General features: G+C 41.3%; 1 long non-coding RNA gene across 1 annotated transcript; it reads right to left on the bottom strand.

Annotated features, from left to right (window-relative positions):
- Positions 1-13,691: 13,691 nt before the first annotated feature.
- Positions 13,692-62,793, bottom strand: LOC135232249 (uncharacterized). Its single transcript, XR_010322723.1, has 3 exons — positions 62,276-62,793; positions 48,898-48,975; positions 13,692-13,990 (listed from the first exon to the last, which is right to left on the bottom strand). It is a non-coding gene; the product is annotated as an uncharacterized LOC135232249 (long non-coding RNA).
- Positions 62,794-72,089: the final 9,296 nt, after the last annotated feature.

Below are 72,089 nucleotides of genomic sequence, written 5' to 3'. Positions count from 1 at the left end.
CCTTTTCATTAGTTTTTATAGTAGTGGTCTCATACAATATTTGTTCTTTTGTGACTGACTTATTTCATTCACCATAATGCCCTCCAGATTCATCCACGTTGTGAGATGCTTCACAGATTCATCATTGTGCAGATTCATTTTTGTTCTTTATCATTGGGTAATACTCCATTGTGTGTGTGTGTACCATAGTTTGTTTATCCATTCATCTGTTGATGGGCATCTATGTTGTTTCCATCTTTTTGTTATTGTGAATGATGCTGCAAAGAACATGAGTGTGCATATGTCTATTGGTGTGATGGCTCTTATTTCTCTAGGATATATTCCTAGGAATGGGATTGCTGGATCACATAGTATTTCTATTTCTAGCTTTCTAAGGAAGTGCCATATTGTTTTCCAAAATGGTAGTACCATTTTGCATTCCCGCCAGCAATGCGTAAGAGTTCCAATCTCCCTGCAGGCTCTTCAACATTCATTATTTTCTGGGTTTTTTTTTTTTTTTTTGTTCCAGTAATGGACTGCAATGGGTTTTTTAAATTTTGTCTTAGCTATTTTTAGTTGGGTATCTGACACCCACAAAAAAAGTTCTGTTTTTATTTTCTAGCCATCTCATTGGTAAAAGTGTCTGTCTTCAAATGTCAAGTTGTATATAAACTCTATATTTTCGTAGAAAATTGGAAAAGATACCTTTCAATGTCTTTTTAGAAAAAAAAATATATAATTCTGTCCAGAACTTTATGAATTTATATGCACACACTCATGGGACACATACACAATCACACCTACCCTCCTTTCTTAGTTTGCAGGAATGATTGCTATTTTGAGACAGCCATCTTTCACCTAATCTTCAAAAAAGAACAGATAATAAAATTTACACGGAAGGCTAAGCCACTTTAGAGGAATCTGGCAATTGTTTTAAGTGTATTTCCATTGCCCTAAGGGAGTTGCTTGAGTTTTGGATTCATAAAAGTGTATGCCTGGTCATAAAGTGAAACAGAAGCTATGACAGTCTTCACAACAGAAAGTTAAGTGGAGAACTGAAAGTGAATATTGTCAGTTTTACAGAAAAGCTATATAGTTCAAGAAAAAACATTCCTTTTGATATATTAATTTTCATATGTGATGGTCCACATCAGTCTTGATAAAGAGCATCAACTACTTTGAAGTGTAATGTGGACCAAGCTAAAAATGAGGCAAATTTGTGAACAAAGAGTTCAATCATTTTGGTTCTTAATATTCGAGATCTTCTCTGATTTTTTAAAACTCATATACAGTAAAGTTCACAAATCTTAAGTGTACAGCTCATTCAATGAACCTTGATATTCGTAGACACCAATGGAATCACACTCTAATCAAGATTTGGAATACTTTTCACGCTCTAGAAAGTTGTGCCCTTGAGTCCCTCCTAAGTCAGTACTCCCACCAAAGGTAACCGCTATTTTGAACTGTACCACCATTGATTGGTTTTGCCTGTTCTTAAGCTTTATATAAATGACACTGTAGACTCACTATGTACTCTTTTAGGTTTGGCTTCTGTCATTCGATATTATGTCTGTGAGATATCATCCATGTTGCTGAGTGCAACGAAAACTTTATTTTTTTTTATCTCTGTGTAATATTCCATTGTGTGAATATACCACAAATAAAATGAACTATTTTATTGCTGATAGTAATTTGAATTGTTTCTACTTTGGGACTATTACAAATTAACGTGCTAAGAATATTATTGTATATATCCTAGTGTAGAAACAAGCATACTTTTCTCTTTGTTAATATAACCAGGAGTAGAATTGCTGGATCATAGAGTAGGCATATGTTTAGCTTTAGCAGATACTGCTAAATAGTTTTCCAAAGTGATTATACTAATTGACAATGTCATCAGAAATGCATGAGAATTTCAGTTGCTCCATATCCTCATCAACACCTGATACTGTCAGTCCCTTTAATTTTAGCTTGGCTTGTGGACTTGTAAAGACAACTCCCTGTGGTTTTAATTTGCCTTTCTCTGATGACTAACGATGTTAAGAAACTTTTGATATGCTTATCAGCCATTTGGATACCCTTTTGTAAAATGACTATTCAAGTATTTTGCCCATTTATTAAAACATTGGGTTGTCATTCTTCTCTTTGATTTGTAGGAGTTCTTTATATATTTTGGATACTAATCTTCTGTCAGATATATGAAGATATGAATATCTTTTCCTAGTCTATGGTCTGCTTGTTCCCTCTCTTAAGGACTTTTTCTCTGGTATTCATAGTTTGTCAAGAGCATTTTTAAAATTATTATTATCATGAACACTTGTTGAATTTTATTTTTTCTCCCTTTTTATTCTGTTATACTTCAGTTTATTTTAGGATATTAAGTTAACTTTGTATTCCTGGAATAAATCCTTCTTGGTCATGATATATTATCTTTTTTGTTATATGCCTTATAATCATGATATTAGGTATGATTAGCTATAAAATGTTAGGTATATTATAGGTACTCTGGATGGTATGACACAACAAAAAGATACTCTGATAGATGAAAGGTAGAACATTTCCTTACTTATAGCTCCAAATGAGAGAAGGCTACCATTCAGGGTCACACAGGGGGTTGTGCCCAGGGACAGACAGGGTAACAGCAAGCTGGAGCCATAGGATACCTCTAAGTATGGCATGCAAGATGTTAGCTTGGTTCAGTGGGCTCCTTGTGGCTGGCCTGACTTGAATAATTTTGCAGGCCCCAGCCACCAGAGTTGTTCCTAGTTGTTTGGTATCTAGCCCGGGGTGATTAGAGCAGGTATACAGTGGTCTCAGAGTGTGAAAGCTCAACGAGATAGTGGTTGGAGTGTGGATTTAATTAGCCACTCAAGAAGGGGGCCTGATAGTCCTCTAGCCAGGGCTTCAAAACTGAGTCAAGAAAGCATGAAAAAACAAAAAACCTATGTTATACTATATTATTGGATTTGATTCATTAATCTTGCTTAGTATTTTTGTATCTGAGATTTTCCTTTCTTGTATCAGGCTCTGATATCAATGTTATGCTCTCATAAAAAAAGGTGGGAAGTATATTCTTGTTTTTCTATTCTCTGGAAGGGTCTGTGTAAGAATTCACAAATGAACCCATTTGATTATGTGGTTTTCCTTGTGGGAATTTCTAAATTATGAATTCATTTTCTTTAATAGATATAAGAGTATTCAGGTTTTTTATTCGTTTGTCAGTTTTGGTAAGTAGTGTTATTCATTTCACCTAAAATTTCAAATTTATTATCATAAAGCTTTTCATAATATTCTTTTATTATTATTATTTTTTAATGTCTCTAAGATTTGTAGTGATTTTTTTTTTTTTTATTCCTTGGATATGATTACTTCTCTTTACTCTTGATCAGTTTTGGTAGGGGCTTATGAATCTTATTAATCTTTTCAAACTAACTTCTTTTGGGTCTGTATATTTTTTTCCATTGCATGGTTATTTTATATTTCATTGATTTCTGCTCTAACTTTCATTACAGCTATTCCGCAGTTTTCCCTGGGTTTAGTTTGATGCTTTTTTCCTAAATTCTTGAAATGGATTTCATATGCAGTGCTACTATGGTCAGAGAAGATACCCTGATCTCAATCTTTTGAAATTTGTTTAGTTTTGATTTATGGTTTATTTTGACAACTGTTCCATGTGCAATTGGAAAAAATGTGTCTTCTCAAGATACTGGGTGGGGTATTTTAAATATATCAGTTAGATCAAGTTGGTTAATCAGTCGTTCTAATTATGTATATTTTTACTTATCTTTTATCTGCTTGTTCTATCAGTTACTAAGACAGGCGTGTCAAAGCTGATGCTGATCTGGCTCTGAAGAATGTGGGCAGGGCTGTCCTATGCAGCTGCAGAGCAGGGTCTGCCATTATTGAATATGTGAATGGCACTTTCTACAGCTGTGGTTGGAATTCATATTGAGAATTAATAGCAGCCCTAGGGCTTGAGCCTCAATGGACTGGGCAACCTCAAGATGAGCCAAGGACCTGTGCTGAAAATTTAGTGCCACATTGGATGACAAATTACATAATTTGCTTCCAGTTGGATTTCTGTATTTCTTCAGTATGCTATTTCTTCTTCTTTTAAGCAGTTCACAAAAATGTTCACCTTTCCTGGGCTATTGAGCACCTAAAGTTGTGGCCACGGTGTATCTGAAGACAGTGAGGAATGGAAATGTGAATAGGTATGCTGGGAAGTACATGGTTAGTTTTTACCTTTTATCTGTGAAGATTTGCTTCCTCAGAAAATTATGATACTGCCTGAAGTATGGGTTCAAACATAGTCAAAATCATTTTTTTTCTACATGATGAACATTTTCTAGATGGGCATATATATATTGGCTCCAAAATGTCTGTGGCTGTGGGCTTGGTATTGGTGAGGTATTAATGAATGAACATAGACTTAATATGTTGGGAAAGAACCAGAATTTTGTATTTAGAAAGGCCTAGAATTGAATTCTGTTCTGGCACTTTTTAGCTACATGTGTTATGGGTTAAGCTGTATCTCTCAAACTGATATGCTCGAGTCCTAACCCCTCATTTCTGTGAATGTGATCTTATTTGGAAATAGCATCTGTAATTAGTTAATAAGCAACTTGAGGTCATTCTGGAGTAGGGTGGATCCTAATCTGACATGAATCGTGTCCTTGTAAGAAAGCAAAATGGTTAGAGGGCCACAAAGACAGAAACAGAGGGAAGACAGCCATGTGAAGACAGAGACAGATATCGGAGTTATCCTGCCCCAAGCCAAGGAACGTCTGGGGCAACCAGAAGCTGGAAGAGACAGGAAAAGAGCCCTTGCTAGAGACTTCTGAGGAAGCGGGACTATGCCAACACTTTGATTTTGGACATGCAGTCTCCAGAATTGTGAGAGAGTCAATTTCTTTTCTTTTAAGCTGCCCAGGTTGGAACTTCGTTATGGCAGCCCTGGGGGAAATAATACAATGACCACAGGCAAAATCACAACCTCTCTGAGCCTCATCTGTAAAATGTGATTGATAGGATTTATGGTTAGCATGAAATAAGTAAAAAGCTTCTAGCACTGTGCCTGACCATAAAGACAATGAACAAATTCTAGTTTTTCCCTGTTTCTCAGTTTCTCAAGTGAAAGAATTAAAGAATGCCCCTATTTTTGAGTTGAATCTTAGGGACTGAGTATACAACTGGCCGAAGATCCTAACACTAGCTGGGTTAGTTGAGGGTTGGGGTAAGGCTGGGAATAAATAGTGGGGGTTGGGGTTCACTGGTCCAAGGCCTTCTCACAAAAGGAACATAGACAGTTCACAACTACATTAGACCCTGCCCATTGCCCTCAGTTTATGTTGATCCAGTTAAACAGTCCAGAGAATCATACCAAAAAACCAAATCCTTTGCCCTCAAGTCGATTCTGACTCATAGTGACACTATAGGACAGAGTAGAAATGCCCCTTAGGGCTTCCAAGGAGCTACTGGTGGATTCCAAGTGCCAGCCTTTTGGTTAGTAGCCAAGCTCTTAACTACTGTGCCACCAGTGCATTACAAGCCAGTCAGAAAAGACATGACTGGAGCTTCAACTTCTGTCCAAATGTGGAAAAGCTCCTCGCACATCAGAAGTTGACCCAAATATAATTCTAAAGTTTTCCTTTTGCACAGGACCAGGGTCTGTTAGCACTTACCACTTTCTGGGATTTGTGGTAAAGCACGTCATAGGAAAATGTTATTGCCAGCGACTGAACGAGGACTGGTGGTGTAGGCTCACCAAGAATTCCAACAGAAATGGAGGCCTTCGCTCTGGCTGGTGGAGGGCAGGACAGGAGCACTGGCCTCACTCCAAGGGCCCGTGCAGAGGCTCCAGAATGCTAGCACCTTAGGTGGAATATTCAGCTTGGCCCCAAGTGATGGTGGATGCATATTGTGGGCAGGTATGAGCCTGTTTGAGCTGTGAGAACAAGTGACAGGCAAAGCGTGAGACAGGCATAGGCTACATAAGGTCTCATGATCCCGGGGGTGTTTCACCTCTGGCAGGAGGTTCCTCCAGGCTCAGGTGAAGTCAGGCTGAGACTGAGTAGTGGGGTCTGCCTCAGAGGAGGGAGGGCTAGGTGGCCCATGTGATCTTTTCTTATTTCTTTTAGAATTTAATTCTAATTTTTCTCGGAGGAATATATTTGCATAACGGGAAAAATCAAAAGATACTACAAGGCTTATAATGAACACAGCAGTTCCTTGTCTCACCTCTCCCCATCGTGCAACCATTACCACTATCCTTTTCCAAATTATCCCACCACCACTAACAGAAACTCAGTGCCCCCTACGCAATGACCGCCCCCTCCTCCCCATCTCTGATAACCACTAATAAAAAAAGCTATCGGAATCAACTCCCTGGCAAGAGGTTTGGTTTGGTTATTTATTCTTACATTTGTATTTATTTATTTTTCTTTTATGGACAACTTCAAGCATATAGAAAAATTGAGCAAATAGTATGAGGAGCCCTATGTCCCATCACTCACTTTAAACAACTCAGAGCACACTTGCCTATCTTGATTTGTTTATTTCCTTCCATTCCTGGATTATTTTGAAGCAAATCCAAGTGACTGTATCATTTCGTCTGTCAAGAATTCAGTATAAATCTCTAAAACCTCAAGACTCTTAGCAGAACCACATAGCATTGTCTTTCCTAAAAACAAATTGAAATGTCTTTAGTATCATCAAATTTCCCTGAGTGTCTTACATTTTTTTTACATTTCTAAATAATATGCTTATATTTGAATCATTTGAATCCAATATCACAATTGCTGTATTCCAGGGATCCCCACATATTTTACAGTAAGTCTGCAAATCATGGAGGGGCAGAAAGGTGCCTATGGGAAGACAAGGTGAAACCACAGCTGGGCTCTGTCCCCCTTACCCTCCCTCTGTAGACACCGGCATTCTAAGCATCTGTGTCCCATGACTAGCTAACATGGGGCTTTGTGTTTTCACTCTGTGAATATGAGCAGAGTGTTGGGAGTGCTGGCTCCATACAAGGATGTGTGACAAGGACTTAGGTAATAACACTCTAATTCACTCCTGACCCTCAGAAAGCATGGGTAACAATGCCAGTTGTTTCTGAGGTAGCCGGTGTGGCATAATGGGATGAATGATCATCGGAACTGCACAGCTAAAGTTTAAATCCAGGTTCTGTCACCTAGCAGCTATGCAACCTTGGACAAATTACATAATCTTTTTGCGTCTCTATTGCTGCCTGTGTAATGCAAGGATAAGAATTCTTATCTCAAAGGGTAGTTGTAAGTACTAATTGAGACAACACACATAAAGCACTGGAATAATACCTGGCACATAGTTGTTGTTAGCTGTCATTGAGTTGCCACTGACACATGGCAATTCCATCCCATGCATAAAGGAATGATGGGTTAGGAATAGGACCTTTGTGATCCATAAGGTTTTCATTGGCTGGTTTTCAGAAGTAGATCACCAGGCTTTTCTTCCTAGCCCATCTTATCCTGGAAGTTTCACCAAAACCTGTTCAACATTATGGCGACATGCAAGCCTCCACTGACAGATAGGTGCTGGTTGTACATGAGGTGTACTGGCCAGGAATGGAACTTGTGTCTCCTGCACAGAAGGCGAGAATTCTACCACTAAATCACCAATGGAAACCCTGGTGGAGTAGCGGTTAAGAGCTACGGCTGCTAACCAAAAAGTTGGCAGTTAGAATCCACCAGGCACTCCTTGGAAACCCTATGTGGCAGTTCTACTCTGTCCTATAGGGTCGCTATGAATCGGAATCTACTCGATGGCAATGGGTTTTGGTGGGGTTAAACGATCCGTACTCCCCTGGCACATAGCAGGGACTCAATTGTGTATTTTCCTTCTCAGTATATATTATGTTGCCATAATATATATATAACCAAAAAAACCAAACCCGTTGTTGTTGAGTCAGTTCCAACTTGTAGTGACCCTATAGGTCAGAGTAGAGCTGCCCCATAGAGTTTCCAAGGAGCGCCTGGTAGATTCGACCTGCCGACTTTTTGGTTAGTAACCGTAGCAATGGACTCAAGCATACCAAGGATCATGAAGATGGCACAGGACTGGGCAACATTTTGTTCTCTTGTACATGGGGTTGCCATGAATTGAAGCTGACTTGACAGCAACTAACAAGAACAACAACATGCCCTTGGGTATATGCCATTTAAAAAATGTTAAACTATATCATGTATCAAGTACATGTATCAAATACAGGTTAGTGCTGATAAAGCACTTATTGGATTCTAGGTGTGGGAAGATCCCCTTGGGTGTTCTGGTGTGAGAGTGCATGTGTGTTGGGTTCCACTACCTTCACTCACATGGAAGAACAAGTGACCTGGCGAGGAGCATGCACAGACATGAGCAGCTCAGTGGAAACCACGCCAGGAAATGTCCTGGCTCCGTTGCTGCCATTTCTATGTGGCGTCTTCCCTGGGGCCATACATTATCAAAGCGTTTCTGGGAAAGTGAAAGTTGGACTATTAAGTAGCATCTAACCTTAAACCAGAGCAACAGCAAGGCAAAATTATTCACTGAGTTTGCTCACATCAGCATAATCTGAGTGAACCATCCCCAACGACAAGCCAAAATGAGCAGAAAAGACATGCAGATGAAATATAATCATTAGAGGCAGAGAAATGACACAAGACACTGATGAAGCTGGCTGAATGACATTTTCTGGCTAACTTCCCATTATCCTTTTGGCTATAGTGTCCACAGGCACATCTGAAGTCCCTGAGCACTTGAAGCTGACAAGGAAGGAACAAGATGGGTGTGTGTTTATTTTGTGTGCATGCATGAATATGGTGTGTGTGTGTGTTGAAATTCATCACTAGCTACTCTGCTGTACGCGTTAAATGGCTAAAAAATTAGGACAGTGCCAGGCTCTGCTTTAATTGGATTTTCTAGAGCATAAATAAAAGGTAGGGAAGAGAGATGCATCTTTTGATCTACGTCTTCCCTCAGAGCGTGCACAGCTGGTCTGGAGTCTCTCTCACATAATTAAGGGGTTTTATTCTCCTCACACTCTTGGGCTGCTGCCTTCGTGGCCAGACATGACTCTAGAGGTGGAGCCGGCACAAAGGACTAGATCCCCAAAGCGTTATGGGATGTACATGATAAAAATGATGACACATCATGGACAGCAGAGAAGCATGAAGTCCAGCTCTAGTCTAGATGGAAAGTCCCAAGAAGAATGACTTCAACTGAGACTTAGAAATGTACCCAAAGGGTTAATCTTTAAGAGGTTTAATGAAGGTAACCTCCCATAGCTTTTGAAGGCCAGCCTTTGTTGTGGTGCGAGGTGGGGTTGGGATGGGCTTGCTCAGGCCAGGAGAAAAGAGAATCCGTCCTGTAGTCTTGCCCTCTGTTATCCATGATGCTCCTCACAAGGGCCAGGACTAGGGTGAGGCAAGCTCGGCATCTTAGGGCACAAAATTTAAGGAGGTGCTCACTCATTCTCAGGTTCTTAGAGTACTACAGCCAGAGAGATCTTTTGAACATGCAAATATGGGTGCCCCAAAGAGAGTCCAAACTCCTTAACAAGGCTTACAGCAGTGCTCCTCCCGCGGTAATGAGCATTAGAACCAGTTGAGCTGTTGTTAAAATGCAGATGCTGAGTCAGTAGGGCTGGGGAGGCAGCTGAGACTCTGCATTGCTAACAAGCTCCCGGAGCCCTGGTGGCGCAGTGGTTAAGAGCTACAGCGAGTTATGGCTGCTAATCAAAAGGTCAGCCTTCCGAGTCCACCAGCTCCTCCTTGGAAATCCTACAGGCAGTTCTACTCTGTCCTGTATGGTTGCTGCGAGTCAGAATCCACTTGACAACAACGGGTTTGTTTTCTTTTGAACAAGCTCCCGGGGGATCCTGATGCTGCTGGTCTGGGGATCGCTCTTAATATAAGGGTTCAGGAATTGGCAAGCTAAGGCCATGAGCCAAATCTGGCCTGCTGCCTGTTATTATAAATGAAGTTTTATTGGAACACAGGCTTGGCAATTAATTTACGTATCATCTATGGGTGGTTTCTTGTTACAGTGGGAGAGCTGAATAGTTGCAACAAAGACCTTATGGCCCCCAGCCTAAAATGTCTACTATCTGCCCTTTACAGAAAAGTTTGTTGATCCCTGGTTTATAGAATCTGGGTTTTTAAAAAATTTCTTAGCAGTCACATTTCAACCAATGCCAGGGTTTTGGTTGGGCTGGGGCTTTGCAAATGTTGCTACTTCTACCTTGGCCATCTATCCCTTCTCTTTGTTACTCTTGCTTTGTTCTTCTGATCTCAGCTTTGATGTTTCTATGTCATTTCTTCCATGATGCTTTGCTTAACTAAGACTCCCAAGACTGAGCTAAGTGACTCTCATATATGATTTTATAGAGTCTTGAACTTCCGTTATGAAACTAATTGCCCTGTACTCTAATTTCCTCTCCAGGATCTCTCATTAAACTGTAGGCTTTTTGAGGGCAGGGACTATATCTGTTAACTATTGAATTCATGGCTACCTAGACATCTTTCTTATTTTTAAGCACCCTGGGTGATAGGGTTCTTGACATTCCAGAGACACTTAACCCATCTGCTACCCAGTACTGGTTTCCTTGAAGAGGATGAAACATTCAGTGGTTACCAGTGCTGGGTGGTGAAAATGGTTTGTGTTGTCTATTAACTTAGAGGTTGGCAATTCAAAACCACCCAGTGATGCTGCAGAAGAGATGCCTGGCAATCTGCTTCTGTAAAGATTACAGGCAAGAAAACCCTATGGAGAAGTTCTACTCTGTAACACATGGTGTCACTATGAGTCAGAATTGACTAGATGACAAGAAGTTTACTTTTTGTTTTTTTTTAATCCACCCTAGAGAGAATAACGTCCCCTATCCCCACACCCACACTCACCCAACACCGCGTGTGGTTGCTCTTATTCCTGGGTTAGGCAGAGGACCTATTACCTTCTCAAACCAAAAAAACCAAACCCAGTGCCGTTGAGTCAAATCCAACTCATAGAGATTGTTAAAATTCTTAAGAACTTAAGGATGGATCCAGGTTTTCTGGAATCTTCTTCTAGTTAGGGCTCCTACCTCTGGGAGGCTTAATAGCTGTGGTAGAAGTTTTAGCAGAGGCAAGAGTGAAACTCTTCTGTGTAATGATTCTTAGATTGTATTTACCCCTGTTCTCCTTTAACAGAATGAGTGGAAATCCAGTTCAATGGGCCATTTCAGGAAACTAATCAGCCATTAAGTCAATTGCCTCTGTCAAGAGACCAGGCAGTGGTTTACAAGCTCATTTTCCAATCAGCAGGGCCAGTGGAATTTTGGATAAAGAGCCAGGGTCCACACAATGATTCACTGTGGGCCAGCCTGGGGTCTGGCTACTACAGACAGGCCCCTTCAGTTCCCTTGGATTCTTTCTTAAACGGCGCAGTATGAGCTTCCAAGGCAATCCCCTGCAGTACTGAAGAAGGCTTCCAATGGTAACATGTAAAGACTTTAAGCCAACAATGACTGAAGGTTGGTAAAATTATCTGGGTGAGATGTTTTGAGCTAACCAGGTGCACCTCAAACCACTGATTCTTTAACTCTTCTCTGAGCTGTGGAAATCATCACCACAATGTTGGCAAATCACGAAGCATTTAACTCTTTTCCTCACACTTTCTATTTCCTCTGGCTTATGGTCGGCTGCACCAGACCCCATTTCTCTCAAGTTCCTATGTAACTATCAGAACCTATGTGTGTCCAGGGCCACTGATTTTTAGTTCTCACGGATGAGTGCTCATGACTTTTTAATATCATAGGCATTTCCTTCGAAATCTCCCTCACTGTCTTTTTGAAGTGAGAAAAAAGCTCCATAGGAGAAGTTATGTAACTCTAGAAACAACAGCCAGCACTTGAGACATCCTGTGACAGTGAAAAGCCAAATTCCAGATGTTGAGTTTTGATTCTCCACAGAAATGTGTGCGAGGATGGAAGGGATTGGAGTCGGATCAGGAACTCATTAGAGATTAGCTGATTTCCCTCCCCACACAGGGAAGAGTTCAAGGCAGGCAGCTGAGAAAGGCTTCAGGGACAGGCTGAGGCCGGCAGCAGCTCTAGCCCTATGCACTTCTCCAAGTTTTGATGCCTGGCCTAGTTTCCTTCCTGATGCTCTCAATAAATGTTTACCACAGAACCTCTGAGACAGGACAAACAGGATGGGGTTCTTGGAGGACATTATTATTATTTTTCTCCTTTGTGTCAATCTGAACATGTTGAATGAGCTACTCCTGGATTTCTTGAAGTTTAACCTTTTTAAAAATTAAAAAAAAAAAATTTTTTTTTTAAATGTGAGGTAGCTACCCATTTCTCTGTTTTGGTCCAGTCATGTTGGGATTTTTTGGGCCACCCACAAACGTACTTTATAGTTTCGGCAAAAAGTAAATAGCCCAAACTCATAAATATTTAGTGTACTTAGATGTGTGAGGATTTTTAAAGGAAAGAAAGAAAACCAGGCTGGGTAAAAGCAAGCTTTATTCAGGGGAAAATAAAGTTCATTATTTTATTGTTCAAAGCTTTGAAAACAGTCCTCAAGCAATAAAAGTAAACTTTTGAAGTTTTCAAAGGAATCATACACTAATCCTCATGTAACATCTCTTGATTTCAGTACAATTCTGGATTAAGTGTCCCACAACGACAGGGTGAAGACAGAGTTGCATTTAAGAGTCGATGAATCATGGAGAAAAGGAAACTGTGATCTTGGAACCAATCAATGATCTAATCTGGAGCTGCTTCAGGGTCAGATAGTGGGCAAGAGTCAGGGACTTTGGCTTCCATTCCTGGGGGGAAGCCTTGCATTGCCCTCCTGTGGCTGGAAAAGAAAAGCAGGTGTACCCCATTTTAAGAGACTCTCAAGGACATCATCTAAAGAATGATGCTTGTATTGGGAAAGGGTTCTTCACTGTATAATAAATATTCACCCTGGGATTTGTCTAAGCATCTGCTCTAGTACATTTAAAATAGGATTTAATTTCTAAAACATTCATTGCCACAAAGCTCTTTGTAGGAGAGGTGTTGCATAAAGTGAGATACTCTTGCGCTAGTTAACTTCCTCTCAGGTCGATGAGGGTTATCAGCACCAACAGTATTTTGTCAGTTCCCTGCTCAGAAACTTCCAGTGGCTCCCAAGAGTTTATTGCAAGTGTCTCAACCTCAGCACTATTGACACTGTGGGTCCAATAATCCTTTGTTAAGGAGCCCTAGTGGCACAATGGTTAAGTGCTCAGATGCTAACTGAAAGGTCAGTGGTTCAAACCTACCAGCTGCTTTGTGAGAAGAAAGACCTGGCAATCTGCTCCCGTAAAGATTACAGCCTAGGAAACCCTATGGGATAGTTCTACTCTGTCCTACAGGGTCACTATGAGTTGGAATCAGCTCGACAGCACACAACAACAACTACATGACAGGCCTTTGTTGTGTCCGGCACAGTGTAGAATGTTTAGTGGCACCCCTGGCCTCTACCATTACATGCCAGCAGCATCTCCTCACCCTCAGTTGTGACAACCAAAAACGTCTCTGTTGTTGTTGTTGTTGTTAGGTGCTATCGAGTCAGTTCTGACTCATAGTGACCCTACATGTAACAGAACAAAATATTGCCTGGTCCTGCACCATTCTCACAACTGTTGCTATGCTTGAGCCCATTGTTGCAGCCACTGTGTCAATCCACCTTGCTGAGGGTCTTCCTCTTTTTCGATGATCCTCTACCAAGCATGATATCCTTTCCAGGAACTGATCCCTCCTGATAACATGTCCCAAATATGTGAGATGAAGTCTCCCTATCCTCGCTTCTAAGGAGCGTTCTGGTTGTACTTCTTCAAGACAGATATGTTTGTTCTTTTGCAGTCCATGGTATATTCAATATTCTTTGCCAACGCCACAATTTAAAGGCATCAAGTCTTCTTTGGTCTTCCTTATTTCTTGTCCATAGATGAGTTCATTTCCCCAAGCCCTGACCTTTTTCATCTGTAAAATGAGGACAAAATTACCCAGGAGTTATGTTAGTATCAAATGAGATGACAGTATGTTGAGAAGTGTGAAAAACTAAAACAAACCTGTTGCTATTGAGTTGATTCTGACTCATAGTGACCCTACAGGGCAGAGTAGAACTGCCCCACAGGGTTTCCAAGAATTGGCTGGTGGATTCGAACAGCCAACATGTTGGTTAGCAGCTGAGCTCTTAACCACTATGCCACCAGGGCTCCTAGAAGTATGAAGTGTTATGTAAATGGAAGTCTTTGTACTGAAAGTGCTCTCTTTTGGTCACCTTTTAAAAAAAGTATTATGTTAACCTTTTCCTGGGTTTGTGCTCAGAATCTTACGATGCACCTATATTTAATTTCACACGCCCGGGGGTTCTGTATAGTGTAACTATTATTTTTGGCTAATGTCATCATTCCATTCACTGGGCTGTCCTGAAGTTTGAATCTTGATACAACACACGTGGAATGGAGACAATGGAATCCTCTATTTGCAAACCCCATTAAATGCCATGGATTTTGCACAACAGTCCCCTGATGGTAACTCTGAGCCACAGTACTCGAAAGTATAAACTGCTGTGACAGATGGACAGAGGTATTTTCAACCAAACCAATCTCAAAATTCCAACTCAGAAGAAAAGCAGCCAACTCTATGATTCCTATATGATGTCTTCACCTAGGCCACTAGGGCTAGGTATCAACTAGGACGTAGGACCTAGTTTACATTTCCATGGTGTTATGGTGGTGAGCATATCATGGAGGTTGTTATGGTATGTGTATGTGTATGTGGGGTAAACAGAAGAAGAGTATACCAGACTTTGAGTCAGATTGACCCAGGTTTAGAGAGCTCTACTCTTTATCTGTTACTTTGAATTAATAAATATTGAATAAATAATTGTTGTTCGGTGCCATTGAGTCACTTCCGACTCATAGCAATCTTATATACAACAGAACAAAACACTGCCTGGTCCTGCACCATCCTCATAATTGTCGCTATGCTTGAGGCCACTGTTGCAACCACTGTGTCAATTCCTTTTTTTCGATGACCCTCTACCAAGCATGATGGCCTTCTTCAGGGACTGATCTCTCCTGATAACATATCCAAAGTATGTGAGATGTAGTCTCGCCATCCTTGCTTCTAAGGAACATTCTGGTTTTAGTTCTTCCAAGACAGATTTGTTCTTTCTTTTGGCAGTCCATAGTATAGTCAATATTCTTCGCCAACACCAAAATTCACAAGATTCAATTCTTCTTCTATTGTCCTTATTTGTTATCTAGCTTTCACATGCATATGAGGCAATTGAAAATACCATGGCTTGGGTCAGGTGCACCTTAGTCCTTGTCTTGGTCATCTACTGCGGCTATAACAGAAATACCACAAGTGGAAGCCTTTAACAAAGAGAAGTTTATTTTCTTACCAGCCAGTAGGCTAGAAGTCTGAATTCAGGGCACCAGCTCCAGGGGAAGGCTTTCTCTCTCTGTTGGTTCTGGAGGAAGATCCTTGCCATCAGTCTTCCCTTGGTCTGGGAGCATCTTAGCACAGGAGCCTCAGGTCCAAAGGACACACTACGTTCCCAGCACTGCTTTCTTGGTGGTATGAGGTCCCCATGTCTCTCTGCTCACTTGTCTCATTTATATTTCAAAAGAGGTTGGTTTAGAGACTATGTAATCTTGTAGACCTCATCATTATAACTGCTGCTAATCCATCTTATTAACATCATAGTGATAGGACTCATAAAACACAGGAAAATCTCATCGAATTACAGAACAGTGGACAATCACACAACACTGGGAACCATGGCCCAACCAAGCTGACACACATCTTTGTGGGACACAGCCTAATCCATGACAGTCCTCAAGGTGACATCTTTGCTTTTCAACACTTTAAAGAAGTCTTTTTCAGCAGATTTGCCCAATGAAATTCATCTTTTGATTTCTTGATTGCTGCTTACATGGGCCTTGATTGTGGATTCAAGTAAAATGAAATCCTTGACAACTTCAGTCTTTTCTCCATTTATCATGATGTTGCTTATTGGCCCAGTTGTGAGGGTTTTTGTTTTCTTTACGTTGAGGTGTAACCCATACTGAAGACTGTGGTCTTTGATCTTCATCAGTAAGTACTTCAAGGCCTTTTCACTTTCAGCAAGCAAGGTCGTGTCATCTGTATAACGCAGGTTGTTAATGAGTCTTCCTCCAGTTCTGATGCCCTGTTCTTCTTCGTATAGTCCAGCTTCTCGGATTATTTGCTCAGCATACAGATTGAATAGGTATGGTGAAAGGATCCAACCCTGCCGCACACCTTTAAACCCTTGCTGTAAGCCACTGAGATTTGCACATCATTTGTTACTGCGGCATAATGTAGCTTAAGCTGACTGATACACCAGACTTCAACATGTAAATATGAGTAAATGCCAAATAAAAGGGCATATTCCTAGCTTTACCAGTCTAGTAGCTTTTTACTGGCATCTACAGAATTATCTAAGAAGTCAGATAGAGAAAATTTTACCTCCTCTTTCCTCCATTCTCTCTAAGCTCTGCTGTACATTTTCAAGCTAAATAATTACTGCTACATTGAAGAGTATCATTTATTATTGCTTCTTTTCTTCCCTCCCTTGTGCTTTCCCATAATCTTCCCATGAACTTGAGACCCTTCAAGTCTGGAAAAGTATAGCTTTAGTAGAGAATAAGAAAGCTAGTGAAGAAAACAAAAGACTTCATTGGTCCACAGTTAGAACCCTTACCTAAGCTAATAAGAACAATCTTGTTGTTGTTATTCATTGCCATCAAGTCAATTCTGATTCATGGGGCTTTCATTAATTGAGCACCTACTATGCTCTCAGTGCTGATGTGGTTGCATAATCCTCCCAATAACCGTGTGAAGCAGCACCACTATTACCTGCATTTCACAGAGTAGGAAAATAAAAGTTCAGAGCTGGTTTAAATTTTGACAAGGACTCTCTTTCTTTAGAAGAAAGACTGTAATAAACAGCAACCCAGGCATTTTCTTGAGAACAGTCTATCTTCAAATTGCTTCAAACAGAAGGGGTAGGAAAATTTTCATTTTGCAGTTAATTAAGTTAGTGCCTCTCTTGCAAACATAATGCAATTCAAAGCCATTTTATTAGTCCTCTTGGGACTCTTAAAAATTCTTCCCCTACTGTATTAGATTAGTTCTACCAGGATGACCCTGTATAAAACAAGGTCAAGCACTTTCGGGGTATTTCTTTGTTGCTCCTACCTACACTAGGGCACATGAAGATCATTCTGTTCAATCTTTAAGTTTTCCTTCCAAATAACCCTTCTAAACTTCAGAATCACGCTAAGCCTCCATTCGCCCTATGTTCTCAGTGGCCAGTACCATGTGTTTCTGGACACAGCATTGAAACCATTATTTAATACACTTCTGGGTGACAGAGGTGGCCTGTTTTGAAAGGAATTCCCTGTGTCCATGATGAGTGTCACCCCACACTGACACACAGCCTTCTGAAAATAGCCTGTGTCCCAAAAACCATTTGAGAACAGCACCACCAGTAACCAGTTACTGTCGGGTTGATTCTGACTCACGGTGACTCCATGTGTGCCAGAGGAGAGCTGTGCTCCATGGAGTTTTCAGTGACTGATTTTTTGGAAGTAGATTGTCAGGGCTTTCTTCTGAGGTACCGCTGGGTGGACTTGAACCTGCAACCTTTCCATTAGCATCCAAACGTGTTAACCGCTTGTACCATCCAGGCACTCCAAGCACTGTTTGCACCTTCCTTAAGTGTTCCTCCCCTCTTTTTGCTTGATTTATGTTCATGTCTTAAACTTTCCACTTGGCTTGAAGCTCCTAGAGGGCAAAGTCCATGTCAACACAGCTTTATGGCTCTGTGTCTTGCACAAGAAGGCACAAGAGAAATACACATTGAATTGGTTGTCCTCAACTCACTCTTTGTCTCATTTAGAAATAATAAGGGTGAGAATGCTGCAACATTTAGTGGCAAGTTTTGTTCAAGTTTCACCCTATATGGCTCTGCTCTAGGTGTGTGCTATGTACTGGCACCCATTGCTGTGCCTTAGAAAGGTCTCTATTGGACAGGCAAGAGGATGGAAGCATGTTGGGTGGGATCACCTTAAAAATAGAAGACTGGAGGAACCCCAAGACTATGGCCCCTGGGTGTTCTGCTAACCCAGTACTGAAACCATTCCCAAAGCCCACTTTTCAGGCAGAGATTAGACAAGCTTATAAAACAAAAAATAATACACATGAAGAAGCTCAATCAAATATATGAGACCAAATGGGCAGGTCCTGTCCAAAGCAGGACAGACGGCAGGAAGGGACAGGAACTGGACGAATGGACACAGGGAACCCAGGGTAGAAAGGGGGAGTGTGCTGTCACAGCGTCGAGATTGCAACCAATGTCACAAAACCATATGTCTATAAATTTTTGAATGAGAAATTAACTTGAGCTGTATACTTTCACCTAAAGCACCAGAAAGAAAGAAAGAAATAGAACATTGGCACTGCCGTTGATGCAGGGACCAGGCCAGAAAAATCTGGCCCCTCTGAATTTTCAGATCTGATCTAATCCACATCCTTCAAGCCAAACTCTCGTCGTGTTGGACTATGGCCTGAATCTGAGTTCATCTTAAGTCACAGGACTAATGGCTTTGTCAATATTTTATGTGTTCCCTGGTAACTCATGAAGCACTGCTGTGTTCAAGAAGCAAACATCTCTGACTGAGGTGTGTGCCACTGACAAACCTTCAGTGGCTTCCTCGCCCACCACATTTGGTGCGAACTTTTGGATGCACTCAAGGTGCTCCACAATGCTATTGTTGTTGTTCGCTACTATCAAGCTAGCCCCCAACTCACAGTGACCCCATGCACAACAGAACAAAACACCTCCCGATCCTGCGCCATCCCCTGATCGGCTGTGAATTGGAGCGTTGTGATCCCTGGGGTTCATTGACTGATTTTTGACATAGATCATCAGGCCTTCTTTCCTAGTCTGTCTTAGTCTGGAACCTCTGCTGAAACCCGTTCAGCATTATAGCAACATGCAAGCCTCCATGGACAGATGGGTGGTAGCTGCACATGAGGTGAATTGCCTGGGAATTGAATGAGGGTCTTCCTCATGGCAAGCAAAAATTCTACCACTGAACCACCATGGCCCCCCCCCACGCCCCATTTTCAATCTTCACTCGTATGCTTCCTCCTCCCTTGACCCAAGTGGACTAGTCACATTTGTCCTAAACATGCCCCACACTGTCCTGCGTTCATACTGGTGCCTCTTCTTACATGTCTTTGTGGCCATGCCACCTGTTATGACCATGTCCTTTCGGGAAGGCCCAGCTCCAAGACCACTTCTCTCATGAATGCTTTGTTCTCTCCCCACTCTGAACCTTTGCTGCATTTTGTTTATACCTCTACTACAGAAGCATTATAATTATTTAGGGACTGGCTCCTGTCAACCTATTAAAATTTAATATTTATTATTATTGCTGGTGATACTTCCTGGGGCCTCCTCATCAGTCATTGTGCTAAGTACTTCATATACATTAACTAATTTATTCCTCACTATATTCTATGTGGACTCCCTGGGTGGTACAAATGGTTAACACACTTGGCTGCTAACCCAAAGGTTGGCAGTTCGAGTCCACCCAGAGGCACTTTGGGAGAAAGGACTGGAAATCTACCTCTGAAAAATCAGCCATTGAAAACTCAGTGGGGCACAGTTCTACACTGACACACATTGGTTTGCCATGAGTCGAAATCGATTCCATGGCAACTGGTTACTGGTTAAAAGTACCTTATAAATGAGCTCAGCATAAAGATTATAGTAAGATATCTGGCCAACAAACACATGAAGAGATGTTTGGCATCAAATTAGAGAGATGCAAATCAAAACTACAATGAGATACCATCTCACTCCTGCTAAAATGGCACTGATCAAAAAACAGAAAACAATAAATGCTGGTGAGGATGTGGGGAGATTAGAACCCTTATTCACTGCTGGTAGGAATGTAAAATAGTACAACCACTATGAAAAATAGTGTGGTGCTTCCTCAAAAAACTAGAGATAGAATTACCTTATGATCCAACAATCTCACTTCTAGGTATATACCCTAGAGACCTAATAGAAGTGACACGAACAGACATATGCATACCTATGTTCATTGCAGCACTATTCACAATAATACAAAGATGAAAACAACCTAAGTGCCCATCAACAAATGAATAGATAAACAAAATGTGGCACGTTCAAACAATGAAATACTGTGCTGCCATACAGAATAATGATGAATTCTCGAAACATATTACAACATGGATAAATCTGGAAGACATTAAGCTGAGTAAAATAAGTCAATTACAAAAGGACAAATTTGTGATGATCTCACTTTTATAAAAAGACAAGAATAGGTATACATACAGATACTTTCTTTGCTGGTTACCAGGGATGGGAGGCACAAGGAGGGAGAATCACTGTCTAGATAGTAGACACTTATTACTTTTGGCGATAGGAGAGGTAACACTGAATGTGGGTGGAGTGTGTACAACTTGACCAAGGTAAATGTACAAGAATAAGGGACATTTTTGGTAAATGCTATAAGACAGAATAGAACTGCTCCATAGGGTTTTCAAGGAGCAGCTGGTGGATTCAAACTGCTGACCTTTTGGTTTGTAGTCCATCTCTCTTAACCACTGTACCACCAGGGCTGCATAACATATACAATTTTGCAGCAACAACAATGAAAAAATACGTGTATGGTTACATATATAGGCATGTATGCATATATGCGTACAGGTAGGTACATGTGTGTATATACATGAGCATGTATAGGTGTATCTATGGGCATACGTACATGCATGTATGTGTGTGCTGCATATATATTCATATATATGGTGATAAAGCAGATGGGGGCACAGTTACGGATACTTCTTAGACATAACCAAACACTTGTGGGATTGGTTTACTGGGTTTGAAGGCTTAAGACCATAGTCTCATGGGATAGCTTGGTCAATTGACACAATATAGTTCATAAAGCTTATGTTCTATACCTAGTTTGGTTAGTAGCATATATGGGATCTAAAGTCTTGTGAGTGGCCATCTAAGATATAACTATTGCTCTCAATGTATCTAAAGTGAAAGAGACAGAAGGAAACCAAAGACTCAAGATGAAATTAGTATAGAGCTAAGAGCCTACATGAACCATAGCCTTATCTACCCCAAGACCAGAAGAACTAGATGGTGCTCAGCTACCACTACTGACCTTTCTAATCAAGGACACAATAGATGGACCCTGATGAAATTGGAAGGGAATGTAGAACAAAACTCAAATTCTTAAAAAGTCCAGACTTATTGGACCAGTTGAGACTAGAGAAACCCCCTAAACTATCACCCTGAGATGCCCTTTAAACTTTGAACTGAAACTACTCCCAGAGGTCACATTTCAGCTAAAAAAAGATGGGCACATAAAATAAACAGTATCACCTGTGAGTACAGGGCTTCTTTATAAAAATCATCTCTATGAGACCAAACAGTCAACAATTACTCTAAAACAAAGATGAGAAGGTAATTGGGTGGGTGGGTGGGGGGGGCACAGCTGAACTAGATTAATAGAAACAAAACAACCAGAATGGAAATAATGGGAATGTTGACACATTGTGAAAAATGTAACCAATGTCACTGAACAATTTGTATAGAAGTTGTTAAATGGGAAGCTAGCTTGCTGTGTAAACTTTCACTGAAGACACAATAAAATATTATTTAAAAAATAGTGAGGTATCTTATCGGGTTATTGTGAGAATTGAACAAATAATACATGGAATGCCCTGAGAACTGAGTTTGTCATGAGCCTGGCACATTATAAGAGCTCAGTACACATTTGCTATCATCGTCATCATCAACTTCATTATCATTATCATCAAACCCATTTTACAGATGAGGAAACTGAGTTTTAAAGTAGTTTGCGTATAGCTACACAGCTGATAAAATATGGAACTTACTGTTTTAATCACTGCCCTATACAACATTTTATTATCTGTCCCTTTAAACTAGAGACTAGATAGACACACCTTTATGCTGGTTTGAAGCTTAGCACAGGGCCTTACCCGGAGACAGCGTCTAAGTATATGATTAAATGAACGGCTTACACCTGAAACCACGAGGAATTTCATGATCTTGCTATGTCATTTCCATTCACTGACAGCTAATAGTTTATTTTATTGGATGGGGTAAAAATTTGCATACCCAGGATAAGTTTTTCTGACTATAGGTTCATTTCCTATTCTTAAGCCCTTTCAAATGAAGCACTTGCCTAAAGTTATTAAAAATGCCATCACCCATCGCAGGATGTAATCAAATCCAAATATTTTCACAATTTAATGTGACCAACACGAGTTGTTCATAGTTCAAACTCTAAAACCCTCCTGCCCAGACTCCTGGACTGGAAGTAAACGGATGTTAACTGCATTATCCATGCCCATGCTTCTCGCCCCTCACCCTTGTCTTTGTAGTTACAGCTGAGGCTGCTCGGGTTTTGTTTATGTTGCCATAAATTAAAGGGTGCACTTTTACATGTCCTGAGTCCATTTCACTGAGGATGACAGAGTAAGTGGAAAGTGGTTTCCCGTAACCCTCTCAAATGTCCCAGGATGAAATTGCATCGGGGGGCGCACGTCACAGGCAGGCACCCCGATATCTGAATAGGAGCGTGGCCCACTGGAAGTCACACATGATCCCAGGCAAGTGGCCCATTGGGCCAGAGGTGCAGGGGAGATAATTTTCACTGATGCATGAGCTGAAGCCTCTCACCCCAGGCAACAACCAGCGTCTCAGCTAACCATGAAAATCGGTCACTTCTGTGCCCTGGATGCGTACATGGACACAATATTTCAATTTGCTTCACCAACATTTTCTAAGTGACCCATGACTTCACCCAAAGTCCCAGATAGCTCTCCTGAACAGAACCCCCCACCCTCACAGGGACCCAGAGTCAACTACACTTTCTGAATCTTGAACAGCCAGAGTCCCACCCAGCCTGACTTGGCCCAGCTGTGCTGAAACCAGGTCAGACACAGGGCTCTTGACCACAGGAGGTAAACTCCTGAGACTGAGCCACCTGTCAGAGAAGAGAGGCCAAAGGTTAGCTCCTGAGGGTGAGAGGGCAAAGCCCCACTCTGCTTACTGAGCCATGTGTTTTGTACAACATGATGCTTACAAACCTAACAGGCATACAACACAGAGATTTATTTCCACCTAACAGAAATAAAAAATCGGGCATTTTTATACCTCACTTCATTTCACATCTCTTCATCCTGACATCAATTTCATGGCCCTGGTGTTATTACCTCCATTTTACGGATAAGAAAACTGAGGCTCAGAGAGTTTAAGTTACTCACAGAAGGTTATTCAGTCAATTATTGGTAAAGTCAGTACTCAAACATAGGGGCCTGTTTTATCGGTGAGAGAAAGTGAGTGTCTCAGGCAATAGTCCTCAGTCCTGGTTACCAAGAACCACTTTGAGATCTTTTAAAACTAACAATCCCCTGGCCCACTCCAGAACAATTGCATCGGAATCACAGCGAGAAGGGCTCAGGATGTGGGTATTTTTCAAGCACCTCAGGTGCCTCCACTGTGCAATCAAGTGGAGAACCACTAATGTGTCATTTCACTTACCACTGCCTCCAGCCTCTTCAAGACTAAAGACCACTGCTGCCTTGAGCACTGTTCTCTTTTAAGGACTATCTACATGGGATGAAATTGACAACAGCAACTTGAAAGATTAGTAAGAAACCTTAGGGGGCAGTGAGTTTATGTTAATGTGGGTGGGGAACAACTCAGAAAAGGAGGGCAAGGAGGGTTGCCCAACTCAAAGAACGTAATCTATGTCGCTAAATGGCACATGCGGAAACTGTTGAGTTGGTATATGTTTTGCTTTGTATATTCTCAACAACAACAACAAAATAAATAAAAGTAAAAGAAAAAAAATAAGACTGCTTAACTACTAACAAATTGACCCAAAATAGAGGTAGGTGAGGTACTTGTCTGAACCAGGTAGGATTGTTGGGGAAAGTTGCAGAGTGGTTTCTGTAGGTGGACACGCAGGTGTACAGGAAGCACTGTTGTAGGCGCTCTATAAGCTCAGGAAAGCAATCACACCATGCATAGGCCATTTTAGCTTCAGTTCCCAAACAGGTCTGGTGAATGGCTAAAAAAAATCTATTCTACTCCCCAAGCCCTCTCAAAGCAGAATGCCCTATCTTAGCAGGGAATTTTCTTTTTTATTTAAGCTCGGAAAAAGCCAGGGTGAAATGGTTCATTTGCATCTGACCTATGGCTTGACAAGAGATCCTGGAGGCTTGGGTTGAAAGACAATAAATCTCACCAACATGGCAGGCAAATTTGTAGCCAGAGCTGGGTTAAGCATTTTCTACAGCAGTGAATTCAGAAAAACTGATAGAACTGGCCGATGGTATATTTGCAAAATTTAGAAGGCACCCCCGCCCCCGTTGTTTGTATTCTCAAAAGGTCTTTGAATAGGAAGCATTGTGAGGCAGTATGCCTGTCTTGTTTGCTTTTAAGTATCAAACTTTGGTATTTTTATGGTATGCTGTTTTGAAAACATTTAGATGCGTTTTACATAAGTATTTAATTAACAAACACAGATTTAGGTAAGTCTTTATCTATGTAGAAGTTTAGACCAGCAAAATTATTTGCTGCAGGGTGGGCCTTTAGGGCCAGGAACCCTGGGAGTAAGGAGTGTCTCCTGGGGACTCGGAGCCTGCATTCGAGGTGCCTTACCGCCTCCCAGCTGTTCCCCAGGGATCCAAGTACTGCTAGTAGGTCCTAGTGACCCCATGTGTGCCAGAGTAGAACTGCACTCCCTAGGGTTTTTAATGGTTGATTTTTCAGAAGTAGATCACCAGGCTTTTCTTCCAAGGCACTTCTGGGTGAATTCAAACCGCTAATCTCTGGGTTAGCAGCCGAAGCTTAATTGCTTAATGATTTGCACCACCCAGCGATCTGGCAGTAGGTCCAGGCTCAGGAATAACTGCTGAGAGGACAAAGGTGGTCTTTGATCACTCCCCTTCCTACAGATTTCCTTTTCTTCCCACCCTTTTTCCTGGCTAAGTTCTCCCTTTATTCACTTCAGCTGGTAACAATGATGTTAGGTATCCCTGGGTGGCACAAACGGTTAAGCACTCAACTACTACCTGAAAGATTGGCAGTTCAAACCCACCCAGAGGTGCCTCGAAAGACAGGCCTGGTGATCTGCTTCCAAAAGGTCAGTCACAGGCTTGAAAAATCTATGGAGCAGTTCCACTCCACACACAGGGTTGCCAGGAGTCAGAACAGACTTGACAGCAACAACAACAAGGTTTATAGCCTGCTCCCCAACATCCTAAGGAGGTATTTTACAAGGAACCCCTTACATAGTGAAATGACAAGCCATAGGAATATTATCAGAGGATGCAGGGCAGGGATTTGGGACTGAGATATATTAGGAGGCTGCCTTTAAGGCATACCATGTAAAAGGCTCTTATCCTTTTCAGTGGTAACTAGAGATAAAGGCTGTTTTCACCATCTAGCCCAAAGGCTCTTGTACGAATTATCTATTACCTCAATAAAGCTGTATGACAAACAGCCACAAAACCTCAGTGGCACACAGCAATAAATTTTGGTTGAGCTGGTCAAGTCTGTGGGTTCCAGCTAATTTGGACTAAACTCAGCTAATCTTGATTGAGCTCTTTTAGGAGGCTACTGTCAGCTGCAGGTCGACCAGGCGATTCTGCCAATAGGAGTGGCTTTTTCCTTTACATGTTTGGGTATTGGCTGACTGCTGGCTGGTCTAGGTTGGCCTTGGCTAGGATGACTATGGTAACTTGCCTCTCTCCGTGTGTCTTATTTTCCAGCAGGCTACCCATACATGTCCTTCTCAAGGTAATAGAGGAGGACAAGACCATAAGTGGAAACAAGCAAATAGTTTTGCAAGCCTCTGCTTGCATCATGTCTGCAAAAACCCAGTCATCACAAATAAGTCATTTGACTGGGCCCAGAGGGCAATACAAAGTTACAAGGCGAAGGGTTAGGGAGAGGTGTGAGATAGAGGCCATTAATGCAATCAACCTATCATAGCTCTGGTTCCAGTTTGGAACTCTCAGAAACTAGGGCAGGAAAGGACTCCTGGGAAAATGCCCATCTTTTATTCTGGTCCACCCAGAAGTCTACTTTGTCTGGCATAGAACATTTATCTATCCAAACCTTTATGGGGACTAACTCTAGACTGAGAACTTCAGGAGATACAAAAACAAATAAGAATTGAATCCTATACTTAGGAGGCTTAGGATGAAATAGGCAAGACCCTCAAAAATATCAGCATAATGGGCACCATGAGAAGGGCCAAAGAAGTGCTAATAAATTGTTACAGATTTGAGATCCCCAAACACCATCGTATGCAGAAGGACCTATGCCTACAGTGAATTTTTCAAAAATCCAAAGCACGATGAGGAAGAAAAGAGAAAAATATAGATTTTTTTTGTAAGGTTAAATCTGTTCTATTTAGAGAACTATTGTTTTTACTGAAGGCATGTCCTTCCTACCTTTAAAATTAACGTATTATTAATTTTCATAAAATTAAGAGCAAAAATTTTTTTTGTGTGTATGCATTTTCAAATATCCTTACTTAGTAAAGTAAAAGTTGTCAATCCAAAACCCATTCTTCCCAAATCCCTAATTTTTTTTTTTGTTTTGTTTCTTAGTTTGTTATCTTTTACTGTAATAGCCTGGGCACCACAGCTGGAGAGAAGAGAGATCACTTTCAGGTATATCACTCCATGGAGAAGAAATCAGCTGAGACAGGCCTTGAAGGGTGGGCTGGATTTCAACAGATGGAAATGACCATGAAGTGAATGGAGCCTGCAGGTATTCTATCCTCAGATAAGTTTAAGGTTTATCTGGGCAACCTCGAGCAGCCTGGGGTTGCTGGAGGACAGGGCTCCTAGGGGCAACAAGCAACAGCTTAAAGCCCAGCTCCCCTTCCTTTGGCAGGCCTGGTTTTGGCCAGGCTACCATTGAATCCTCCATACTGTTTCACCAGGCATATATTTTAAAGGATGCTCACTTTTGCCTACAGGTTAATTTCTCTCCATCTGCCAGTAGACCTCACTGGAAATCGCCTTTACTGCCCAGTTGCTTCTTCTACTAGAATAAGGCTGAAGCACATTCTTCCTGTGTTGAATCATCCTCCCACAGCATCCTTTCTGGTTGTCTCATTGCAACATATCCAGGCAGGCCATCTTGATGCAAAGACAGCATTCGATTCCCAACTGAGCCACAGTAATCATAGAAATAATAATTGTTATCATTTATCCCCCTTATGTGTTCATCAGTTTGTTGTACTGTGGGGCTTTTATGTTGCTGTGATGCTGGAAGCTATGCCACAGGAATTCAAATACCAGCAGGGTCACTCCTGGTGGACAGGTTTCAGCTGAGCTTCCAGACTAAGACAGACTAGGAAGAAGGACCTGGTGGTCTACTTCTGAAAAGAATTAGCCAGTGAAAACCTTATGAATACCAGCAGAACATTGTCTGATACTGTGTCGGAGGATGAGACCCTCAGGTTGGAAGGCACTCAAAATACAACTGTTCAAGAGCTACCTCCTCAAAGTAAAGTTGACCTTATTGATGTGGATGAAGTCAAGATTTCGGGTCCTTCATTTGCTGATGTGGCACGACTGAAAATAAGAAGAAACATCTGCAAACATCCATTAATAATCAGAACCGGGAATGTACGAAGTATGAATCTAGGAAAATTGGAAATCGTCAAACATGAAATGGAATGCATAAAGATCGCTATCCTAGGCATTAGTGAGCTGAAATGAACTGGTGTTGGTCATTTTGAATTGGACAACCATATGGTCTACTACACTGGGAGTGAGAACCGGAAGAGTAAGGGTGTTGCATTCACAGTCAAAAAGAACATTTCAAGATTTATCCTGAAGTTCAACGTTGTCAGTGATAGGATAACATCCACACACCTACAAGGAAGACCAGTTAATACTACTATTCAAATTTACGCACCAATCAGTAAGGCCAAAGATGAAGAAATTGAAGATTTTTACCAACTTCTGCAGTCTGAAATTGATTGAACATGGTGATTGGAATGCGAAAGTTGGAAACAAAGAAGAAGGATCGGTAGCTGGAATATATGGCCTTGGTGATAGAAACAATGTTGGAGACTGCATGATAGAATTTTGCAAGACCAACAACTTCTTCATTGCAAATTCTTTTTTTCATCGACATAAATGGCTACTATACACATGGAATACATAGGAATCTAATTGACTACATCTTTGGAGAAGATGGAAAAGCTCAATATCATCAGTCAGAACAAGGCCAGGGGTGACAGCAGATCAGACTATCGATTACTCATATGCAAGTTTAAGTTGAAACTGAAGAATCTTAGAACGAGTTCAAGAGAGCCAAAGTACCACATTGAGTATATCCCACCTGAATTTAGAGACCATCTCAAGAATAGATTTGACGTGTTGAACACCAATGACCAAAGACCAGACGAGTTGTAGAATGACATCAAGGACTTCATACATGAAGAAAGCAAGAAGTCATTAAAAAGACAGGAGAGAAAGAAAAGACCAAAATGGATGTCAGAAGAGACTCTGAAACTTACTCTTGAATGTCCAGTAGCTAAAGCAAAAGGGAAAAATGATGAAGTCAAAGAACTGAATGGAAGATTTCAAAGGGAGGCTCAAGAAGACAAAGTAAAGTATTACGATGACGTGTATGAAGACCGGGAGATAGAAAACCAAAAGGGAAGAACACTGTCAGCATTTCTCAAGCTGAAAGAACTGAACAAAAAAAAAAATCAAGCCTTGAGTTGCAATACTGAAGGATTCTACAGGGAAAATATTAAACATCGAAGGAAGCATCAAAAGAAGATGGAAGGAATACACAGAGTCACTTCACCAAAAAGAATTGGTCGACGTTCAAACATTTCAGGAGGTAACATATGATCAGGAACCGATGGCACTGAAGGAAGAAGTCCAAGCTGCACTGAAGGCATTGGCGAAAAACAAGGCTCTAGAAATTGATAGAATACCAATTAAGGTGTTCCAACAAACTGATGCAGAGCTGGAAGTGCTTACTCACCTTTGCCAAGAAATTTGGAAGACAGCTGCCTGGCCAACTGACTGAAAGAGATCGTATTTATGCCTATTCCCAAGAAAGGTGACCAAATGGAATGTGGGAATTATTGAACAATTATTAATATCACATGCAAGCAAAATTTTGCTGAAGATCATTCAAAAGTGTCTGCGGCAGTATATCGACAGGGAACTGCCAGAAATTCAAGCTGGATTCAGAACAGGACGTGGAACCAGGGATATCATTGCTGACGTAAGATGGATCCAGGCTGAAAGCAGCAAATACCAGAAAGATGTTTACCTGTGTTTTATTGACTCTGCTAAGGCATTCAACTGTGTGGATCAAAACAAATTATGGATAACATTGCAGAGAATGGGAATTCCAGAACACTTAATTGTGCTCATGAGGAATTTCTACGTGGATCAAAAGGCAGTTGTTTGAACAGAACAAGGGGATACTGTATGGTTTAAAGTCATTATGGTTCGGGAGCAGCCCTGCTCCATGGCAGAGTTCTTTCTGGGATCCAAGCTGAAGAAGCAGCCCCAATCTAGGACTCTGCTGATCTTGAGGCAGAGCCTCAATGGCTCTTCAAGCTTTTGCTCAGAAGTGGTATATGTTACTTCTATTCACATTTCATTGGCCAAAGCTAGCCATATGGCCAAGTCTACCACCAACGGAATGGGAAAGTATAATCAACCCACAGGGAGGAGCAGTGAACACTTGGAAAAAAAGTGCATTTTACTACATCTGGGAAGACTAATTTTCAGTAAGCAAGAAAAACCGAAATAAATGCATGACTCTAATGAGTTGGTAATAGTAATTGTACTAGTTTTCTATTGTCCTATAATACATTACCACAAACTTAGCAGCTTAAAACAACATACGTCTATTATATTGAAGTTTCCGTGAGTCAGGAGTCTGGGTTCTCCCTCAGAGTCTCCAGGCGGGGATTAAGGTATTGGCCAGAGCTAAGGTTTCCTCTGAGGTGTGGCCTCCTCTACCAAGTTCAGATGGTTTGGGGCAGAATTCAGTTCCCTGAGGCTGAAGGACAGAGGCCATCAACTCCTAAAGGCTACCCACAGTTCTTTACCATGGCAGCCTGTCTGCAGGCAGTTCACATGATAGCAGCTCACGTCTTCAAGGCCAGTAGGAGTGGATTTCCTTCCTTTACCCAGTCTTTCATTGTTTCATCACACATTTGTTGGGAGTGAGAATAATGTACTGAATGAGCACCTAGTCCTAGGTGTCCACTGTCTTGCATTCAAGTCCCACCTCTGCCATTTTTTTTTTTTTTAACCTTGAGTAACATTGGAGCTCTTGTGGCACAGTGGCTAAGTGCTTGGCTGCTAACTGAAAGGTTGGTGGTTTGAACCCACTAGCCACTCTGTGGGAGAAAAATGTGGCAGTCTGCTTCCATAAAGATTATAGCCTTGGAAGCCCTATGGGGCAGTTCTACTCTGTCATACTCTGCCATGCTAGGAGTTGGAATTGACTTAACGGCAATGGATTGGCTTTTTTTTTTTTTTAACCTTAAGCAAGTTACTTTGCCATTCTGAGCCTCAGTTTCCTGTAAAGTGGGGCTAATGAATGTAGCTATCTTATAGGACTGTTATGAGTATTAAAATAGTTGATATACAGTAAAGCAGTTAGAAATATTTGCTATTACTCTTGTTTTGCTATGTGCCCTGGGTGGTGCAAATGATTTGTACTCAACTACTAACCTAAAGGTTGGCGGTCTGAACCTACCTGGTGGTGCCTTGAAAGAAAGGCCTGGAGATCTACTCCCATAAAGATTACAGCCAAGAAAACTCTATGGTGCAGTTCTACTCTGTAACACACGGGGTTGCCATGAGTCAGACTTGACTTGGCAGCAATGGGTTTGGTTTTTGGTTCTGCTATGTGCCAGGCACCATGCAAGGAGCTGGAGCTATAAGGATAACTAGGGCAAGATCTCTACTGCTGAAAGGACTTGTAGTCTTAGAGCCTGAAAGCATAAATAGAAGAGAATCACAGCACCAGGAGTCAGCGCTCTGAAGTGATTAAAGGCCTGAGGAAGAAGCAACTGCCTCTGGAAGATGTGGCAAAGGCATCACAGAGGAGGTGGGCTTGGATGGATCTTGAAAGATAAGTAGGAGAGACTGCATGGTCAGGGACATGGAGAGGGCTGGCAGAACTCAGGAATAGCATGTCCAAAAACAGGTCCTGCAAGGCTATGGCGTATCTGGGTGAGTGAAGCCAAAGGTTCATGGGGTGGACCAGTGAGGCATGAGACTGGAAGGTTACTGGGAGCAGGCAGTGAACAGAACTACTCATTTTGGGGAGATAAGATGGTCCCTTCAAATGCGGGCTTCTGTGAGTGTTACTGAATTTGGTAGTCCTTATCTAGGCTTTTCCTTGGGCAGAGGGTTTCAAGTACTTTTGCAGAAAGCCCATCCTGTAGCTAAACAATAAAGTCAAGGGGCTGATGCTGGATCTTTCTTTGGTGGCTACTTGTGTGACATCCCCACCACTCATGGGGAATTTGCCATTCTGATTAACAGGATTCTGTGTTAGGATCAGAAGAAAATTTCTGCAGTTCGTTATTCTGAAACCTGCTAAATTACTAAAATCACTATTAAAATTTGGTATGTCCATGGAGTACGTGGTTTTGATTTTGGCAGAATGTGCCACTTTGGTTTTGGAATTATTCTCATAAGTTTTTTTCCATTTGTCAGCTTCAGAATCCTGTTTGATACACAGCCCCTACTTGTAAAGAGATTATGTTCTAAAAATTCATTCTAAGTCAATTGTTTGGCCCACAGATTGTGTAGTTCCATCGAAATGATATAATTGTTTGTTAGGTGTCTAGGCAAGTCCTCAAAGGTTTAATTAGCATAAAATGTAGGCTCCAGCTGAATAACAGCTAACATTAAGTAAACAATACGATTGCAATACTAATAATTTTTGTTTTGAAAAATAGAAAAACTGTAACACAATATAAAACTTACATTTCTATCCTTTTAAAGAAAAGTATATCAGCATTGTTAGATTGCTAGTCTATCATATCCTGGACAGTTTCTATGGCAGATTGGATACATTACCTAATTGGAGCCTCAAATCCTTCAGGGCAGATGAGGAAACTGAGGTTCAGAGAGGTGAAATGACTCTTCCAAGAACACACAACTCTAGAAAGAACTCTTTCTTTTTTTCTTTTTAAAAAATAAAAATGAATGGTATCAGGATTACCTTCACAATGTCAATTGCGTGGAAACCTTGCCACATTTTCATTAGCAGGAGGTATGGGCTAAGAGACGAGATCTAGCAACCACGTATCTAAATTATTAAATATTTATTGAACTCCTACTAGTCATTACATGTTGTTTTTTGGGGGGAGGGTAGGAATCATAGATACTTAAGACATTGCTTCTGGTCTTTAGGAGCTTGTCGTAGTGGTAGAAATTGTAGAACAGAAGGTCGCTTACTCTATGTGATTTGGGTAAGGAGTCTGTTGGTTAATCCAAATAATGGTTTAAGTAATAACCAGAACAAAACACATACATATCAAGTATCACAATGCCTATTTCACAGTAAGGAGCCCTGGTGGCTCAGCGGTTAAGTGCTTGACTGCTAACCAAAAGGTGATGCAGTAGTTAAGAGCTCAGCTGCTAACCAAAAGGTTGGCAGCTCAAATCCACCAGCTGCTCCTTGGAAACCCTATGGGGCAGTTCCACTCTGTCCTGTAGGGTCACTATGAGTTGGAATCGACTCGATGGCAATGGGTTTGGTTTTTAGTTACTCGTAATAAACCATTTTAGACAAAATAGGCCAACTCCTTTGAAAGAGAGAGTGAAAAAACATGATGATTTATAGCAAATATATTTTGCAATTTCCAGAGAGCACAGAAAAACAAACAAAAAAACCCACAAATGTCCTAGACTGAGATTATATGACAATGAACCAGTCGCCTGCTTAATACTGAGTTCTTCCCACAGCCTCTCATAGTACCCTGTACTGGCAATTTTGGAGGATTTATTGTATTACTGTATTATAATGTAATTTTTTATTTTCATGAATGCTTCTTAAAACCAAGGACCCTGCCTTATTTTTTGTATTCCATGGCACCTACTCCAGTGTTTAGTATGTAAAAAATAACCAAACCAAAACCATTGCCGTTGAGTCAATTCCAACTCATAGCGACCTTATAGGACAGAACAGAACTGCCCCATAGGGTTTCCGAGGCTATAACGTTTATGGAAGCAGACTGCCACATCTTTCTCCCACAAAGCAGCTGGTGGGTTTGAACCACTGACCTTTCAGTTAGCAGCTGAGCACTTAACCACTGTGTCACCAGGGCTCCTTATTTAGTACTCAGTGCTCAGTAAATATTTCATTTATTTTATTTGTAAAAGGATCATTTAATACAACCTTAATTACGCTAGTAGCATAGTACCCTCAATCTGGGGCTCAAAGAGTCAATTCTCCTTTGTACACATTTAACTGTCTTGAGAGATAGTCTCAGTTAGGCTTTGGGAGCTGGGAGAATCTGCCGTGGTTACATTTCCTAATGACGAGGCCAGTATTCTTACAAACGCGTTTCTATTCCATTCCATTACGTGCTTTGTTATGACCCTTGGCTGTCTTCCTGCACCTTATGAGAAATCCTCGTGGGGCACATACCTTCCAGATGGGGCATGGGCCAAGGAGACGAGAAGCAGAATTCCTGCCATCCTCCTCCTGTGTTTTTGAGGAATCTGTCTGATTCTAGAAAGAACTGCATAATACTTCAGTCCTATCTCCAGGTTTTTCCTGGAATTTATTTTTTTCCTTCTGAGGTGCATTTAAACTCTGCTGTTCCCAGTGTATTTATTTGTAAAATGGATTTAATTCTGTTCTTGTAAAGCCTTTGGAAATGGCTGTCAGGGGCACACCAGGGCACGCAATGCTTAAGAATGATGTTGAAGTTTTAAAAGTGATTTATTTGACCCTGAGGCCAAATGGCACAGCCTGCAAATGTGGTAAATCTAGCAAATAAATAAACAAATAAATAAATAAACATAAATGCCTTTGAGGGGGCAAGTGGCCAATAGGTAGCTTGGTGGCTGGCATTTACTTTTACAAGAGAACTTGTTAATCCCACATGCTGAGGACAGTTATAAAGGTTTCATTTCCTCCCCAGACTTTGGTTCCTCCTGGGCTCATGGAGTGGAGTGCTTTATTTGAGACTGGAATAGTGAAAGGACTCCCTGTAAAGTGATGACTTCATGTATATTGATACTGCCAGTAGGGATTTATTTTCTTTATTGCTAGGCTGTGATCCTTTGAAGCTAGGAACCATGACTTATACCGCTCTTCACACAGAGCTTCATACAGAGCATGTTCCACAAACATTCTTTAAATGCATGAACGAGTAATGTCCTACTCATTGTTGGATCTCCAGCCCTGTGCATGGTGCCCAGCACATGGGAAGGACTCGGGACCATCATTTATTGATCAAATGGTTGAATTTTGCAAATCAGAGTTTCAATAGGCATTTCTACCTTCAATACTTTTGCTTGGCAGAGGCAGGGGAGTATTGGAATCCTTTAGGTTGTTAGAATGGCATGCTGACATCATTATTATTTGAAAAACTCAGGGCTAGAAGGTACTGAGCTAAGGGACTAGACTGTGAAGGAGGGATGAACAACAGAGAAAAGGAGAAGAGAGAGACAATAAGAAGCAGAATTAAGTGCCAAACATGCCTATCTATCTGTATTGATATAGATGTAGATAGATACGTGCGTGCGGGAGGAGAGTCCCTGGGTGGTGCGAACGGTTCAGGTGCTCAGCTGCTAACTGAAAGGTTAGTGTTGGAATTCACCCAAAAGTGCCTCAGAAAAAACATCTGGTGATCTACTTCTGAAAAAATCAGCCATTGAAAACCCTGTGGAGCACCGGCCTACTCTGACACACACGGGGCGGCCATGAATTAGAATTGACACCAACTGGTCCGGTACACACACACACACACACACACACACACACGCACAAAACTAGCTGCTGGAATTTATTAATCAATATGGAAAACTTTAAAATCTACTTCTATATTTATCTGTATCTCTACCCATGTATAATTTGGAGCTTTCTCCGGAGTGCAAGGTCCATAGTTGAACTGTGGACCACAGTTGGGCATTTACAGTTGTTACGGTTGTTTGTCCCACTGACAGACCCCATTCTGCCACTTATACTTGTGGACTGAGCAATGGGGCCATGATTCAAGTCAACTGTTTCTATCTCAGAACCCACCTTAGATGAGGTCTCCTACATCTCAGAGACCTCCCCCCACGCTGTGGTATATGGAAATATTGTGTGGGATCGTTTGCTGACATGTTGCAGATTATCCACTTAAAACATGCTTTTATCACCAGCTCTCTTGCTCAAAATTTTTTTTTTTCTCTTGCTCAAAACTTTTAGTTGTTCCTCATTATTTATAGGCTAAAATTCAAATACCTTAATCTTGTTTTCAAGACCCTTTACAACCTGCCTTTGAAACTCTTACGACTCCACTTGCAAGTTAGGCTTGGGCTAACTCAATCCTGAGAATGGATCATTTCCATTTCCCCTCAGTGACCCTCACTGAGCACCCTGCTACATGCCCAACTTTATATAATATCTTATGTTTTTCTGCACCTGTATACTGGACGCAGGCCTGCCCCCCACCCTCCTCTCGGCTAAGCAAAACATTTATCGTCATTCAAGGCCCACCTCAAATCTTTCCTTCTCCAACAAGCCTTGTTCGGCAATCCCAAGCCATAGTTCTTTTCCCCCTATTTGAGCTAATCACTTAGTATCTTGTATTGATATATATATATTTTAATGCACATCTTTATCTCCCTAATCGCCATAATTCTGCTCCCATTGGACCACTGGAGCAGAATTATGTATCAGCCTTTTTTGGCTCCTTTAGTGCTGATTGCTTGCTAGAAAAGGCCCTCATTAGCTGGAGGATAATTGATTGTGCAAGTGCTTTCAATATTTTGAACCTCTTTTTAGTTCCTAAACTTTTATCACTTTGCTGTTGTTAGGTGCTGCCAAGTCAGTTCTGACTCATAGTGACCCTGTGTACATCAGAACAAAATACTGCCCAGTCCTGTACCACTTTAGCAATGAGAAAAATGTACTTGTCAGGCACAAATCATTTATCATACTAAAATGTGAATTGTTGGTACTAATGCGATATCATTTTAAACAAAGCATTTAAAGTATGCCTTGACTTTTTTACTCTCTTTATTAAGGTTTTTTTCTGGAATGTTGGTAGAAAGTAGACATGGCATGATCATTATCCTACTCTTTGAGCTTGGAAGGGTTGAAGAAAGGTCTACCTGGAAGGAAAATCTTTCCCTTCTCCCTTATGGAATATTGAAGAGTCATGAGGAAAGGTCGTGGCCCTTCTCCCTGGGAGCCTAGGCTCTTATCTACTACTGACTAACTGTGCAGTCTCGGGCAAGACACTCAGTCACTTTGTACTTTAATGTCTTCATCTTCAAAAGAGAGTCAACAATACCCAGTGGGTTTGAGATCATATAATGCTCAGGAAAAAGTTCTGGCAACTATACAGTGCTATTTAAATGTTAGGTCTTACTGTCGTCACAGTCCTTTTACCATCTCCATCACTTTTACCACCTTTGTCACCATCTGTAATCATATTGGAAACCCTGTTGGCGTAGTGGTTAAGTGCTACGGCTGCCAACCAGAGGGTAGGCAGTTCGAATCTGCCAGGCGCTCCTTGGAAACTCCATGGGGCAGTTCTACTCTGTCCTATAGGGTCACTATGAGTCGGAATTGACTCGATGGCACTGGGTTTTTGTTTTGTCCTCATATTGGGCATCAAGAGGAGAAACACCCGTTGGAGCTGGTGGCCTCTGCAGGAGCCAGCAACAGGTCGTTTTCCAAATTCGAATGGTTTACATGTCAAATCTTCTTTTGCCCATTGCTTAGGAAATGAAATCGGATGAAGGCATTTATCTCTCTCTTGCTGTGTTGGGATCTCTTTTGGGTTTTGTGACTGCTGCGATAGATCTTTTGGATTGTAAAATGTCTCTTTGGAATGGCTAGGGAGTTTTAGTTTAACATTATGATCAGGGTTCTGATACACAATATTTTGTTGAACCTAAAACACCATCAAATATAAACCACGCCATGATTTCATAAATCACCAAGAAAGGAAAAAGTACTGCCAGTTAAAGTCTGACATACCACTGATTGCAAGATGCATCCCTGTTTCAGAGCTGTTAAAATGTAAAAAACGAGTGTCTGAGAAATGATCAAATACAGTGGGGCCAATGCAGCAAGGGGTCTGCTTTGCGTCTTCTGAGACACAGCTGTGGTGGCTCCTGGGGTCTCCCCACTCCCTCCTCTGCCCCAGGCTCCTTTGCTGACATAGTGCTGCTGAGCCTTCCGGTGCTGAGTTGCATCCAGCTGGCTCCCTGCTTCTCCCCAGTCTTTTTATCCTGCAAGGGCAGGGGGTGGAGGAGCTGGGGGAGGCCAAGTAGAGGTGGGCATAGAGTGCAATGCCCGGGAGCTGGGAAGCTTTTTGTTTCGACCTGGTAATGCCACCTTCAGCCTCCGTGTTGCCTTTTAAAGACAGCATAGTAAAAAGTTGTCTCAGAGGCAGACTCTTCCAACTAGGAGAAGGCACGTCTCTGGACTTATGTGTTCTCTTATCCTGAGGCACTAGAAGGTCAGGTGCCCATTTGAAGTCTTTCCCAACCCTGAGTAGCTCCTATTTGGTAAGGGTTCATCTTGTGATATGGATGTGCCAAAGTGACAAGTAACCTGATGCACTGGGACCTGGGCCTAAAGGCAAAGTGGTTTTCTTGTTTGTCCAAGATAGAACTCAGGAGTGGAGGTGGGCAGAAGGTTCAAAGCTATTTGCAGCAAAAGGCATGCTCCTTGCCCTTGTATGTAGGGAGGTGGGATCGCCCATGTTCTCAGGTGTTGTAATCAACTGCAGATATTTCAGAACCTCTTTTTCTCCAAACGTCTTGGGTTTCAGACAGGGAGGTAACCAGATCTTCACATTTGCTACAGTAATGCTGTTTTAGGCCCCATTCCCTTGACCTTACAAATCACCTGCTTCTCTTGAGCTATTGTCACTCTGTGGGTTGAGACACCTATTATCTGGATTTTGCTAACAATATTGGGAATAATTTGTAGCCCAAACTCATATCATCATTTTGTGTGGATCTTGCTCTGGGTAACAAAGTATGTCATTCTATTATGGCTATAGCATTGGCTTAACTTCTTTCAATCTCGTGATGAATGTGAAGTTCCTGTGCTTCCCAACCCTGAGAAGTTATTTATTCTCTCCATAGTCTTTCTGTGATCTACGAGCCCCTGCTCTTTAACATTGAACAGTAGGGAGTGTCTTAGTTTCTTAGGGCTGCCTTTACAAAACACCACAAAGTGGTGGTTTTAAAGAACAGAAATTCATTGTTCCACAGTTCTGGAGACCAGAAGTCTCCACATATTAGGATATCAGCTGTGTCGAGTCCTTCTGAGAACTCTGAGAAACTGTTCCATGCCTCTTTCCTAGCTTCTGGTGGTTCCCAGCAATCCTTGGTGTTCCTTGGCTTATAACTGTATCTGCCTTCATCGCCACATGGCTGTCCTTCCTGTTTCCCTACCTCTATGTGTCTTCTCCTTTTTTATAAAGACAGGAATCATATAAGATTAGAACCCACCCTACAAACAAAAGACCTCATGTTAACCTAATAGATAACATATTCAAAGAACCCTATTTCCCAACAGAGTCATATTCACAGCTACAAGGGTTAGGACTTCAACATATTTTTTAGGGGGACACAATTCAGTTGATAACAGGAACTTTCAGGGCTTCTCAGCCCTACAACAAGAAAGTGAAATTCTTTAACACTGCTCTCATAACTGTACTAGTTGGGACTCTTATCTCAAACTAACTCAAGCAAAAAAGGATATTTATTGACTCGTGTAACTGAGAAGTTCAAGGATGGATCTACAGCTTCAGACATAAGTTGATCCAAGGGCTCCAACAATGTCCTCAGGGCTCTCTCTCTTTCTTGTCACTTTTTGGCTTCAGTTCTCTCATTGTTATGGCTTCATTCTACAGACAGACCCTTTCTAGATTATGGGGAAGATGGCTACCAACATCCCGAAACTTATCTCCTTTCAGCTTCTGAGGAAAGAGGCATTATTTTCTTGGGTTATCTTTACATTAATCCAGGGGAGCCCTGATCAGCCCTGTTTGGATCTTGCATCCGTCCCTGCACCAGCCATTAATGCCAGCTCTATTAGCTCTTCCTGAGCCCTGTGTCCATCCCTGTGACTATGGGTGCCTGGATACAGTGGGGATAGCCCCTCTGGAACCACACATAGTGGTGGAGGGACAGCTCTTTCAAGGATATGGGAAGTGGACAGACAAAAACACCAGATATCCTCTATAAAGATATTCTATAGTTTGGCCCCATTCTATTTGCCCGGCTCCTCCTAAGACTTCCCTATAGGCTTTACCTACCAATCACATTGAACTATGTCCTTAGATCCTTATTTTCTTGACTTTCAATGTTCACTGGAATTTTCTTTGTTCTCTTCTCCACTTACCAAAATTCTCATCCTTCAAGGCTTAATTAAAATGCTACTTCCTTCAAAATGCTTTCTTATACTTCTAGTTCTTCTATTTGCTAAGGACTTGGATGATAGAACTTTTAAAGCATCTACTTAGAGTAACCCGCTTACATATCTGCCCTGGAAATGTAAAGATCACCGTAAGTATCTATTTATTCTTCCAGTACCACATAAGAGACATGCAATAAGCATTTGTCAGACAGACAAATGCTCTCTCAAGGTTTTACTTGGGTCTACCAACACACACACAATACACACTCGCACAATCTTGGAGCTTGAGTCCATGCATGGAATATCTATGTAATGATGTACACGTAGGACTTTGATATTTTCCCAACAATTCACTGGGAATAACATTGACAGTTTAGTTACAAACACACTATCATACCAGATGACTTTTCTACCTTTGTGTTAGGAGAAGCAGAGTTGGGAAAGGGGTTGTGTAATAGAACCTGTCAAGCAAAGAGCTAGGTGTCCTATAAGATTGAATTGCATCCTCCCTGGGAAAAGATTAAAAGCTAGGGGAGGCAGTTGAGCATAATGGGTAAGAATACAGGCTCCAGGCTGGAAGTCAAAATCTGCTGCTTGTTAGCTGTATGATCTTGGGTGAGTTAGCTAATGTTTCTGAACCTCAGTTTCTTCTCTGTAAAATGGGTACAATAGAGTATTTCTGTTGTAGGACTCTTGTGAGAACAAAACAAGATAATGCACGCAGTACACCTAACACTCTACCTGCTTCCTGATAGCACTCAGTAGCTAGCCCCCTTTGCCCCCAACACACACACACATACAAGCCACAGTGCAAATGAACGCTTGAGTTTTCTTCAGGGTGGCTAACCATAGTGGGAGGGTCTATACTGGTGAATGCATTGAAGAGTGCTATTCTCAGTTCTGAATGTAGTTACCAGGCTAAAACTGTTATCACCTAATGTTTATTGTCAGTGTCTAGTGAATACACTGAAAGAGTGGAATACATGGATGGTCAGAAGCCAGCTGTCTCTGTGACAGCAGCAGGAATAGGTGATGCATTTTATTTCCACTGTATCTGAAATGTGTGGTCAGCCTGGAGAGAGAGGTCAGAAGCCCCCTTTGGCCAGATGCCATCTACTGTGTAGTGGATCCCCTGTCTCTGGGTGAAGGGTCTCCATTTCGTGGGAAAGACACCAGGCTATTTTCTGGGAATAACTCTGTACCTATTTACACTCACCTGATTGTAGGCACTACAGGAAAGGAACTCCAGATTGTGGTCCATTGCTTGAATAATGACAACGCCAGGAACTTCCTCTGATTCTTATTACCCTTCCTATAATACCCATTAGAACCCTGGTGGCACATGGTTAAGACCTCAGCTGCTAACCAAAAGGTCGGCAGTTCAAATTCACCAGCCGCTCCTTGGAAACCCCATGGGGCAGTTCTACTCTGTCCTATAGGGTCGCTATGATTCGAAATCAACTCGATGGCAGTGAGTTTGGTTTTTTGGTTTATGATACCCATTACCCCATGTATTCAAATGCCTTTCATATTTGTAAAGAACAGCTACGATACTTTTCCCAGACCATTGCAAATCAAATCTGAGAGGAAGACACATATGTGATTCATTTTCTCAAGCCTGAAGCCTAAGGATTTACCTAAGGACCCAGGAATGTCATGAGGTAATATTCCTAAGCACCACAGGTGGTGTGGTAATTATCAACTGGCAGGCGCACCTCCTCTTCCACCAATTGGCTGTGAGCTTGCATTTCCAGCCGCTGACCTACTATGTTAATAATCTGGTGGAATCTTAAGGAGACAGAGAAAGGTCTGCTGCTTTACTAGTAAACAGATGGCTACGAGCACACTTATTCCGTGTAGCAGTCTCAGGCACCAGAATAGAGGCCTGCATGATCCAGCACTTCCCTGAACCACAGAATGTCGGGATGGGGTCAGGGTGGGAGAACTTTAGAGACTACCTATGCAGACCCGGTCACTTTACTAAAAGAGACCCAAAGCGGCAATATTCTCTCTGCCCAGCAGTCCCAAGGCATTTTGTCTGTCTCGCCAGTTTAAGAGTTATCACACTGCATTGTAATTACTTGCACAGTACCTGTCTCCTCATATCAGTTCAGGCTCTTTCCGCTGTGAGTGACAGAAAACTCAATTCAAACTACTTTAAACAAAAAAGCCCAAACCAATTACTGTTGAGTCAATGCCAGTTCACGTGTGTCAGAGTAAACCTGGGCTCCACAGGGTTTTCAGTGACTGATTTTTTGGAAGTAGTCACCAGACTTTTCTTCCAAGGTGCCTCTGAGCAGACTTGAACCATCAACATTTCAGTTAGCAGCTGAATGCTTTCCTGGCTCCGTAGTCAAAAAGTCTGCCTGGATCCAGAGGCTCAAATCATGCTCTTGGAATCCAGTTCCTCTTCATTTCTTAGTACTACCATCCTCTTCATTTTTAGGTGTGCTTTCATCTGGTGAGGACAAATGGCTGCCAGAAGCCCTAGAAATAAATTGCTACATCTCCAAATCCAGAGGAATAAAGAAAGCCCTTCTCTCTGCCAGTTGCTCCAGACTATATCCTCAGATTGGATCTGAGCCATCCTGAACAAATTGTGAGGCACTGATTGGCCAGGCCTGGGGCATACACATCTGAAGCTGGGCGTGGCATCCACCCTAAACCCCAGGGACTGAGACTGGGAGGTGGTGGGTCCTCAAAGGATATTTAGGGCACTGTTACTAGAAGGTTACTAGAAGGGGAGCCTTGGTGGCAGAGTAGTTAAGAGCTCGGCTGCTAACCAAGAGGTCAGCAGTTCCAATCTGCCAGCTGCTCCTCAGAAATTCTATGGGGGCAGTTCTACTCTGTCCTATGTGGTCGCTATGAGCCAGAATTGATTTGATGGCAACGGGTTTGGTTTCTGGGTTTTGGTATTACTAGAAGGAAGGAGCCCTGGTGGTCCAATGGTTAAGTGCTCAGCTGCTAAGAGAAAGGTTGGCGGTTCAAATCCACCCAGAGGCATCTCAGAAGAAGGGCCTGGCAATCTACTTCCACAAAATCAGTCACTGAAAACCCTATCGGGTACAATTCTACTCTGACACACATGGGGTCACCATCAATCAAATTCAACTTGATGGCAACTGGTTTGTTACTAGAAGGAGACAGAATGGATGCTGGGGCATGTAAAATAAATAAATAAAATAATAATAGTCACTACACTTCTCTACCAGAACTTGAGTTCTTCACTATATAAACAATAATCCATGAATTTTGCATCTGCCCTACTTCCTAGAACCATGCCTGGCAAAGTCAAGTTCGTATTATGCCCACTGAAGTGAACTGCTTGATGTCACACACGAGTTATTGGAAGAGCTGAGCCTAACTCCTGTGCAGGGCCCTATCCTCCCCCCCTGTCTCCCATTGGTGACATAGCGGCCTCTGAGATTTGAAATGCATCCATGCTTTTAGCATTTCATTCCTTCCATTTAAATAATTTATTTAGAGAAAGCGTTCTAACTTTTCACAGTTCAAAGTCAGAAATTTCAGTATTCTTGATTTTGGTCAATGTACTTCAGCAAACTGATTGGCATTTTGGTAACTTTGCTTAATTCACTGATACACCAAATCTGCAGTTAGAGTAGGGATCCAACTTGGCTACATGTGCTTGTATTGGACACAGATTATCTCAGCTTTTTCTCCTGGGCTTTCAGCTGCTTGCTCTACTCAGGCTTTATTATGGTTTTCAGACTTTGTGGGGACCACACCATCCTGCAGCCTGAAGCTGCCATCCAGTCACACACCCTTCTCTGGCTTCTCCCACCAGGCCCTACCTCTGATAAAATGCTACACCACAGGGCATGGGATCTGCCCAAGGGGTCAGATGGTACAACCTGGAAGGGTGAGGATGTTAACTCCCCATGGTTTGCTCTTTGACCAATGGCAAACAGGAAATGGGAGGGCACTGGGTAGATAAATTTGCTCTCCTTCCTCCCTCTCTGGACTCGTGTCTCTTTGAGGCTCATCATGAAGCAATGGTCAAGAGATTAGTGTATAGCTTTGGATTGCTTTTTCTTTTTTTTTTTAAATTAATTCTTATTGTGCTTTAAGTGAAAGTTTACAGATCAGGTCAGTCTCTCATACAAAAATTTACATACACCTTGTCATACACTCCTAATTGTTCTCCCACCAATGAGACAGCACAGTTCTTCCCTCCACTCTCTCTACTCGTATCCATTCGGGTAGCTTCTGGCCCCCTCTGCCCTCTCATCCCTCCTCCAGACAGGAGATTGCCAACATAGTCTTAAGTGTCCACTTGATCCAAGAGGCTTATTCTTCACCAGTATCATTTTCCATCCCCTATTACAGTCCAACCCCTTTCTGAAGAGTTGGCTTTGGGTATGGTTCCTGTCCTGGGCTAACAGAAGGTCTGGGGACCGTGGCCTCTGGGGTTCCTCCAGTCCCAGTATGACCATTAAGTCTAGCCTTTTTACGAGAATTTGGGGTCTGCATCCCACTGCTCTCCTGCTGCCTCAGGGTTTCTCTGTTGAGTTCCCTGTCAGGGCAGTCATCAGTTGTGGCCAGGTACCATCTAGCTCTTCTGGTCTCAGGCTGATGTAGTCTCTGGTTTATGTGGTCCTTTTTTTTTTTTTTTTGTTTCTTAGACTCATAATTACCTTGTGTCTTTGGTGTTCTTCATTCTTCCTTGTTCCAGGTGGGTTAAGACCAATTGATGCATCTTAGATGGCCACTTGCTAGCATTTAAGTCCCTGGACGCCACTCTCCAAAGTGGGATGCAGAATGTTTTCTTAATAGATTTTATTATGCCAATTGACTTAGATGTTCCCTGAAACCATGGTCCTCAAACCTCCTCCGCCCCTGCTACGCTGGCCTTTGAAGCATTCAGTTTATTCAGGAAACCTCTTTGCTTTTGGTTTAGTCCACTTGTGTTGACCTCGCCTGTATTGTGTATTGTCTTTCCCTTCGCCTAAATTAAAACTTATCTACAATCTAATTAGTAAATACCCCTCCCCTTCCCTCCCTTCCACTCCCCTCTTGTAACCATCAAAGAATATTTTCTTCTCTGTCTAAAATGTTTCTCCAGTTCTTATAATAGTGGTCTTATACAATATTTGTCCTTTTGCAACTGAGTAATATCACTCAACATAATGCCTTCCAGATTTCTCAATGTTATGAAATGTTTCATGGATTCACCATTGTTCTTTATTGATGTGTAGTATTCCAGTGTGTGAATGCACTATAGTTTATTTATCCACTCATCTGTTGATGGGCACCTTGGTTGCTTCCATCTTTTTGCTCTTGTAAACAGTGCTGCAATGAACATGGGTGTGCATATATCTGTTTGTGTAAAGGCTCTTATTTCTCTAGGGTATATTCCAAGGAGTGGGATTGCTGGATTGTATGGTAGTTCTATTTCTAGTTTTTTAAGGAAGCGCCAAATCGATTTCCAAGGTGGTTGTAGCATTAGACATTCCCACCAGCAGTGTAGAAGAGTTCCAGTCTCTCCACAGCCTCTTCAACACTGATTATTTTGTGTTTTTTGGATCAATGCCAGCCTTGTTGGAGTGAGATGGAATCTCATTGTAGTTTTGATTTTTGCATTGCTTTTTATTCTTCCCTGCCTAACTTTTCTTTCCTTTCACTTTCATTGCCCCGGATTTGCACCTCCCAAAGAAAGCATCGAACTTAGTTCCTGTTCCAGGCTCTGTGTTCTAGGAAACAAGGCTAACACAACATTATTTTGTTTCTATGTGACATTTTCTCTCAAAGCCGCTGAAAACCTTTCTAAGTTCAATCATCTTGATTTGTTCTAATAAAAAGGGAGTGGTATTTTAAGATGGATAAACTGAGACACACAATCAAAGTAAAAAAAAAAAAAAACAAAGTAGCTTGTTCAAAATTATAGGCTTAATCAGCGGCCCACTTACAAACAGAATCCAGGTTTTCTGTCTTCTCGTTCCCCACTCTGTACCTGACCACATTTTAAGTCTGGGTCTGCACATACAAAATAAAGAGAATAATTGGGACAATTATCCCAATCATTCAAGTCAAGCAGCCGAACCTAAAACAGCTGCCTAACTGAACTCAAAGTCTCCGCTTCACATTGTGCCTCTGAAAACAGCCAAAGACACATGACTCGAATCTCGTCGTTACGTTGCTGTAAGTGCTACTACTGGTGACAGCACGTCTGTATTTTTAAACAGTTGATTCCATTTCTTGAAATATTGTGCGCTCTTGACCAAATTCCTTTGCTTCTTAACTAGTAGAGTTGAAAATAAAGTTCCAGGAAAGATAACAGACTTTTGACAAGAGGGGAAATGTCTTAATTACAAATAATACATTTCAGATTTGCCCAGAGGCATACTATAAACACGAAGTTAAGGTTAATTAGTAAGTGGACATTTTTGTGCCGTGCTGTCGCATTGATTTCAAAGCAACTACTTGTCATTGCTTTGTGTTCGCTTAAAATGAACACAATTGTACTCAAACACTAATTGTACTCAAATAGTTATAGAGAACCAGTAATGAACAAGAATCTATTACAAAAAAATTCTGATGATGGGATAAGCTCCAACGCAAGCCTAAAAGGAAAACTTTGATTTTTTTTCTGGCCTTTTAGTGTGTGGTAGTTGATAGAGGGGGCTTGAATTACCCTGTTTTATATATGATTTAGGAGACCTGGCTGCACAGTGGTTAAGAGCTTGGCTGTTAACCAAAAGGTTGGCAGTTTGAACCCACCAGGTGCTCCTCGGAGACTCTATGGGGCAGTTCTACTCTGTTGTATAGGGTCGCTATGAGTTGGAATTGACCGAACTGCAACGAATTGGATTTTTTTGATATATGATTTAATCAATTAATAACTGTGTTATATTGGGGATGCTGCTCTATTTTAAAGCACCATTGAGGAGTTGATGCTTATATTGCATTTGCAAGGATGGTGAGACTTCATTTCATGCACACTGGACATGTTATCAGGAGGGACCAGTCTCTGCAGAAGGACACCATGCTTGGTAAAGTAGAGGGTCAGCAAAAAAGAGGAAGACCCTCAACAAGATGGACTGACACAGTGGCTGCAACAATGGGCTCAAGCATAGCAAACATTGCAAACACCGTGCGGGACCAGGCAGTGTTTCATTTTGTTGTACATAGGGTTGCTATGAGGTGGAACCGACTTGACAGCACCTAACAACAACAACAAGTCTATTTCAAGTATTTTAAAGCGTCATTGAGGAATTGATGCTTAGATTGCATTTGCTTAATCATTTTACAATAATCCAATATCACAATGTACATTCGTCTATAAAGGGCAATACATCAATCTAGGACAAAAGCAACTTCTGCACATTAGCAGCTAGAATAGTAAATGTCAAACCAATATCGAGTGCACAATTGTGTTTTCTGACATGTATTTAAAAGTACATGAGTGGTGACTGTTCTAGGAAAATAGCAAATTATATAAGTCTTCAAAGTAGAAAAAGCTAAGTTGAAATGAAATGTGCTTCTAAAAGAACTGAAGAAAAATTTAATTTGCGTGATGTTTACAAACATGTTCAGTTTGGAGAAGTTGATTCTTGGCTCTTGGTTGGCTCCTATCTCAGATTTTGATTTTCTCTGTGGAGTGGATCACAGAAGAAACAGGGAGAAAGACCAAGGCTTTATGGAAAATATTTATCAAGAGCCCAAAGACCACAAATATATATCCCTCATTATATTATGGTGTAGGGCCCTGGGGGGCACAAATGGTTAAGCGCTCAACTATTAGCTAAGAGGCTGGCGGTTTGGAGGCACCACAGAAGACAGGCCTGGCAATCTTCGTCTGAACAGTCACAGCCTTGAAAACCCTATGGAGCAGTTCTACTCTGCACCCATGGATTCGCCATGAGTTGGAGTCGATCTGACAGCAACTAACAACAACAGCATATCATGGCAAGACTGATATGAGATACTGTTCATGACATACAGCTGGGAATCTGAGAGGAATGATGACTTAGCCATGGTGTCCTTGGTGTATGAGCCTGTTAGAAAGAAAGGAGTGGCATTTTTTGGCATCATGAGTTTGGTGTGTGGCCTATAGTATTTTCATTTGTCAACTTTTGCTTGATTTCGTATTCATATACTCACTTATCTTAGGAAGTAGGTCAGGTGTTGATCTATTGTTATGGAAAATTGGGCATTTAAAATATTCTGATCGAGCATATGGACCAAATGAAAACCAGGATGATCCAGATTTTTCTCTCTTGTTTCTTTCATCCCCAGATACGAGTCTTGGAAAGAACTTGGAGATTTTAAAAAGCTCCCCTTTCCCAGGAAAGATGATGTTCCAGAAAGGAGTAAGAATTGGCTGTTTAAGCTCTATGAATTTGTCAACGCCACTAGATAAAGAAACAAATTGTGACGGGCAAGGAAACTGAGACTTGGCTCTGGGAGCAACATTTTAAAACAAAAATCTCCTGCCAAAGATTCTTTAACATCCACTCCCTTTAAAATTATCAAAAAAATACAATGAAATTCAACGAAACAATTCATTTTCAACATACAAATAACTCTAGGCTTTCAGTCCCAATTACAGACATGCTGTCCAAGGACAGCAGGAGGCATTGTGCCTTGTGAAAATCTGCTCTTTCACAAAAGATTGAATAGTATTTTACTATGAGCTGCTTTGGTTTCTAAATGTGTAAAGGCAACAAAGGTTAAAAGTTGGAAAAAGCACTATGGGACAGAATTTGATGATCGCTCCTTCAGACTCCAGAAGCACCATGATAGCGAGTTGCTGTCGAATCTTCTCCCACTCGTGGCGACCCCGTGTGTGCAGAGTAGAAACGCTCTCCATGTGGTTTCATGGCTCTGACCTTTCAGAAGTAGATTACCAGGCCTTTCTTCCGAGGTGTGTCTGAGTAGTTCAAACCGCCAACCTTTTGGTTAGTAGCTGAGCAATTAACCATTTGCACTATGATGTCCAATTTCAGTTTGGAAAAAGGTAAAAAAAAAATTCTCATTGTTTAAGTATTAGTTGAATGCTAATGTCCTGAGAAAAGTCATCTGTGGTTGGCTTTTTTAATACTCTGATTCATCTTTTGGGTTCTATGGCTTTCTCAACCCAGCTGGTGAATGGGCATTTCGGAGATGAATCATTACTACTGACCTTAGTGATAAGTTCAGTCATCTTTCTTTCTCACCTCTTCCTTTGTTCTCTCTGTTTTTCCTTCCATTCCTTCTTCTTCTATATTTAAGAACAAAACAAACGTTTGAAAGTTAAAGGGCTCGACTTTTTTTTTAACAGTCATATAAAAGAAACAATGTATATCCCAGATATTTGTACTAAATTTATAGTCCACTCTATTTAGAGGGCTCAATACTTCCAGAGTTAATTTTACCTTTAGATTGACCTTTCTTTCCTTTCCTACAGACAGAGGCCAAGTTCCTTTTTAAAAAGCCAGACCTCTCCTATGTAATGATTATTTTAGTAAAGTGAAGTCATGATGTTGTAATCCATGGGGTCTAGAAATGTACAATAAAGATTAATGTGCCTATGTATCTTTAATCCCTAGTCTAAGATTATTGCTGAGGATCAAAGTGTTAAACTTGGAAAAAATTAGCCTCATTACTCTGACAGCTGTCTCTGTACTTTCAATAGATCAATTCCACTCATCTTTTCAAATGAGCTTTCCCAAACTGCCTCCACATAGTGCCAAGGATACATTTCTCATATATAGTTTTGCTATTTAAGTATGAGATATTAGATTTTTTTTACCAGTCAATTTTTTTTTTTTGGCTATTTGGGTTACTTTCTGTAGACCAATCTCCTCAAAGCTATTTCTGTTTTATCAGACTAGTAAAGGGGAGCTGTGTGGGGATAATAGAAAATGATGGATAATTTCTGACAATAATGAAGTTTTATTTACTTTTGAATATTGGTGTATCTGACATGTTCAAAATTCACAACATTCCAAGGAATGTGTTGGAGCCATCTTCACAAAATTTGTCTCAGTGAGGACTATACTTGCTATCTCATTCTGGAGAGACTGAAATATGCAACAGCCAGTTCAAAGTGACAGGTTATGCATTTATATTTCTGGCCCAGAATTTTCCTGAGTTGGGTGGAAGAAGTTAAGTATTTTATGTCACGTGCCTCTTGCTGAGCTGCATGGTTTGTGTGACAGTGAAAATAAAATATGGACGAGTGGTGTTTGTGATGGGGTTTATTGCTCTTTTGTGTCTATTAGAATCTGAGAGAGGTAGGTTAAACTTATGTGTAAATACAAAATAGTAGGAACTATTTTACTCAGTTGATATTGAACTATAACAGGTTCGGTTTATGGTTATCCACACATAACCAGTCAAGGGGAAATATTTTAAGAAAAAAACAATTAAACTCAGATAGTACACAATGAATATTACACACAAGGCATGAGGTATCACTGTCATTGAAGACCCCAAAGACGACTTAACTCTTGTTAGCACAGTGAGAAGAAAAACATGAGGCACAGTACCTACTATAACAGATGCTGGAGCACAAGTCCAGTGAGTACTACACAGAATTAAACAACAACAAAAAAACCAAACCAAACCCATGGCCACTGAGTTGGTTCCCACTCATAGCAACCCTACAGGAGGTCAGAGTAGAACTGCCCCATAGGGTTTCCAAAGAGAGGCTGGTGGATTCGAACTGCTGACCTTTTGGTTAGCAGCTGAGCTCTTAACCACTGTGCCACCAGGGCTCCATGTAGACTTAAAAAAAAAGACTTAAAGGTGGGTAAAAATAGCCAGGAATTCTTGAGAAGGCAGTAAACAAAGACGGTTTATTTCTAGCACAATTTGATATTCAGATTCGGCCTCTTATAATATTGGGCCTTCATTGGAAAAACTTTTGGAAACCATATATGGTAAGGCCAGAAATGTGAGCATCATGTAATATTGAATCTTAAGTCTCTGTGCAAAATCATGAAGAGAGGGATGGAGTTTCAGGACATTGGATGGTGGTGTGGAGCCCCAGGATGGAAATCTACATCACCATTCAGCACCCAGGAGCTCCAAAGCATCTGCTAATTGAAGGCTACTCCAAGTGGCATTTTCAAGGTAATTCTTCCTATGCAAAATGCTCCCAACCTCCTTTGATCCAGCAATGGAAGTCTTCTTGGTGATGTGCCAGGAAGTTAGAACTCCTCGTATACATCCCTGTTTGGCTGATCAATCCTTTAGACTGGTTTTAATAATAACAAGATGTAGCAATAGCAGCCAAAAACCTCCATTAACAAAATATTATTTTGTTAGTGAATTGTTAGTGCCTCCCACGCCTGTTGCAATTTCTGCCGGTGCAGATGGCAAAGGGCTGGATCCTTAGCTTGCAGCTGTAGAGCAGGAAGATGACTTAAACTCACTCTGTCTTAACCTCCCTTTTTCTTATCCTCTTCACTTATTTGTTCCTTCCCGTACACTCTCAATGCCAAAAAAATCTGGCTCGTTCTGAATTTCCCCAGGCATAGTCATCATTTCCAGGGTACATATCCGAGGCTCAGCAACTGGGTGCCTGAGACTGGTGTTTTGCTGCGTGGACAGATTTTAGCCACCCCAGAAGGGCTTTGTTCTCCAAAAGTGACCCCAGCAGAGCTTTAAAAAAGAAGCGGTAGAAGAGATAGACATCACGGCCCTGGCAGTGTGGAGACAGCTTTATGTACATGTTCTTGCAGGATTTGGCTAAAAACCATACAAAAAAACACTTTGTATGGTTCATGTGGAATGTGTGAAGAACTGTAATCCTCCTTTCCTGATTCGAAGCAGAGGCATTGCAGCACAAAGGCCCAGCAGGCGTTGGGTTTGGCAGTGGAGCTCTCCAGCTCTCAGTTTGGTACAAAGTGCTATCATTACCATTTGGAAATAACTTCCTGTAATGTGAAAAGACTTCCAGGAAAGCACCAGGAATCACAAACACAGCCATCAAAGGAAACATATCTTTGCAGGTTGTCATCATCAGCTCTGGTTCACCTAGCGGTATTTAGACAGAATTGCAAATGTTAACCTGCTTGGCTGCTGTCTGAAAGGTTGGAAGTTCAAGTCCACCCAGAGATGCCTTGGAAGAAAGGCCTGGCTATCTACTCCTGATAAATCAGCCATTAAAAACCTTATCAAGCACAATTCACAACTGACTCACTGGCAACCAGTATAGGAGGAAGTAGGGAATAGGGAAGAAATAGAGGAAGTTTTCCCAGTTGAGCCAGAAACCTCAGGTAACATACTCCTCCTTTGTAGTCCTGGGTGTTCAGTATGATCAGCTGAGACTTAGAAATATTTGGGACAAACCCAAGCTAGCTGGTCTTAGTGTGGCCTTGGGGAAAGCAGGGAGCAAAGCAGAAAAACAGAAATGGGAAGTGGTTGCTCAGTGCTGAGTTTGGCTTGGGGGTTTGAGTTCCATTGGAACCTTAAGGCTCTCAGAAAAACTGAGTTGGGGGGTGGTGGATGAAACCCACAGGAACCCAAACAAGGTTAAGGCTTGGCAGGAAGCTATGTGCCCAGCCACACTGCTCTTCACACAGCTCTCCACCTATGCGGGGTTCTGGGATTTAGAGCCACATTTTGCCACAAATAGCATTTTTGTCAAGCGTTCCACTCCCTTTTTGACAACTCCCAATTTTCCTAGATTCATACTTTGTACATTCCATGTTTCAATTATTAATGGATATTTGCAGCTGTTTCTTCTCATTTTTGAGTTGTGCCATATCAGCAAATGAAGGTCCCAAAAGCTTTACTCAATCCACGTCCTAAGGTCAACTCTACTTTGAGGAGGCAGCCCTTCCCCAGTCATATTTTGAGTGCCTTCCAACCTGAGGGGCCTATCGTCCAGTGCTATATCAGACAATGTTCAACTGCTATCCATAAGGTTCTCACTGGCCATTTTTTTTAGAAGTAGATCACCAGGTCCTTCTTCCTAGTCTGTCTTAGTCTGGAAGCTCTGCTGAAGCCTGTCCATCATGGGTGATCCTGCTGGTATTTGAAATATTGGTGGCACAACTTCCAGCATCAGAGCAACATGCAAGCTACCACGGTACGACAAACTGACAGACTAGTGGTGGATAGATATAGATATCGTAGGCATTAGGGAGCTGAAATGGACTGCTATTGGCCATTTTGAATTGGACAATCATATGGTCTACTGTGCTGGGAATGGAAAATTGAAGAGGAATGGCATCCCCTTCACTGTCAAAAAGAACATTTCAAAACCTATCCTGAAATACAACACTGTCAATGACAGACTAATATCCATACGCCTACAAGGAAGACCAATTAATACAACCAGCCTATTTAAATTTATGCACCAACAATAAGGCCAAAGATGAAGAAATTGAAGATTTTTACCAACATCTGCAGTCTGAAATTGATCAAACATGCAATCAAGATGCATTGATAATTGCTTGTGATTAGAATGTGAAAGTTGGAAGCAAAGAAGAAGGACCAGCAGTTGGAAAATATAGCCTGGGTGATAGAAATGATACCAGAGATCGTATGAGAGAATGTTGTAAGACCAATGACCTATTCATTGGAAAAATCTTTTTTCAACAACATAAACAGTGACTATACACATGGACCTCGCCAAAAGGAATACACAGAAATCAAATCGGCTACATCTGTGGGAAGAGACAATGGAGAAGCACAATATCATCAGTCAGAACAAGGCCAGGGGCTGACTGTGGATCAGACCATTAATTGCTCATACGCAAGTTCAAGTCGAAGCTGAAGAAAATTAAACGAATCCATGACAGCCAAAGTGCTATCCTGAGTATACCTCACCTGAATTTAGAGACCATCTCAAGAATAGATTTGATGCATTGAACACTAAAGACTGAAGACCAGACAAGTTGTGGGATAACATCAAAGACATCATAAATGAAGAAAGTAACAGGTCATTAAAAAGAAGGAAAGAAAGAAAAGACCAAAATGGATGTCAGAAGAGACTCTGAAACTTGCTCTTGAACATAGAGTAGATAAAGCGAATGAAAGAGTAATGAAGTAAGAGGCCTGAACAGAAGATTTCAAAGGATGGGCTCCAGAAGACAAAGTAGTATAATGAAATGTGCAAATACCTGGAGTTAGAAAATGAAAAGGGAAGAACACACTTGGCATTTCTCAAGCTGAAAGAACTGAAGGAAAAATTTAAGCCTCAAGTTGCAATATTGAAGGATTCTATGGGCAAAACAAGACCCCAGGGATTGATAGAATACCAACTGAGATGTTTCAACAAATGGATGCCATGCTGGAAGTGCTCACTTGTCTATGCCAAGAAATTTGGGAGACAGATACCTGTCTAATCGACTGGAAGAGATCCGTATTTGTGCCCGTTCCAGAGAAAGGTGATCCATAGAATGTGGAGATTATTGAACAATATCATTACCATCACATGCAAGTAAAATTTTGCTGAAGATCATTCAAAAATAGTTGCTGCAGTTCATTGATAGGAAACTGCCAGAGATTCAAGCTGAATTCAGAAGAGGACTTGGAATGAGGGATATCATTGCTGATGTCAGATGGATCTTGGCTGAAAGCAGAGAATGCCAGAGAGAAGAATGCAGCATCAGGATTGAAGGAAGACTCATTAACAACCTGTGTTATGCAGATAACACAACCTTGTTTGCTGAAAGCAAAGAGGACTTGAAACACTTATTGACAAAGAACAAAAACTACTGCCTTCAGTATGTATTACACCTCAACATAAAGGAAACAAAAATCCTCACAGCTGGACCAAAAAGCAACATAATGATAAATGGAGGAAAGATTGAAGTTGTCAAGGTTTCCATTTTACTTGGATCCACAATCACCACCCGTGAAAGCATCAGTCAAATCAAAAGACATATGGCATGAGGAAAATCTGCTACAAAAGACCTCTTTAAGCTGAAATAAACGAAATAGAGAAGAGAAAAACAATAGAAAGAATCAATAAAACCAAAAGTTGATTCTTCGAAAGGGTCGACAAAATCAACAAACCACTGGCTGAACTGACAAAAGAAAAACAGGAGAGGATGCAAATAACCCAAATAAGAAATGAAATGGGGGACATCACAACAGATCCAACTGAAATAAAAATGATCATTATAGAGTATTATGAAAAACTGTACAATAAATTTGAAAACTTAGAGGAAATGGAAAAATTTCTAGAAACACACTACCTACCCAAACTAACACAAAATAATGTTGAAAATATGAACAGACCCAGAACAAGAGAAGAGATTGAAAAGGTAATTAAAAAAAACTCCCAACAAAAAAAAGCCCTGGCCCAGATGGCTTCACTGGAGAATTCTACCAAACATTCAGAGAAGAGCTTACACCAGTACCACTCAAAGTCTTTCAGAATATAGAAAAGGAAGAGATACTTCTGAATTCACTCTATGAAGCCAGCATAACCCTGATACCAAAATCAGGCAAAGACACCACAGAAAAAGAAAATTGCAGATCATGAATATTGATGCAAAAATTCTCAACAAAATTCTAGCCAATAGAACTCAGCATCATATCAAAAAAATAATATACCACGACCAAGTAGGATTCATACAAGTTCTGTGAGGATGGTTCAACAATAGAAAATCAATCAATGTAATCCACCACATAAATAAAAGGAAAGAAAACGATCACATGACCATTTCAATCAACACAGAAAAGGCATCTGACAAAGTCCAACACCCATTTCTGATAAAAATTCTCAATAAAATAGGTATAGAAAGGATATTTCTCAACATAATAAAGCGCATCTATACAAAACCAACAGCCAACATCATTCGTAACAGAGAGAGGCTGAAACCACTCCCCTTGAGAATAGGAACAAGACAAAGATGCCCTTTATCACCACTCCTATTTAACATTGTGTTGGAAGTCTTAGCTAGAGCAATAAGGCAAGAAAAAGAAATAAACGGCATCCAAACTGGTAATGAAGAAGTAAAACTGTCCCTATTTGCAAATGATATGATGCTATACATAGAAAACCCAAAAGACTCCACGAGAAAACTATTGAAACTAATAGAAAGATTCAGCAGAGTTGCAAGATACAAGGTAAACATACAAAAATCAGTTGGATTCCTATACACAAATAAAGACAACAATAAAAAGGAAATTAGGAAAACAATACCATTTATAATAGCCTCTAAAAACAAAATAAAACAAAACTTAGGAATAAATCTAACCAGGGATGTAAAAGACCTATACAAAGAAAACTACAAAAGGCTACTGCAAGAAACCAAAAGAGATCTACATAAGTGGAAAAACATACCATGCTCATGGATAGGTAGACTCAATATTTTGCAAATGACAATTCTACCCAAAGCAATTTATAAATGCAATGTGATCCCAGTCCAAATACCAACAATATTCTTTATAAAGAGATGGAAAAACTAATCATTTATATGGAAAGGGAAGGGACCCCAGATAAGTAAAGCACTATTGAAGAAGTAGAATAAAGTAGGAGGACTTGCACTACCTAACCTTAGAATCTACTATACAGCTACAGTAGTCAAAACAGCCTGGTACTGGTACAATGACAGATCCATTGACCAATGGAACAGAATTGAGAACCCAAAAGTAAATCCATCCACCCACAGCCACCTGATCTTTGCCAAGGACCCAAAGCCCATCAAATGTGGGAAAAGACAGTCTTTTTTAACAAATGGTGCTGGCGAAACTAGATGTCCATCTGCAAAAAAGTGAAACAGGACCTACACCTCACACCAGGCATAAAAACGGATTCAAAGTGGATCAAAGACCTAAATATAAAACCAAAAACTATAAAGATCATAGAAGAAAAAACACGGTCAGCTCTAGAGGCCCCAATACACGGCATTAACAGGATACAAACCATAACTAACGACACACAAACTCCTGAAGATAAGCTAGATAATGGGATCTTCTAAAAATTAAACAGTTATGTGCATCAAGAGACTTCACCAAAAGAGTAGAAAGAGAACCTACAGACTGGGAAAAAAATTTTGGCTATTACAAATCTGACAAAGGTCTAACCTCTAAAATCTGTAGGAAAATCCAACACCTCTACAATAAAAAGACAAATAATTCAATTAAAAAATGAGTAATGGAAGTGAACAGACACTTTACCAAAGGAGACATTCAATCGGCTAACAGACACTTGAAGACATGCTTACGATCATTAGCCATTAAAAAAAAAAAAAACCTAGTGCCGTCGATTAGAAATGCAAATCAAAACCACAATAAGGTACCATCTCACCCCCACGTTACTGGCATGAATCAGAAAAATGGAAAATAACAAATGTTGGAGAGGCTGCGGGGAGATTGGAACTCTTATGCACGGCTGGTGGGAAGGCAAAATGGTGTGACCATTTTGGAAAATGTTATGGTGCTTCCTTAGAAAGCTAGAAACAGAAATATATGATCTGGCAATTCCACTTCTAGTAATATATCCTAGAGAAGTAAGAGATGTCACATGAATAGACATATCCACACCCATGTTCTTTGCAGCATTGTTCACAATAGCAAAAAGATGGGAACAATCTAGATGCCCATCAACAGATGAATGGATAAAAAAACTTTGGTACATACACACAATGAGTACTATGCAACGATAAAGAACAGTGATGAATCTGTGAAGCATCTTACAACATGTATGAATCTGGAGGGCATTATGCTGAGTGAAATAAGTCAATCACAAAAGAACAAATACTGTATGAGACCACTACTATAACAAATCATAAAAAGGTTTACACACAAAAAGAAACCATCTCTGATGGTTACAAGGGAGGGGTAGGGGTAGGGATAGAAAAACACTTACACAGGCTATTGTACTGATAAGTGGTAACTTTGGTGAAAGGTAAGACAGTACACGACACTAGGGAAGCCAGCACAGCTTACACAAGGCAGGGTCACGGAAGCTCCACAGACACATCCAAACTCCTTGAGGGACCGAATTACTGGGCTGAGGGCTGTGGGAACCATGGTCTCAGGCAACATCTAGCTCAACTGGCATAATATAATTTATAAAGAGTACAGGGTCAGCGGACAAGAGGAAGACCCTCAACGAGATGGATTAACACAATGACTGCAACAACGGGCTCAAGCATACCAACGATTGTGAACATGGTGCAGGACTGGGCAGTGTTTCTTTCTGTGGTATATAGGGTTGCTATGAGTCAGAACCGACTGGATGGCACCTGACAATGGCAACAGTTTATAAAGAAAATGTTCCATGTTCTACTTTGGTGAGCAGTGTCTGGGGTCTTAAAAGCCTGTAAGGGACTATTTAAGATACTCCGCTGGTCTCACCCCTTCAGGAGCAAGGAAGAATGAAGAAAAATAAAGACACAAGGGAAAGATTAGCCCAAAGGACTAATGGACCACAACTACCACAGCCTCCACCAGACTGAGTCCAGTACAACTAGGCGGTGCCTTGTTATCACCACTGACAGCTCTGACAGGGATCACAATAGAGGGTCCCAGACAGAGCTAGAGAAAAATGTAGAACAAAATTCTAACTCACAAAAAAAGACCAGACTTACTGGCCTGACAGAGACTGGAGAAACCCCAATAGCAAGGTACCCAGACGTATTTTTAGCTCAATAATGAAGTCACTACCGAGTGCACCCTTTATCTGATGATGAGACAGGCCCATAAAACAAAACAAGGCTAAAGGGGTACACCAGCCCAGGGGCAAGGACTAGAAATCAGGAGGGGACAGGAAAGTTGTTAATAGGGAAACCAAGGTTGAGAAGGGAGAGTGTTGATATGTCATGGGGTTGTTAACCAACGTCATAAAACAATATGTGTACTAACTTTAATAGGAAGCTAATTTATTCTGTAAACCATCATCTAAAGTACAATAATAATAATAAAAGACCTCTTTAAAGTGTTAAAAAGCAAAAATGTCACTGAGGACTTAGATGTACCTGACCCAAGCCATGGTATTTTCAATCACCTCCTATGCATTTGGAAGCTAGACAATGAATAAAGAAGAGGGAAGAAGAATTGATGCCTTTGAATTATGGTATTGGCAAAGAATATTGAATATACCATGGACTGTCAGAAGAACGAATAAATCTATCTCGGAAGAAGTACAGCCAGAATGCTTCCTAGAAGCAAGGATGGCGAGACTTCGTTTCACGTATTTTGGACGTGTTATCACTAGGCACCAATCCCTGGAGAAGGACATCACTCTTGGTGAAGTAGAGGATCAGTGAAAAAAGAGGAAGAACCTCAGTGAGATTGATTGACACGGTGGCTGCAACAATGGGCTGATACATGGCAACAATTGTGAGGATGGTGCGGGACTGGGCAGTGTTTCCTTTTGTTGTACTTTGGGTCGCTATGAGTTGGCACTGACTCAACAGCACCTAATAACATAACAAACAGCATTTGTTTGGACACATTTGAGCTGAAGTCTTTGAACATATTCAATCGGAACTTCATTTTTCCCAGAAGAACCCCCTTCTAACCCCCAAGTACCTTGTTGCTCTTCCAGGCAAGGAAAGCTGTAGTTGCTTTTGTGAAGAAATCCACGTTGCGACGGAGGAGATGCCCGGGGTTATAAAAGGAAAATATGAACAGAGATTTGGAGCTGAGACTCCTCAACTCAGTCGGGTGGGCCCCCCTTTCGCTATAATAGTCCTGGAAAAAGCAGAGGGAATGTCGTCATAGCAGCTGCTGATGGCCTGACAGACAGTTTCCGCAGCGCTACATGAGGCCCTTTGGTGTCTGTGTCAGGAGATTGGCAGCTGAATGACACCAGTGAGGCCGGGCCTGTATTCCCTCTGGGAATGCCGCCCTAATTGATAGACAGAAGGCAAAGAGAAGGATTGTTTTTGAACCTGAAAAGAATCCCCTTTTTTTCTCCCTAAAGCTCATGCCCCCACTCTCCACAGCTCGAATTTTCTCCTCCCCCCGCCCTCACACTTTTTTTTTTTTCAAAGGTGTTTTGTTCCACAGCAGTTACAGAGCTTAATGGAACTGAATGACTTTTACCCTTCACAATCTGTCAGTCAAAAGCGCGACTCCAGGACTGTTAAATAAAGTCCTTTCAGAGGCAGACAGGAGAGGAATGTGTCAGTCAGGCAACAGACCCTGTTGTGTTTTAATCTGTCAGAGGGGTGACGGGGGAGAGCCAAGGGCCCCAGGCAGGGCACATTCCCAGCAGCCGCTAAGAGGCCCTGACAAATCCAGGTGTGGAGCCAAAAAGTCCACCAATCACCAACATTCTTGAGGTGTGGGCTCAGGGCCCCCAGGCAGTAGGGTTTGTAGTCGACTATGAGATGTTTGGGCAAACTTTCAGCACAGGTTTCATACTAAGCATTTTTAACATAAAACCAACCACTAAGTGCTGGGTACCCGGACAAGGCATGGTTTTCAAATTAATACACAGCTTAGCTGAAAACACTGGAGACAGTAATCCTCGCGGCTGAAGTGTGTTCAGGTAGACTCCAATTCCAAACCAATTTTATAGAGCTACTTTAGTTTTTTTCTAATACTTTCCCCTCACATTATATGACAATCCATTAATCTTGTCCATTAACTGAAAATTGCTGGGTAATTTTTTTTTTTTTTGAGGGTTCTGAACAGTTGCTTTTGTCCACTATGGATTCAGAGTTTTACGTAAAAAATGTCTGCCTTCAGACATACTAATGACCTATTATTCCTTACGTTTTGATGACATTTCCTTTAAGGGCTTCCAAAAAAAGAGGAGAAGGATGAGGACAGAGTGGAAGTTAGTAGAGGAAGTAGAACAGCTGATATTTAAACAATCAGGGCTTACTCCTATCGAGAAAAAAAAAAAAAAAAAACAGGTACCAGCAAGTCAATTCTGACTCATGGCAACCCCATGTAGAGTATAACTGCTCTCTAGGGTTTTCTTGGCTGTGATCTTTACCAAGGCAGATCACTGGGCCTTTCTTCCACAGTGCCCCTGGGTGGGTTTTAAGTGTCAAGAGTGCCAGAGAAAAAGCTACAAATAAATAAGCCAATAGAGAAGGCCTGGGTATTCAGATAGAAAAGCTGCCCACTGCCTGGGACGTGTCGCTGGTTCATGGCATTGGGTCTGGCAGGGCAGAGGGTTCTGTGGTGCCTCAACTCCGAGGGCTGTTTGGGCTCTGGATAAACTTGGGTTTGCTATTCTTACTTGCTTGTTTTCTTCCCTCTGTATCAAACAAAACAAAAGCAATTCCCTCTTGCCCTCAGTGTTCTTTTCTTTGCTGTCCCTACTTCCTGCCTCCCAACACACTCTTCCCAAGCTAGGCAGAAATAGCGAAGATTCTGTCTCTACTCTTTTCCCTTTTTACGCCATGCCCCGATCTAGATATTGTAGCAGCGGGGGGAGGTCCGTCTCTTAGCAGTTTCTGGGACCACTCGCTTTACTTTGTTCATTGTCCATTACTGCATTAAAACAAACAAACAAAACCCAAACTCGTTGGCATCGAGCCGATTCCTACTCATAGCAATTCTGTAGGACAGAGTAGAACTGCCCCATACGGTTTCCAAGGAGCTCCTCGTGGATTCGAACTGCCAATCTTTTGGTTAGCAGCCGTAGCTCTTAACCATTAGGCAATGAGAAACTCCCCCTCTTCTCCCCTTCCATTCCTCTTCTGGCCAAAACGTGGAAGCTGTGTTTTCTTCTATCCATGCATACAGGCCTCTGGGGATAGCTGGTTTTAGACAGACCACACGGAAATCTGAAAGGCCTCTGGCATAGGGTGATAAACTCTGTCAAGCTGAAGTAGTTCTAAAAATGGTTAAAATAAATATGGCACGTTCTCTGTTACTAGAGCCAAACCTTTTCCCAAAGAAATGGATTCTCAACCTTTGCCATAATACATGAGATTATAGAGTCAAAATAGACTAAACCTGAACCCATTAAAAACAAAACAAAACAAAAACTTTTTTCTATTTTCGGGCGGAGAGATAAATTTCTCTTTCCTCAACTGATCATCAAAGCTCTGTGAGCTATCTTAGAGCCTACAGATCCTCAATGATTTGGATGGGTCTGTGGGATAGACTTTTGGCCCACAGAAAACTTCATGAGGACAGTATCCCCCTAGAATATTAATGAAGTCTTCAACTTCAGTCCAGACGCATGTGTTCAGAGGCTTCCTGAGTCTATCCTTCACTGGTTATTAATGATCTGCCACACTTAAAAAAAAAAACAAAAAACCTCATTTCTCGGTTCTCTTTCTGCCTGCCTTCCCTTTCCTCACCTAAAACAAACACCCCTTTTGCGGCACTGCTGGGAAACAGAGGCGCTTTCTAAACAAGGGTGATGTTTTTTTCTTTGTGCCTGAAAGTTAAAATGGACGCCATGGCTTCTGTTTTAAACATTAATAGCTACATAAAAACTTGCAAGTAAAGGTTAACAGCTGATATACATATTTCTGAACGTGGCAACATGTACTCTAGTGGAAACAAAAAAATTTCAGATAAAGCCTTCCTCCCCCTGAATTCTCTGTAGGTGGCACTCAGAAAGTTTCTTGGGGTGAAAAACAAAAAGAATACACACAAACCAAAAACAAGAAACAAAAATAAAACAAAAAACCTACCTGTTGCTTTGGCAGAGCCCTGATGGCACAGTGGTTACGAGCTTGGCTGCTAACCAAAAGGTTGGCAGTTAGAATCCACCAGCTGCTCCTTGGAAACGCTATGAGGTAGTTCTACTCTGTCTTATAGGGTCACTATAAGTCTGAATCGACTGGATGGCAACGGGTTTTTTTGGTTGCTTTGGCACTCCCCAAAGTCGGTCAATATCAGCAGAGTTAGGAGCATACGATTTACATCTTCCCTGTCTCCTTTCCTGTGGCTGTGGGGTAGGGAGGGGCAGGCAGGAAGCTCTTGACAAGTCATGCTCCTGCCACATAGCACTGGCACTCAGAGTTTGACTGTGCCCACACAACACCAAACAGCCTGTCCATTCAATTCCAAATATAGTCTCTCCTGTGGCTTCATAGTGGGTGGACATAACATTCATATTGGCCATAATGCATTTCTCAGCTTATATACTTAAATGATGCCTAAAAATATATGTTCAGCTAGGTTTTCATTCTGATGGTTACTCAGTCTTTTGTCACAGATGGATGTTAGAATGGACATAATTTCCTTCCTGGAGTTGCACACAGAAGCAACTGAAAGGCCATGTTTGAAAATCTGGTTGCTAATGCTTAAATTTCATCCATTTTTTTGACTGATTTAGGTTTGAAATCCCCCTTTTAAAGTTTTACTTTAATATTCAGAGCCCTGGTGCTGCAGTGGTTAAGCACTCGGCTGCTGACTGAAAAGGATGGCAATTTGAACCCACCAGTCCGCTCCTTGGGAGAAAGATGTGGCAGTCTGCTTCTGCAAAGATTTACAGCCTTGGAAACCCTATGGGCAGTTCCACCCTGTCCTATACGGTGGCTATGAGTCACATTCGACTCAACAGCAATAGGTTTTGTTAGTGTTAATTTTGCCACAATGCACTCTTAGGAGTTTCATCTGAAGATCTCAAAACCAGATTGCCCTGGGAAACTACCAGAAGAGCTAGGGGGAAACTAGATCCAAGTTTGCAAATCAGTGAATTGGGGTTGGAACCAGGGCCAGAGGCTTGTCCACCAGTCCAGTTCCTTCCTTATTATTTCCTATACGATTTTTAGTCAAACTAGGTCATCGTTGCCATTAATAATTTGCAATAATAATTACCCTAGTAATGATTATTAATTATAATGGTATATGTATTACAGATTATATTATTGGCATAGTATTAATATGTGTCAAGTGCTTTCTCCATGTATTTTATATACATCATCTTGTTTAAAAGATAAAAATCTCCATTTGTGACAGTTTTATGTAGTTATTAAGAGTATGGCCTTTGATGAACATCAAGAGATGAATGGATAAACAAAATGTGGTGCATCCATACAATGAAATATTACTCAGCCTTAAAGAAAAATGAAGTCCTGATGCATGCCACAACATGGATGAATCTAGAAAACATCATGCTGAGTGAAATAAGTCAATCACAAAAGGACAAATATGGTCCCACTTATATGAAATAAGCAAAAATATAGAGACCAAAGTTTATTAGTGGTTGTCAGGGGTGTGAGGGAAGGGGAAAAGGCAAGTCATTGCTTAAGTTGCACTGAGTTTCTGTTAGTGGTGGTGGCATAAGTTGGAAAAGGATAGTGGTAATGATTGCACAACATGATTAATGTAATCAATGTCACTAAATTATGCATATAAAAATTATTGAATTGGCAAACGATTTGTTATATATATTTTTATCTCTCTCTCTCTCTCACACACACACACGAAGAGTATGGCCTTTGGTGATGACTGCCTGCTTTCAAATGCCGATGCTACCGTTTACTACTTGTGACTCTCATTTGTAAAATGGGGTATAAATAGTATGTGCTTCACAGGGTGGTTGTCTAATAAGTTAACATTCGGAGAGCTCTTAGAACCTTGCCCATCATGTCAGAAGTACCATGTAAATATTACTGTTGTTATTAAAATAATATATGATTTTAGATTAAAAATTAACAGGTGGCCTCAACCAGTCAGGAGCAGCATTCTTTATCAACGACAATGAGCACTTCCCTTACCTGCACCACCATTCAACCTCCAAAGCACTGTTCAGTTGACGTATAAAATGACCCACCGCCGATGTGGCTGAATTTCTGGTGAGTGTGTGGTTTTTGAAAACCTTCCAGGGAAAGCAACCTTTCAAGCGGCTAACCCTACAGGGAAGGCTTTCCCCCAAGGCTATGCTGAATTAACCCCAGTGCTGCTTGGAGTTCCTTAGAGGGGGTTGAAGACTTCTCAGGAGCCACAGGGTGGCACCTTGTTCTCTGGACCCATTTATATTCCCCTTGCTGCTCAGTCTCTGAAGTGCCTGGCCCTGGAGGGCAATATTCTTTCAAGATGTTTGACCCTCGTCTCATTAAACTTGTCTTGGTTCACCCACAGGAAGCTCTTGATCTTCACTATTAAGTCTATGGCAGGATATTAAAGTAGCACCCTCTGTTAGGAAAATAGTCTTGAAACTAGAGAAGACCTTTTAACAGGGCACATAGGCAGGGCACCTTTGCTCAATGGGGATATTCTTAAAAAACCAAAACCCGTTCCTCAGCCCATCTTGATGTGTTCTGATATCATCTCATGGAATGGACACAATTACACCCTGGCACTTCAGCCACAGCCAAACTCTGCCAGGACATTGAGCTGCTGCCTCCTAATTTGCTAACAGATTTCTCACTTTCCCTTCAGGCAGATAGCTCGGTCCACCAGCCACAGCATGCTTTCCTGCTTAATTGGAAGACTGGACAACGCTCTTAATCCAGTTTAATTCAATAAATGCTCACCGAGGACCCATAAAAAAAAAAAAAAAAAAAAAAAAACCCGTTGCCATAGAGTCGATTCCAACTCACAGAGACCCAATAGGACAGAGTTGAACTGTCCCATAGGATTTCCGAGGAGCTCCTGCTGGATTCAAACTGCAGAGCTTTTGGTTAGCAGCTGTAGCTCTTAACCACTATGCCACCAGAGTTTCCGAGGATCCGTCGATGCCTTTAAATAATTTCTTTTTTTAATTTTTCTATCAATAAATTCCTAGGTAAATATTGTAATGATGCCAGAAAATCTTCATTTTCTGATAACCTTTGTCTTCCCAAAATTCATCCAGAAATGCCTGTGATGTTGGCTTTGTCTTGGCAATGCAGCCCAACTTGCTCCCTGGCTCTTACCTCTTGCAGGCTTGTCTAGGTGTGGCGGGTTTCTTCTGATGCCCACACATGCCTCTGTTTGGTCTATGGTGAAATAAGGGGCATTTGATTCTGAAACTCTTGATGGTCTGACCTGGGCACAGTATAGTCCATAGACATGACACAATTGGATAATCTGCTCACAGTAATAGGGTATACTAACTCCTGTTAGCCCCTTAGCCCAACAGGGAGGGTGGGCGATGGTGGGGTGGTCCAAATTGGAATAAGTAGTGATTTGGTCTTTCGGTTTCATGAATACCAACTTTGTAATAAGGATGTCGTTTATGAGTCGGCAAATAAATTATTTTAGAGCTATCAGTCAGGCTGGTGGATGCATGGTGACGAACTGAAATATCGGACATTTGTGATTTTGTCTGCTCACTTCTGTTTCCATTGGGCGGTTGCTTCTTCTCTATCCTAGATGGTTCTCAGGGATTGACAATCACAGGGTCCCATTCCTGGCTCTGGAGTAGGTCTATGACCCAAGCCTGGCCAATCCCAAGCTTCTTCTCATCAGGGGTTAGGCCAAAGAATGGGTGTGTGGCCCAGGTAGGGTCAATCATTTCCTTCCATGAGAGCTGATATGTGGGTACTGGGACAGATTTGGGCCCTTTACTTTTGGGTGGCAAGTTGTATAAGAGAGAAGGAGGCCAACATACAAAAGAAGAGAGACACATAGAGACAGAGTGAGAGACACTGTTGCTATTGTTTGAGCCCTTGTGCCTGAAGAGACTTCTCACTAACTTCCCAGTTTATGACTTGTAACTTCCCAGCTAAGTCCATCTTTCTCTTTATGGTTGTTTGAATTGGGTTTCTTTCACTTGCAAAGGAAAAATGTCTAACTAATATACACGATTTAGGGGCTATTTTTTTTACATGGTTTAGCTATTTATTCTTGGACTAACTACTTGTCTTCGGCAGTCTCTTGACTAACCTACATATCTCTTTTCTAACTTGAAAAATGGAGTTAAGTCCAGCTACAGTGGCAGGCACATAGTGCCACACAATAAATGTTTGTAGAATCAGTGAAGTAGCTAAGAGTAGAGGGATAAAAAACCAGCTGCCATCGAGTCAGTTCTGACCTCTGGTGACTTCATATGTGTCAGAGTAGAACTGTGCTCCATAGTGGTTTCAGTGGCTGATTTTTAGAAGTAGTTCAGCAGATATTTCTTCCAAGGTGCCTCTGGGTGGACTCAAACTTCCAACCTTTAGGTTAGGGGCTGAGCACATTACCTGTTTGCACCACTCAGGTACAGTCGGTAAGTATTGGGTTTAATCATATGAAATTGTGATTATTTGACCCATTTTTGACCTACAAAAGACAGTTTTATATGATTAAACAAATAATCTTTTTTTTTTTTTAGCTACTGAGAAAGCATTTATTGAGAAACTTCTTTGTGCGGACATTGTGCTAGATGCTGCGAGGGAGCTAAAGGTGAAGAAAACCAGGTTCATCTTCTCAGGATGACCACAGCCTAGTGAGGAGCTTATAACTTAATAAGAAACCACTGCTGTAGTGTTGGCCTTACTGTATAAACTAATGAAAGATTATTACTATTTTTTAAAAAAGATTTTATCCTTATCAATGAAATGTGAATCGTACAGTTTGAGAAGAATTTAGCAATTCAAAGAAGCATTGTGTCACTGCACTTCCTAGAACCCCCACCTTCTGTCACCCCCCTCTTCTCTCGGCCCTTTTGGAATTGTCACATTCCAACCCAAGGAGCCAAGGACCAAGGAAAATACAGAACGTAATTTGCCTTTTCATTTCATCCCTGTGCTTATTCACCCAATCTGTATGAGACTTTTCTCCTTTCAAGCCTTTGTCTGGGAAAGAGCCAACTTAAAATTTTATCTGTGCTTCGTCAAATCTTCAATTTACACGAAGCAGAGACTAAAGACTAATAATGACACACCGCATAAGAACAACAAAACTGCTATCATGACTTCAGCCCATGTGTAACCAGATTCTCCAGCTGAATGGCATTTGAGATGACAGTTTATGCTTCTTCTGTCCCGACTTCTTGATTTACATTTCTGTACATGGAGAAGTCTGGGGTGATGATTTGTTCCAAATATTTCGATTTCAGAGGGTTTGCCCACCAATCCTCCTCCCCAAAACGTGTACTTAAAAACAGAGCCAGAGCCTTGCTATCTGCCTAAATCAGACTGGCTCCTGATGTCATGCAGAAAAAAGAACCATCGACCCAGAGAGTACACTCCTCAGTCTTCCTTGAGCGGTCATCTGGTTAGCCTTCCTTTCACCATCTCAATGGCACCTACTGACTCCTTCCTAGAAAGAAACACATCTCAGATTTAAGAAAACAGCATCTTCTTCCTTTATTGTTTATTTTATGTGAGGCCTCTTCTTTCCCTGCTTTCTGCTTTCACTTAAAAAAAAAAAAAAATCACCTTCATGTGGAATAACTTGGTATCTTGCCAAAAATGTTGGGCAGACTAACGAGCCCTGGGGATGCCTTGCTGGACCCATAGAATAAGTGCTCTAATTTATGTATCACGGACTTAAGAATAAAAATGTATGTGGTAAAGACTGTGGTCACTAACATGCAACCCTGATGTTTTAATTTATCTTCTGCAAACAAGAGAGATGTTTTTCTTCCAGCCGTATATAAATACCACTGTTAATGCAATGGGAACTGTGGTATGTGGCTGCACAGCTCCTCTTGCATTGCCAAACACTTGTGCTTGTTTACACACATTTTACGAGCGGCTTTCCCGTTGCTAAAGGAACCCAAGTTACTTTTGCATGAATGCCCTGTGATTGGCAGGGACGCTGGCTGTTGTAAGTATCATATTGTTTGGTGGGGGAGAATATTTTTATTGCTGGTTCAATAGCATTTCACAGTTATTAAACAAGAGCCATTGTGCCCAGAGGCTCCCAAAGACTCAGAAACTTTGGGGCAAGGGGACAAAAATATACAAGCACAAAACCTGTCAATTACCTCCATTGTTCCAATGTGGCTGTCACAGTTACCCAGCTCCAACTGGGGCTTTTAAGGTGTTTGGGGGAAAATGTTGAGAAAGTGGCTTTTCAAATATACCCATTTATAGCAGTTTCTTTTCATAAATAAGAAATTATAGGGACCAAATTGAATCACAAACTTTTTTTTGAATGTTTAAAAAAGGGAAAAAATTAAAGAATGGTACATCTTTATTATTACAACCACATATTAAAGCAAGTAGATTAAAAAAAAAACTCTAGGCAAATCTGCTGAAGTCTATGAGTGATTACAAGGGCTGGGAATAAGAAGGAAATAGTCATTGCTTTGGGTGGGGGAGGCGGGGGAGGGACACTGAGCTCCTATTAAGACGGATGGAAAAATTGGGAAATAATGGTGAGGATTACACAACGTGATGAAAGTAATTAATGTCACTGAATTGTGCGTGTAAGAAATATTGAAATGGCAATGTTTTGGAGGCAAATCTGCTGCAAAAGACCTCTTTAAAGTGTTAAAAATCAAAGACGTCACTTTGAGGACTGAGGTGCGCCTGACCCAAGCCGTGGTATTTTCAGTCACCTCATATGCATGGGAAAGATGGACAATGAATAAGGAAGACCAAAGAAGAATTGATGCCTTTGAATTACGGTGTTAGTTAAGAATATTGAGTATACCATGGACTGCCAGAAGAATGAATAAATCTATCTTGGAAGAAGTACAGCCAGAATGCTCCTTAGAAATGAGAATGGCGAGACTTTGTCTCACGTACTTTGGACCAGTCACTGGAGAAGAACATCATACTTGGTCAGGGGGTCAGTGAAAAAGAGGAAGAACCTCAACAAGGTGGATTGACACAGTGGCTGCAACAATGGGCTCAAACATAGCAACGATTGTGAGGATGGTGCAGGACAGGGCAGTGTTTTGTTCTGTGGAACTTAGGGTTGCTATGAGTCGGAACCAACTTGATGGCACCGAACAACAACATACTTGCCACAATGAAGACAAATGCTTGCAGTATTAGTAGATATGAGCAAACATCCCATAAACCCTAAGATACATGCCTGATCAAAATCACTGCTATGGCCCAAGTAAAATGGACTAAGAAAGAGATGGATGGATGTGATCAGGGAGAGAACACATATATTTCTCTGTGAGTAAGAGCTCTCACAGCTTGTTTAGCAGATAATGAAAATATTCTGCAAGTGAACCGGGTGGATGACCTTGTACAACTGGCAGTTGTTAGTGATAATTGAGGACTTGTCAGGAGAAAAAGGTATCCCAGTGAACTTTTTTTCTCCTTTGACAAACCTAAGTTTTAATATTAGAAGAGAGTTCAGGGCCTCAGGCTCTTTCTGCAGGGCAAATATAAGATCCCCAAGAGTAGCACGTTATACCTATGTGTGTTGCACCAAGTAGAAAATACTTTCTGGGAATTTGACTAACTTGTAGTTTCTTCTCCTGAAAGCCTGAGCCAGTTCTTGAAGATTTTCATCTCCTCAGGTCTTTGCATACTTTCTGTATTTTCTTTTCTTCTTCCACGCAGAGTTTGTGAAGCCCTGAGGACCACACCAACACTCAGCTCCCAAGATGACACATAGTTAATCTCCTGCTGAAGAAAAACATATTCTTATTTCTCTTCAAGTGTCTCTGGCAACTACTGGGTGTGGGCAGGGACTGAGTTTTCCCAAACAAAGATAGAAGATGTATGACGTCTCTAAGTGCTTCTGGGGCCAACTCTCTGACCGTGGCAATCCATGGCTGGTTTCTGAGCATTCTCTATTTTTCTAGAAGTAATTGCAACTTTAAAAGAACATCTTCTGTGGTCGATACTGTAGGGGCCCTGACTAGCTTACAGTGGTTGCGCTGGCCTTATACAGTTTCCTACTTTTCTTCATGAATGAGGACCTCTCTCCCAAATTCTCAGAAATTATCTGTAGCTGTTCTCTTTTCTCCCTGCCCATCTCCTCCACCCCAATTCCTGGCACTCTTCATTTCCCCAAATGAAGTGAGAGATGCCTTTACTGGAGGTTAAAAAAAAATTATTTTATTTTTGTTGTTGTTGAGAATATACACAGCAGAACATACACATATTCAACAATTTCTACATGTACAATTCAGTGACATTGATTATATTCTATGAGTTGTACAACTATTCTTACCCTCTTCCAAATTGTCCGTCCTCCATTTAACATAAACTTACTGTCTCCTAAGCTTCTTGTCTAACCTTTTGAGCTGCTGTTATCAATCTGATCCCATGTAGATCTTAAAAGAGCTCAAATTTCAAGGCAGGCATTCTTTACTAAAACAAACAAACAAAAAACAAAACCCACTGCTGTCGAGTTGATTCCAACTCATAGCGACCCTGTAGGACAGAGTAGAACTGCCCCATAGAGTTTTCAAGGAGCGCCTAGCGGATTTGAACTGCTGACCTATTGGTTAGCAGCTGTAGCACTTAACCACTACACTGTCAGGGTTTCCACATTCTTTACTAGATAAGCTAAACTATTGTTTAGTTTTGTGAAGACTTTGGGGGATATTTTTGGCTTAAGGTTTAAAGATTATCTCAGGGCAATAGTTTCAGGGGTTTATCCAGCCTCCATGGCTCCAGAAAATATGGATTCAATGAAAATTTGACCTTTACTGGAGATTTTGAAGGCATATTCTTCCCTGAGATAACTGTGAGGGACCATTCTCTTTCCACTGTCAGTAATATAGATTTTGTATAATTAATCTGTATGTCTTCTAGTCTACACCTTATATTGTAGCTCCAAACTTTCCTTTATCACTCATAAGCAGTTTATCAGATTCTGCCCTCTGTTTTAACATTTAAAATAGAGAAGAGAAATAGTTAAGGTTAATTCTAGTAGTAATTAAACTACTTTTAAATAAGGAGATTTATTGGCAGAGTTGTTCTTATTGGCAACATAATCTTAGTGGCAGATTCCAGCACTGTGTGTGAAGGGAAAAGTATTTGCATGTGTTATCAGTTTTGTAAGGTTGCTGCCATGAATTACCACAAACTGGGTGGCTTAAAACAATAGAAATTTATGGTCTCACAGTTATAGGGGCTGGAAGTTTGAAATCAGGATGTTGGGCATATTGATTCCCTCTCAGGGTTCTGAGGGAGAATCTGTTCTGTGCCTCTCTCCTAGCTTCCAGTGATGGCCAGCAATCCTTGGCTTGTAGATCCATCGCTCCAATCTCTGCCTTCATCCTCACACGTTTGTCTTTCCTCTGTGTGTCTCTCTGTGTCTCTAAGGACACCACTCAGACTGGATTAAGACTCACTGTACTCCATATGACCTCACACTAACTGATAACACCTTCAGTGACCATATTTCCAAAGAAGGTCACCGTCACAGTTACTGGGGCTTATGACTTCAACATGAAGTTTTGTGAGACATAATTTAATCATTAAGTGTGTGTGTATGTGTGTGTGTATGGTGGTAACCAACATACCCAAAAGCCAATATGCAATAACATCAAGCTGCACCTAAAAGCAATCGTTATGAATCCCATAACCTCCCCACTCTTCTATTCAAGGTTTTTTTTTGAAGACTGGTTTGTGAAGTGGCAGATGTTTGGTAAACTGTCACATAAAGGCAAAATCATTAAAAATAGAAACACAAACCACACAGAAACAACAACAGCCTCTCACAAAA

Source organism: Loxodonta africana, chromosome 8, assembly GCF_030014295.1.
Source record: "Loxodonta africana isolate mLoxAfr1 chromosome 8, mLoxAfr1.hap2, whole genome shotgun sequence".
In the NCBI taxonomy this organism is placed as follows: Eukaryota; Metazoa; Chordata; class Mammalia; order Proboscidea; family Elephantidae; genus Loxodonta; species Loxodonta africana.
The sequence above is the reverse complement of the archived record's forward strand: the minus strand, read 5'-3'. Positions and strand labels throughout refer to the sequence as shown.